This window comes from Gymnoscopelus microlampas, assembly GCF_963454915.1.
Source record: "Gymnoscopelus microlampas genome assembly, chromosome: 1".
In the NCBI taxonomy this organism is placed as follows: domain Eukaryota; kingdom Metazoa; phylum Chordata; class Actinopteri; order Myctophiformes; family Myctophidae; genus Gymnoscopelus; species Gymnoscopelus microlampas.
In genome coordinates, this window is record NC_139962.1 from 44081379 (window position 1) to 44148986 (window position 67608).

At 42.9% G+C, this 67608-nt stretch overlaps 4 protein-coding genes across 4 annotated transcripts; 3 read left to right on the forward strand and 1 right to left on the reverse strand.

Moving 5' to 3' along the window:
- Window positions 1-205: 205 nt before the first annotated feature.
- LOC311046349 (heat shock 70 kDa protein 1-like) lies at window positions 206-2152 on the forward strand (the record flags this gene model as incomplete). Its single annotated transcript, XM_084058594.1, has 1 exon — window positions 206-2152. The coding sequence occupies one exon, from the start codon at window positions 206-208 to the stop codon at window positions 2150-2152; it is 1947 nt and encodes a 648-aa protein (XP_083914720.1).
- Window positions 2153-8583: 6431 nt separating this feature from the next.
- On the forward strand, window positions 8584-10503 carry LOC311040808 (heat shock 70 kDa protein-like; the record flags this gene model as incomplete). Its single annotated transcript, XM_084051163.1, has 1 exon — window positions 8584-10503. The coding sequence occupies exon 1, from the start codon at window positions 8743-8745 to the stop codon at window positions 10501-10503; it is 1761 nt and encodes a 586-aa protein (XP_083907289.1). The 5' UTR covers window positions 8584-8742.
- Window positions 10504-16317: 5814 nt separating this feature from the next.
- Window positions 16318-18237, forward strand: LOC311042105 (heat shock 70 kDa protein-like; the record flags this gene model as incomplete). The annotated part of the gene is made up of 1 exon (XM_084052658.1): window positions 16318-18237. The coding sequence occupies exon 1, from the start codon at window positions 16477-16479 to the stop codon at window positions 18235-18237; it is 1761 nt and encodes a 586-aa protein (XP_083908784.1). The 5' UTR covers window positions 16318-16476.
- An 11037-nt stretch (window positions 18238-29274) lies between these two features.
- syt9a (synaptotagmin IXa) lies at window positions 29275-59878 on the reverse strand (the record flags this gene model as incomplete). Its single annotated transcript, XM_084050270.1, has 7 exons — window positions 29275-29377; window positions 30371-30500; window positions 33101-33272; window positions 33362-33482; window positions 51344-51899; window positions 52217-52706; window positions 59731-59878. 7 exons carry the CDS (start codon window positions 59876-59878, stop codon window positions 29309-29311), a joined length of 1686 nt encoding a protein of 561 aa, XP_083906396.1. The 3' UTR covers window positions 29275-29308.
- Between the last annotated feature and the right edge of the window lie 7730 nt (window positions 59879-67608).

A 67608-nucleotide genomic window follows, 5' to 3' on the forward strand; every position in this document is an offset into this window, starting at 1 on the left:
CAATGACAGGTCAGAACTGATGTCACACTGCCAATATAAAAGTCTTGTTCAGCTTCAAGGCGTTTATGCACAGAGCTTGTTTGGTCTATTTAACAAGAGGAGATAAGAAGGAGAAGTCATAACTTATTCTATTCTTTGAGTTGTTTTAATTTATTTCAAGGTTCACAGAGTAAGCAAGTATTTTTTGCAAGTAAAATTGTCCAAGATGTCTGCAACAAAAGGTGTGGCTATTGGCATTGACCTTGGAACCACCTACTCCTGTGTGGGTGTTTTCCAGCATGGCAAAGTAGAAATCATTGCTAACGACCAGGGAAACAGGACCACCCCCAGCTATGTGGCTTTCACCGACACCGAGAGACTCGTCGGAGACGCAGCCAAGAACCAGGTGGCTATGAACCCGATCAATACTGTGTTTGATGCCAAACGACTGATTGGCAGAAAGTTTGACGACGCAGTGGTGCAATCAGACATGAAGCTCTGGCCCTTTAAGGTGACGAGTGACGGAGGAAAGCCCAAAATCCATGTGGAATACAAGGGGGAGAACAAATCCTTCAACCCAGAGGAGATCTCCTCCATGGTCCTGGTGAAGATGAAAGAGATCGCAGAGGCTTACCTGGGCCACAAGGTAAACAATGCCGTCGTCACAGTCCCAGCATACTTCAACGACTCACAGAGGCAGGCTACGAAGGATGCTGGCATCATTGCAGGGCTGAATATACTGAGAATAATCAACGAGCCGACTGCAGCTGCCATCGCATACGGACTTGACAAAGTCAAGTCAGGAGAACGCAACGTCCTAATCTTTGACCTGGGCGGGGGCACCTTCGATGTATCCATTCTGACGATCGAGGACGGCATCTTTGAAGTCAAGTCTACAGCTGGGGACACTCACCTGGGCGGAGAGGACTTTGACAACCGTGTGGTCAACCACTTTATGGAGGAGTTCAAGAGGAAACACAAGAAGGACATCAGCCAAAACAAGAGGGCTTTGAGGAGGCTGCGCACAGCTTGTGAGAGGGCTAAGAGAACTCTGTCCTCCAGCTCTCAGGCTAGCATTGAGATTGACTCTCTTTCTGAGGGCATTGACTTCTACACTTCCATCACCAGAGCTCGCTTTGAAGAGCTGTGCGCTGACCTTTTCAGGGGCACTTTAGAGCCTGTGGAAAAATCTCTTAGAGATGCCAAAATGGACAAGGGAAACATTCATGACATTGTCCTGGTTGGAGGCTCCACCAGAATCCCCAGAATACAGAAACTCCTGCAGGATTTCTTCAACGGCAGGGAGCTGAACAAGAGCATCAACCCGGATGAGGCGGTGGCTTATGGAGCTGCGGTACAAGCTGCTATTCTGTCAGGCGATACATCAGAAAACGTTAAGGACCTGTTGCTGCTGGATGTGGCACCTCTGTCCCTGGGCATTGAGACAGTTGGTGGAGTTATGACAGCTCTCATTAAACGGAACACCACCATCCCCACTAAACAGACCCAGACCTTCAGCACTAACTGTGACAACCAGCCTGGGGTCCTCATCCAGGTGTATGAAGGAGAGAGAGCCATGACCAAGGACAACAATATGTTGGGCAAGTTTGATCTGGCAGGAATCCCACCCGCTCCCAGAGGGGTTCCTCAGATCGAGGTCACCTTTGACATCGATGCTAACGGCATCTTGAACGTGTCTGCGGCGGATAAAAGCTCCGGCAAAGAGAACAAGATCACCATCACCAACGATAAGGGCCGGCTCAGCAAAGAAGAGATCGAGAGGATGGTGCAGGACGCCGACAAATACAAAGATGAAGACGACCTTCAGAGGGACAAGGTCACTGCCAAGAACTCGCTGGAATCGTACGCCTACAAAATGAAGAGCAGCGTGCAGGGTGACGACATGAAGGGAAAGATCAGTGAAGAGGAGCAGAAACAGGTGGTTGAGCAGTGTGATCAGGCCATCGCCTGGATGGACAACAACCAGTTAGCTGATAAAGAGGAGTACGAGCATCAGCTCAGAGAGCTGGAGAAAGTGTGTGAGCCTGTTATCAGCAAGACATACGCAGGAGGAATACCTTCAGGAATGGCAGCTGATGGAATGCCAGCAGGTGGCTGCAGAGACGAGGCACAAGAGAGCTCCCAAGGACCAACCATTGAAGAGGTTGACTAAAACTAGAACCAGGAGACCTGGTACTGCCAGACCCCTAGCGGTTGAATATCTGAATGGCCGGGCTTCGCATGACGTGTGTCCCTTCTCTGTCCCTTCTATGACGAAAGGGGGACAGACTTTTTTGGCTGGGGCCGGGGGACAAAGTGACATACCATGTATGGACAAAACAGATACAAAGCTTCATGTAAGCCCGACCCCTTGGGTCTGGCAATGAGCCTAAAATGAAGTCATCATGGACTTCACAGTTTTCAAGGTTTAAAAAACAAAAACAGAATACTTGTACACTCACTCAATAATTGATTACTGTATTAAGAGTTGTTTTCCTTATTGTTTTTTTGTTTTGTTGAACGTGAACATTCCCTATATCTTACTATTTTTTTCTCACCTCTAGTCTCTTACTAAATTGGAAGGATGTAAAAAATGTATATATGGAAGTAAGTTTCATTAATTAAAAAAAGGAAAACTAAATAAACCAGCCGTCTACTGGGCAAAGAGACCCATTTTCCAGGCCATACAGTAGTGGAGGATGGCAAAACAATATTAATTGTGACAAAAAAAAGTAAACAAAAAAGTAATATGTACTGTGCCTGGTAAAGGTACTGTGAAAAAAAAAGAAGCTGACTCCAATGGGTCAGGTACTGTATGCCTCTCAAATCCAACCCTACGTCCTCGTTGTGAAAGGTGGAAGCAGGTCATGCGGACTAACAGAGCTCTGGTCAAACTGCTTAAAGGAGCACTTCATGCATTTTCAACCTTCAAAATGTCAAACTACGTACTGATCCGATCCAATAAATTAATATATATATATATATATATATATATATATATATATATGTATATATGTGTGTGTGTATATATATACATGTGTGTGTGTATATATATATATATACATACATACATACATACATATATATACATATACATATACTGGAACTAATCACTGGAACAATAATATTTCTAACACGATCCTCCATTGCAGAGTGATCGCCCGTCGAAAATGGCTCGTTTTCACCGTTTTTCATGGACCTTTTTCTCAAGAAAGAATTTGCAAACACGAGCATTCTCGTTCATGGCACTCGACGCGTGTATTTACAAACACGAGAATTCTCGTGTTTGGCATTCATTGTGTTAAGAAATAGGCTCCTCCCACACATTTTGCAAGCCACTTACTTTGTCACGTCACTCCTGAGATCACTTGTATTTCATTTTGAGAGGATTGATCCTGGCATTTCTTGCATCAAACGGTTACTTTATGCGCATTTGTTGCACCCCCTATGGGTCAAAGTAGAATTGTCGATTTGTTGAGTGCACAATCCTCGACATGTGATTCAAAATTGGGATAGACTGGACGTTAGGGTTTTTTTTAACCTCAAAAAAATATTTAAAATAAATGAAAAAGGTAATTGAAAAATCAGGGTCTCCTCACGTATTAAAAGGACAATATCAGTCACCAGAATCAGGGACGGGTGTTTCCGATTAATCTAACATGTTTTTTTATAGAAAGGGGGCGTGTCTGATAAAATGTATATCAAATGTCTATGTACTGAATCGTGATTCATTCATGGAATGAAGCAGCGAGACATGCAGTGGTGGAAAGTAACTAAGTACATTTACTTAAGTACTGTACTTAAGTAGTAAAATTGAGGTATTTGTACTTTACTTGAGTATTTCCAATTTCCAATACTTTTACTTATACTCCACTACATCTCATAGGCAAATACTGTACTTTTTCTCCACTACAATTATTTGAAAACATTGTGGGATCGCTTTAGCGATCACACTAATGTTATCTTCACTAGTTGTGGGATTGCTTTAGCACACTAATGTTATTGCCACTATTTATTATTCCGCCCGTTTTTGGATTGGTCAAGCTTCACGTGTGACATCACAATATGTAATATAAATAGGTAAGACAGAATTAATAAGGATAGTACTTTCTAGTGTGATACTATGAACATTCTTAGCGATCCCACACTGTTTCTTCAGGAACAGTACTTTCTAGTTGTGGGATCGCTTTAGCGATCACACTAATGTTATTGCCACTATTTATTATTCCGCCCGTTTTCGGATTGGTCAAGCTTCATGTGACATCACAATATGTAATACAAATAGGTAAGACAGAATTAATCAGGAACAGAACTTTCTAGTGTGATACTATCAACATTCTTAGCGATCCCACACTGTTTCTTCAGGAACAGTACTTTCTAGTTATTATTATTATTCCGCCCGTTTTCGGATTGGTCAAGCTTCACGTGACATCACAATATGTAATATAAATAGGTAAGACAGAATTAATCAGGAACGTACTTTCTAGTGTGATACTATCAACATTCTTAGCGATCCCACACTGTTTCTTCAGGAACAGTACTTTCTAGTTATTATTATTCCGCCCGTTTTTGGATTGGTCAAGCTTCACGTGACATCACAATATGTAATATAAATAGGTAAGACAGAATTAATCAGGAAAGTACTTTCTAGTGTGATACTATCAACATTCTTAGCGATCCCACACTGTTTCTTCAGGAACAGTACTGTCTAGTTATTGTCTCCGCCAGGAGACTATGTTTTCACTTTCCGTCCCCGTCCCCCCTCGGCCAAGCTAACATTGGTCAAGCCTCACGTGACACGTGACAATACGTTGAAAGAGTGTGCTCTGATTGGCTAGTGAGACGCATGACGTATAGCGGCCTATAAATAGATGTGTCACTTCGGAGCGCTGCTGTGCGCGTTCCGAAGTGACATCAGTGCCATCAGCCAAGCTAACATTTAGTGGTTACATGTCGCCTTTCCGACTGACGGATAGGACACTTACACAGACAGGACGGATAGGACACTTACACAGACAGGACGGATAGGACACTTACACAGACAGGACGGATAGGACACTTACACAGACAGGACGGATAGGACACTTACACAGACAGGACGGATAGGACACTTACACAGACAGGACGGATAGGACACTTACACAGACAGGGCGGATAGGACACTTACACAGACAGGACGGATAGGACACTTACACAGACAGGACGGATAGGACACTTACACAGACAGGACGGATAGGACACTTATACAGACAGGACGGATAGGACACTTATACAGACAGGACGGATAGGACACTTATACAGACAGGACGGATAGGACACTTATACAGACAGGACGGATAGGACACTTATACAGACAGGACGGATAGGACACTTATACAGACAGTGTGTCATGTTACTATGACACAACATGTTCTATTTTTTGTAAGAATTAGAACATAAGAATTAGAACATTCCCAACATTCCCAACACAAGTCTGCTGGCGGAGACTTGTGCTCCGAGGAGCACATTTTCTAGTATACTAGTGTTCTGGCTTTGAAGCATGTGTCGGAGCTTCAGTGTCAGACTGCCATCACTAGAGAGCACCATATATGGGCATATCGGTGGGATGGCGGTGCAACGTGTGCATATACTGATGACATCAGGGATATCCAGATATGGGCATAAAATGGACAAGGACTGACGAGGGGCATAAAATGGACAAGATACAGAGATATCCATATATGGGCATATTGGTCAGATCTGCAGTGCGGCCTGTCCATATTTCACAATTTCACTTCCACCTGTACGGGGCACCACAAATGCACACTGCCCACCACAACTTCCCACTGCAGCTACATCCAAATATGTCTTGTGTCATGCTGACTATGACAGCATGACAAACCATCTCGCCATGACATTGGAGTCAAAATCATATTTGGCTACCACTATGAGTCTCTCAGATGTCTTTATATGCATATGGATATTCAGTTGTCCAGAACTGCCGATCCAACCAATATGCCCATATACAGTATCTCGGGATCTCCATATATTGACATAAAAGGGACACATACAGTTAGATTAGTTGTTTTTGATTCATCCAACAAATGCTGATGAACAACACTGATTTGCGCATGAGTCTCCTGGGTGCCTCTGATACGCCCATATGGGCACATCGGTCAGACTGGCGGTGCGAGGTAGGTTTGAACTCTATATCCTCCAATAATACCCAGATTTTAATCACATGTTGAGGGTGAAAACATAATCCATGCCTCCAGCCATTCCAGCCTTGCAGAGATAATAACATGGGAGTAAGGAACAATGGAAAATGAATGAGGTTGTCGTAAAATAAACATTGGCTTTCGATCAGTTGATGTACGTTAAGAATCACCATCATCATCATCATCATCATAATGGTACTTTACATTGCCATGGTCACCACTGCATTTGTAATCATCAATCATCGTAACGGTTCTTTATCATTGCCATGATCACTACTACTTTTGTAATCGTCGTCATCATCATCATCGGAACAATCTTTATGATAATCATTGTCATAATCATCTTCTTCTAAACCATATTACATTACATGTGATGAAGATCATGTTGCAGAAAAGCAGATTAAATATCAGAACATACCCACGTTGGTATTGTTATGTGCAAAATGGATTATCAAGTGGCTGGCATTGTCATTGATAATGCTGAGTAAAGCTACGCCCCCCTCAACCCCAGCCGCGCACGGGGCCCAGCGTGGCCGCGTGTATATTGGGGTACTGAAATTGCTGGAGTGAAACTGTGGAAAAGTTAAAAAAAAAAAAAAAAAAAATTGAAAAAAATATATTTTTGATGTTTGAGGGGGACCCCCGCGGACCCCCTGCTGGTCGACGGACCCCCTGTGGAGTGTTGGGACGCGCGGGGACCCCCCTGGAACATGGCGGACCCCTTCGGTGTTTTTTTTTTTCATGAAGGTGGTTGCTTGTTTCTGGCGCTTGTTTTTAGAGAACCTGGCATGCCAACCTGAACTTGGCAACCCGACTGACATCAGTGACGTGTCCTTGGTATTTGTACTTCCGGGTTGCATAATGATGACATGACCCCAGCGCATGCTGGCGGTGGCGTTACACCAGAAATGGTTCCTGGAGAAAATGGTGACCAAAAAATGTTTTTGGAAAAAAAGGAAAAAACCCCCGCATCGGCTGCCTGCTGTTGTGGTGATTAGGTCGTGCGCACGGTAAACGGTACGAAGCTGCCTCCCCTTCCGTTTTGTCCGACATTTGGTGAGTAGAATTAATTATGTTGCGCGGTGGAAAAGGTGTAGTGAGCAATGAGATGTCCCCTACGCGACGCGTAAATTGAGCGCGGCCGCCGTGGCGAGTCAGTTGGCGACATGTGGTCTGGCGGTGCGTTGTTTATTCGATAACAGAGCTGTGGGGTGTCCGCACCGAGTGTGCGGAAGTCGGTCGCCATTTATATAGTTAGATAAGAGTAGTTTTAATGCAACATACTTTTCATACACTTTTTTTCTTTGGCCAAATGTAAAGGTTTTTTTCTTTTTAAAGTAACATTTTTCAAATGATTTGGCTACATTCCACGTGTAACTTATTTTTTTGCCAAAGAGGCTGACTGGTATTTGTATTAGGTCTGTTACAGCATGTGCTGGGGTAAACATTAACTACTTAAATGGCTGCTGCAATAAGAGAAATAGTTTGGGGTGAGATTACTACAGCTTTGGACATGGTTACCAATTAATGCTTAGATTAGAAAGCTCATGACCCAATTGGCTGTCTGCAATGACAAAGTTGCAGGCAATTGTTGAAGCTGATGCCTGACTCTCTGAACTGGAATGAGAACGATAAAGATGGAGAAAGAAAACCTGAGACAGAAGACCGACCAGCTTGAGAATCCCACTGCTTTCACATTCGGAGTGAGTAAGTAAGTAGGTTGTAGGGGCTTATGGTCGGTATCAACCTAGCCCTAGAACACAGGTGTCTATCCCTGTTTCGATGCGTTACGACTCCCGGGAGAAGGATTGCTAAGGTGGAGCACAACACCTACCATTAGCTCCCGGCACTTACCTTATACGACTTAGATACCCCAAGTCGTGATACTGATATGTGGAGTTGGCGGTGCCCAGTATCAAACTCAGAACATTTTTGGCGAGTGAGTGGCACTGATATATTTTACAATCAGTCTTCTGTATCAATTGTATGGAGAGGTGCTCATTCCCAGCAGGCCCCCGCTACTAGGGTGCCCTCGCACCAAAATATGGATTTGTTTTGCCCAAATATGGAGTACTGAGGTCATAATACTGATGTCATAGATGACTGACGTCACAGAAAGGCCTCCAACGTCACTGATAATGGGTACTGCTCCTATATTTCCATATTTGGAAACATTGACAATCTCTCTCAGCCACAATGGCATGTCAGAACTGATGTCACACTGCAAATATAAAAGACTTGTTCACCTAGAAGGCCGTCACACTCTGCACGGAACCTTTTTGGAGTAAACTAGAAGAGAAGTAGGAGTCAAAGCGTATTCTATTCTTTGAGTTTATTTCAAGGTTCACAGAGTAAGCAAGTATTTTTGTAAGTAAAATCATCCAAGATGACTGCAACAAAGGCTATCGGCATTGACCTGGGAACGACCTACTCCTGTGTGGGTGTTTTCCAGCATGGCAAAGTAGAAATCATTGCCAACGACCAGGGGAACAGGACCACCCCCAGCTATGTGGCTTTCACTGACACCGAGAGACTTGTTGGAGACGCAGCCAAGAACCAGGTGGCTATGAACCCGACCAACACCGTGTTTGATGCCAAACGACTGATTGGCAGAAAGTTTGACGATGCTGTAGTGCAATCAGACATGAAGCACTGGCCCTTTAATGTACTGAGTGACGGAGGAAAGCCCAAAATCCAGGTGGAATACAAGGGAGAGAGCAAATCCTTCAACCCAGAGGAGATCTCCTCCATGGTCCTGGTGAAGATGAAAGAGATCGCAGAGGCTTACCTGGGCCACAAGGTAAATAATGCCGTCGTCACAGTCCCAGCATACTTCAACGACTCACAGAGGCAGGCTACAAAGGATGCTGGCATCATTGCAGGGCTGAATATACTGAGAATAATCAACGAGCCGACTGCAGCTGCCATCGCATACGGACTTGACAAAGTCAAGTCAGGGGAACGCAACGTCCTAATCTTTGACCTGGGCGGGGGCACCTTCGATGTATCCATTCTGACGATCGAGGACGGCATCTTTGAAGTCAAGTCTACAGCTGGGGACACTCACCTGGGCGGAGAGGACTTTGACAACCGTGTGGTCAACCACTTTATGGAGGAGTTCAAGAGGAAACACAAGAAGGACATCAGCCAAAACAAGAGGGCTTTGAGGAGGCTGCGCACAGCTTGTGAGAGGGCTAAGAGAACTCTGTCCTCCAGCTCTCAGGCTAGCATTGAGATTGACTCTCTTTCTGAGGGCATTGACTTCTACACTTCCATCACCAGAGCTCGCTTTGAAGAGCTGTGTGCTGACCTCTTCAGGGGCACATTAGAGCCTGTGGAAAAATCCCTTAGAGATGCCAAAATGGACAAGGGAAACATTCATGACATTGTCCTGGTTGGAGGCTCCACCAGAATCCCCAGAATACAGAAACTCCTGCAGGATTTCTTCAACGGCAGGGAGCTGAACAAGAGCATCAACCCGGATGAGGCGGTAGCTTATGGAGCTGCGGTACAAGCTGCTATTCTGTCAGGTGATAAATCAGAAAACGTTAAGGACCTGTTGCTGCTGGATGTGGCACCTCTGTCCCTGGGCATTGAGACAGCTGGAGGAGTTATGACCGCTCTAATTAAACGGAACACCACAATCCCCACTAAACAAACCCAGACCTTCAGCACTTACTCTGACAACCAGCCTGGGGTCCTCATCCAGGTGTATGAAGGAGAGAGAGCCATGACCAAGGACAACAATATGTTGGGCAAGTTTGATCTGGCAGGAATCCCACCCGCTCCCAGAGGGGTTCCTCAGATCGAGGTCACCTTTGACATCGATGCTAACGGCATCTTGAACGTGTCTGCGGCGGATAAAAGCTCCGGCAAAGAGAACAAGATCACCATCACCAACGATAAGGGCCGGCTCAGCAAAGAAGAGATCGAGAGGATGGTGCAGGACGCCGACAAATACAAAGATGAAGACGACCTTCAGAGGGACAAGGTAACTGCCAAGAACTCGCTGGAATCGTACGCCTACAAAATTAAGAGCAGCGTGCAGGGTGACGACATGAAGGGCAAGATCAGTGAAGAGGAGCAGAAACAGGTGGTTGAGCAGTGTGATCAGGCCATCGCCTGGATGGACAACAACCAGTTAGCTGATAAAGAGGAGTACGAGCATCAGCTCAGAGAGCTGGAGAAAGTGTGTGAGCCTGTTATCAGCAAGACATATGCAGGAGGAATGCCTTCAGGAATGCCAGCTGATGGAATGCCAGCCGGTGGCTGCAGAGACGAGGCACAAGAGAGCTCCCAAGGACCAACCATTGAGGAGGTTGACTAAAATGAGCCTAAAATGAAGTCATCATGGACTTCACGGTTTTCAAGGTTTAAAAAACAAAAACAGAATACTTGTACACTCACTCAATAATTGATTATTAAGAGTCGTTGCCCTTATTGTTTTTTTGTTTTGTTGAACGTCAACATTCCCTACATCTTACTATTTTTTCTCACCTCTAGCCTCCTACTAAATTGGGAGGATGTAAAAAAAATGATCTATGGAAGTAAGTTTGATTAATTAGAAAAAAGAAAACTAAACAAACCAGCCGTCTACTGGGCAAAGAGACCCATTTTCCAGGCCATACAGTAGTGGAGGATGGCAAAAAAATATTAATTGTACCAAAAAAAAAGTAATATATGTGGTGTGCCTGGTAAAGGTACTATGAAAAAAAAAGCTGACTCCAATGGGTCAGGTACTGTATGCCTCTCAAAATCCAACCCTACGTCCTCGCTGTGAAAGGTGAAAGCAGGTCTTGCTGACTAACAGGGCTCTGGTCAAACTGCTTAAAGGAGCACTTCATGCATTTTCAACCTTCAAAATGTCAAACTACGTACTGATCCGATCCATTAAAGTATATATAGATTTATATATGTATATATGTATATATATATATATATATGTGTATATGCATATATATATATATATATATATATATATATATGTCCTATATTCAAATCGGCTTAAGGGAGGGCGGGCGCGTGGACCACCTCATCGCGCTTTCACAACCATACCATAACCATATAAGGAGTTCCCAATGCAGCTATGCCCAAATATGGAGTGTTTTGTCTAACTTCAATGTCTTGTCATGTAACAGGCGCAAACAAATCAGTCAGCTCCATATATGGGCACAAGATGGGGCTAAACCAATCTTGACATGACCTGAGTCAAGTTGTCGGATAGGCGGTTGTCTGGACCGCCGTGGTCCAATTGAGCCAATTGATTGTGCAACAGGTGCATGGATATATTTATTTTTTTAGCAGGTCAAGAACGTTAACATTAACACATTCCCTGCCAGGTATTAATTAATTAATTATTATTTCGCTTTTGCCAGGGTTTTTTACCTCATGTAGACGATCCACGGGAGCCTTGATGTGCGTGTGGATGTAAACAAAGCATGTCTGGGGGATAGGGGAGGGTCTGATCTATCCACCAGAGAAGAAAAATTGTAACGTCGGCCATTTTGTCCCAGTCGGCTGTTGTATAACAGTGGAGTGGACGGGAGTGTCACTTTTGGATGATGTCACATCTGTCCATCCCTTCTTTCAGGGTTCCTAGCATAGATATATATAAAGGCTAGATGACTCACCCGCGCGCTGCTGGCCAATGGAGTACGACGTCGCCACATGGCGGCCATCTTGGGACGGTCATTCATAACATTATGTCTATGGTGCATATACTTTGAAATAACCATAGCGTGCTCAATTTTCATCCGATTTTCAAACGGTTTGGTGTTTTGTAAACACCAAAGATGTAGTTATGATATTATTGTATTTTAAAAAAAAAACATGATTATAATTATAAGTATGCAGTATCATAACTACATCTTTGGTGTTTACAAAACACCAAACCGTTTGAAAATCGGATGAAAATTGAGCACGCTATGGTTATTTCAAAGTATATGCACCATAGACATAATGTTATGAGTGACCGTCGCAAGATGGCCGCGGTTGAGCTACGCTTGCGCCGCCCCTTGAGCCATCTAGCCTTTATATATATCTATGGTTCCTAGGATCATTCCTAAGTTGTGTTAGAGTGCCTGCCCTCTTGTGGATTTAAACAAGACCAGGAGACCTGGTTCTGCCAGACCCAGAATAAGTACTTATTGTCTCCGCCAGGAGACTATCTTTTCACTTCACATGACGTGTCAGCCTGTGTATGCCCATGTATGGACGAAAGGGGGACAGACTTTTATGGCTGGGGCCTAAGGGCAAAGGGGGCATGCCCATGTATGGAGAAAACGGGTACAAAGCCTCGTGTAGGCCGACCCCTTGGGGTCAATGGGGACAGACTTTTATAAGCTGGACTTCACATGACTTGTCAGCCTGTTGAGTGACTGTAAGTTCTTCCAGGGGTTAAATGTTAACTCTCGGGTGTTCAGAAGCAGTGTTGGAAAATATATTTACTCAATACTGTACAATTCTGAGGTATTTTTTACTTTTAATTTTCAGTACTTTTACTTCTCCATTACATCTCAGAGGCAAATATTATACTTTCACTCCACTACAATTATTTGAAAACTTTAGTTACTGGTTACTTTGTAGATTTTGATTATTATTACAAAATATACATTAACCGCTTCAGCCCTATATACATTGTGGCCATTTGAAAATAGCTGATCTACAAGCGCACAATGCGTTACAATGCGACACATTAAGAGCTTGTAGATCTGCTATTTTCAAAGGATTTTTTGAAAACTTTACAAAACTATACATTTGGGACATTCTGCTTAATGAGTACTTTCTACCTTTGGTACTTTAAGTACATTTTATACCAATACTTTTGTACTTTTACTCAAGTATTTTTTTTATGCTGGATATTTATTTTGTAACAGATATTTCTACATTGCAGTATTGATACTTTTACTTAAGTAAACCATGTGAGTACTTTTTCCACCACTGTTCAGAAGCAATACAGTTAGTGTGAAAGCAGAATCTGGATGGGGCACTCATAACACAATAATGAGACAGACAAGAATTCAGTTTCCAAAGTATGAGAGAGTTTTAAAGGTATTCATACAGTGAAGCCAACGTACACGTCATCAATGGGACATACAAGCTGACTCAATTGAAGCAATGGCCAGCACAGACTTAAATGCGAACAGCCTTTTTGCATGTAGTTTAAGCGCAAGGGTGCGGGGGGGCGGGTGGGGAGAGAGCCTGGAAACGCAAGCTATGTTAGTGCACTGAGTGTCAGTTGGGGCAAACGCAGACCCCACAACATCATTTACGATTCTGTGCCTATCGGTACATAACTCGGACGGCGCTTAGTCGACTAGCAGACCATCGGCCGGTCGTCGCGGGCACTTGCGCTTGGAGGCGCTCGGGCGCAACTCCTCGCCCTCAAGGTCTGCTGAGTCGGCGCGCCTCCGTCATGGTCCAAAACTATACTTCATCGGCGAAAAAAAAGAGTCCGCGGTTGTTTGAAAAAGTATTGTCCCAAGCGGGAGTCGGACCCAGACTCCCAGTGATATTGGTTTTAGAGTTTAGTGATTAGCGAGGTGCGCCACTGAGGCCGGTGCTGAGATTGGGTATTCGGGCTGTATTTGACGTCCTAACTCTTCTAATGTAGACTCGGAAGGGCGAAGCTTCCAAACTACATGCAAAAAGGCTGTTCGCGACTTAAATAGGCTTCTCCTAGACCCACCCCTTCAGGATGAAGTGTTAACCCAAAACAGCAGCATAGAAAAGGTATTGTTTCATGTTGTTTGATCATTGAAACCTTATGTCTTGCAGGCAAGCCACACCTCTAGGTGCAATGGCTCTGTATAATGAATCAGGCATATGCAAACTAGTAGTCACAGGAACTTGGTCATACTGCGATCTACTATGACAGAAATTATACTAATAATGACTATAAATATATCTTTTAGAGTTTTTTTAAATGGATATTACACATTTTCAATTAGCCTACAATTAGCCCATTCACTTAGCCCATTCACCCGATCACAGTCATTGTTTAGGCCTTATGGATTGCTTGTGATTATGAAAAGACACACACAGAGCTATGGATAAAAGTTCACTTTTCTGGGAAAAAGTGACAAGACATAGCATTTACTGCAGTACGTAGCCTATTGCAGCATGCAGGTGTCACAAACTTAGAATGCATTATTTACATAATATTATTTACATAATATTAACACATCATGTATGCTTCTATGATGTAACTATAACACTTTCCGCCATAGAGTTTCCTCGTAGATGGGGCTCTTGCGCACTGTATGGTTGAGATTACGTTCTGGGGTAACCCCTCAGTACTCAGATTCATCCTCTCACGGGCCAAGCCCAGAGAGCCAGACACTCTAGCTGAGGACAAAATATCTCGCCCCTGCTTCCGTTAGCATGTCTCTACGTAAGGGAAGCAACCATGTGCGGTCGTACAGGAGAAGTGTGATCTCTGACACCCAGTAACCCCATCCTGGGGCCACCAGTATCACCGTCAGCCCCTGGTCCCTCACTCTCATGAGTGTGGGAGCTACAGTATCAGGGACAGTGAGAGGAAAGCATACAATAGAGCTCATGGGCAAATCTTGGGCTAGTGCATCTAGACCCAGAGGCGCCATACCCTTCACTGAGAAGAATAACGGACACTTCGTGTCTTCTAGTGAGGCAAACGGATCCACCTGGGGGCGACCAAAACAATCCCAGATCTGTCCAGCTATCTCCGGGTGTAGAGACCATTCCCCGTAATGGCATACCCCGCTGGATAGCAGGTCCGCCCCTCTGTTCTGGATCCCAACAACATGGGTGGCTCTGATCGACAGTAGGCGCAGATCCAAATAATCAGTCTGTGTGCCAACCCGTGCAGCACACAAGACCGCGTACCCCTTTGTCTGTTGATGTAAGACAGCGTTGTCATGTTGTCTGTTCTGACCAACACTTGACGAGCCCGTAGACACGGGAGGAAATGTTTGAGTGCTACAAATACCACCATTAGCTCCAGATGTGATTTAAGTGGCAAGTTCTCAACTTGTTGTCCCATCAACCCCTGGCAGTCCTGCCGTTGTAGGAGGCACCCCACCCTGTCAGGCTGGCGTCCGTGGTGATTACCTCCCTTGAGGTAACCATCCCCATAGTCACTCCGTCTGAGAGGAATCGCAGATTCCTCCAGTGACTCAGCGCCGTCATACATTCCTCTGTGACCAACACACGACAGTAATGACGGTTGGGAATCCCCTGAGACATCATCCACTGCTTTAAAGGTCTCGTGTGTAGCCTGCCTAATCGTATTCGCGATATGGCTGAGGCCATAAAACCTTACATTCTCATCGACAGTTTGAAAGCGAAATTGTGCTAGGCAGGACAGAAAGGACTGGATCTTTTCTGGTGACAGGCTGACAGTAGCTGGTAGCAGACGATGCTAGAGGTTAGCGCGTAAAAGGTTTCAGAGATAACTTTCTACTTGCTATCTCGTACTAGTATAAAACTGTGTAATGTGATTGCTTACGGTATAAGGTAATTTGTCTAACACCTAGGTCGACAGCCTTTCGCAGCCCAAGATGCGATCCTGTCCTTGTGAAACTTTCTCAGCTAGTTCAACTCTGTAGGTGACTGAGAGATGGTTCTTCGATCTACAAGAAGAGAAACGAATTGAAGGAACTACCACGTCCCTGACAGTACCAGGGAGGGCAGGACCTCCTGTCCGGAGGCGATCAGAGTCCAGCCAATAGAATTGTCTGGAAGTTTGCACCCCAGCCTGCAAACTCTTGAAGTCAGCAGGCCCCTGCTACTAGCCGCCCTCACACCAAAATATGGATTTGTTTCGCCCAAATATGGGGCACCTAGGTCATAATACTGATGTCATAGATGACTGACGTCACAGAAAGGCCTCCAACGTCACTGATAATGGGTACGGCTCTAATAATCCATATTTGGAAACATTGACAATCTTTCTCAGCCACAATGGCATGTCAGAACTGATGTCACAGTGCCAATATAAAATCCTTGTTCACCTTCAAGGCCTTGCACTCTGCAAAGAACCTTTTTGGAGTAAGCAAGAGAAGTAGAAGTGAAAGCATTCTTTGAGTTTATTTCAAGGTTCACAGAGTAAGCAAGTATTTCTGTAAGTAAATCATCCAAGATGACTGCAACAAAGGCTATCGGCATTGACCTGGGAACGACCTACTCCTGTGTGGGTGTTTTCCAGCATGGCAAAGTAGAAATCATTGCCAACGACCAGGGAAACAGGACCACCCCCAGCTATGTGGCTTTCACCGACACCGAGAGACTTGTTGGAGACGCAGCCAAGAACCAGGTGGCTATGAACCCGACCAACACCGTGTTTGATGCCAAACGACTGATTGGCAGAAAGTTTGACGACGCTGTAGTGCAATCAGACATGAAGCACTGGCCCTTTAATGTACTGAGTGACGGAGGAAAGCCCAAAATCCAGGTGGAATACAAGGGAGAGAGCAAATCTTTCAATCCAGAGGAGATCTCGTCCATGGTCCTGGTGAAGATGAAAGAGATCGCAGAGGCTTACCTGGGCCACAAGGTAAATAATGCCGTCGTCACAGTCCCAGCATACTTCAACGACTCACAGAGGCAGGCTACAAAGGATGCTGGCATCATTGCAGGGCTGAATATACTGAGAATAATCAACGAGCCGACTGCAGCTGCCATCGCATATGGACTTGACAAAGTCAAGTCAGGGGAACGCAATGTCCTAATCTTTGACCTGGGCGGGGGCACCTTCGATGTATCTATTCTGACGATCGAGGACGGCATCTTTGAAGTGAAGTCTACAGCTGGGGACACTCACCTGGGCGGAGAGGACTTTGACAACCGTGTGGTCAACCACTTTATGGAGGAGTTCAAGAGGAAACACAAGAAGGACATCAGCCAAAACAAGAGGGCTTTGAGGAGGCTGCGCACAGCTTGTGAGAGGGCTAAGAGAACTCTGTCCTCCAGCTCTCAGGCTAGCATTGAGATTGACTCTCTTTCTGAGGGCATTGACTTCTACACTTCCATCACCAGAGCTCGCTTTGAAGAGCTGTGCGCTGACCTTTTCAGGGGCACTTTAGAGCCTGTGGAAAAATCCCTTAGAGATGCTAAAATGGACAAGGGAAACATTCATGACATTGTCCTGGTTGGAGGCTCCACCAGAATCCCCAGAATACAGAAACTCCTGCAAGATTTCTTCAACGGCAGGGAGCTGAACAAGAGCATCAACCCGGATGAGGCGGTAGCTTATGGAGCTGCGGTACAAGCTGCTATTCTGTCAGGTGATAAATCAGAAAACGTTAAGGACCTGTTGCTGCTGGATGTGGCACCTCTGTCCCTGGGCATTGAGACAGCTGGAGGAGTTATGACAGCTCTCATTAAACGGAACACCACCATCCCCACTAAACAAACCCAGACCTTCAGCACTTACTCTGACAACCAGCCTGGGGTCCTCATCCAGGTGTATGAAGGAGAGAGAGCCATGACCAAGGACAACAATATGTTGGGCAAGTTTGATCTGGCAGGAATCCCACCCGCTCCCAGAGGGGTTCCTCAGATCGAGGTCACCTTTGACATCGACGCTAACGGCATCTTGAACGTGTCTGCGGCGGATAAAAGCTCCGGCAAAGAGAACAAGATCACCATCACCAACGATAAGGGCCGGCTCAGCAAAGAAGAGATCGAGAGGATGGTGCAGGACGCCGACAAATACAAAGATGAAGACGACCTTCAGAGGGACAAGGTCACCGCCAAGAACTCGCTGGAATCGTACGCCTACAAAATGAAGAGCAGCGTGCAGGGTGACGACATGAAGGGCAAGATCAGTGAAGAGGAGCAGAAACAGGTGGTTGAGCAGTGTGATCAGGCAATCGCCTGGATGGACAACAACCAGTTAGCTGATAAAGAGGAGTACGAGCATCAGCTCAGAGAGCTGGAGAAAGTGTGTGAGCCTGTTATCAGCAAGACATATGCAGGAGGAATGCCTTCAGGAATGCCAGCTGATGGAATGCCAGCCGGTGGCTGCAGAGACGAGGCACAAGAGAGCTCCCAAGGACCAACCATTGAGGAGGTTGACTAAAATTGGATTAATTAAAGCAATAAAAGAGTAAAAAGAAAACAAAATAAACCAGTTTTCTACTGGGAAAAGAGACCCATTCTCCAGGTCAAACAGTAGTGGGGGAGTTAAAAAAAGATTATAAAAGGAAAAAAAAGTACCGTTATTTTTTTCAGGAACAGTACATAATGTTCTGTGCCTGGCAAAGGTAATGGTACTATGGGGGAAAAAAGAAAAACGAATACAAATAAAAAATCACACCCTCTGTGAAGGTAGCGGCGCCTTTGATACATTTTGTCATCGATATGTGTTTATAATGTGTTTATAGCCACGTGTCATGTGAAGCTTGACCAATCACTTTGTTGACGCACCTGACCAATCAGAACGTTGACGGACCTGACCAATCAGAACGTTGACGGACCTGACCAATCAGAACGTTGATGGACCTGACCAATCAGAACGTTGACGGACACGGACAAAGTCAGGTATAGAGCAGGATCCGCTCTATACCTAAAGGCATAGAGCGGCTAGCGCCGCTAAAAATACAAAAATACAAATCTGACTCCAATCTGAAATACAAATACAAATCTATGGTATACTGTATATACCTCTCAAATCCAACCCTACGTCCTTGCTATGAGAGGTGGAAGCAGGTCATACAGACTAACAGGGCCCTGGTCAAATTGCTTAAAGGAGCTTAAAGGAGCACTTCATTACGAACTTATCCAATATGCCTTAAATGTTAAGAACACAATGAGGGGCCTTTAAACAACACAGAGCCAAAAGCAATTTCACTTCCACCTTTAGGGGGCACCACACATGCTGCAAAACACAATCTTGCAGAAACATCTTTTTTTTTCACCAAATTAGGAACAAAGACTCTTGTGTCATGTGACAATGACTGTCAAACAAGGTTTTCATACCCCGTATCGTTTGCCTGTAAATGCAATCACCAAACTGTGGCTGGGCCTAATCCTAAATAGGTCGTCGGGCCGGCCCTCACTATGACACAGAGATAACCATATAGAATTCATAATAACTCAGACATAACCATACTAGAGTACCCACTGCAGCTACACCCAAATATGGCGTGTGTCATGCTGGCTGTGACATTATGACAAACCGTGTCGTCATGACATCAGACTAAAACAAATCATATAAAGATCCATATGAATTTGGGCACTACTGAGAGTCGGCCAGATGTCCATATAAAGGCATATATGTTGTTTTATTTATTCTTACAGAACAAAATTCATATATTCTATTATTCAATTAATTCACAAAAAAATAACAATAATAATAAATAAAAAAACCATCAAACAACATTGACATATTTCTTCCATTCATTAGGCCTACTGTTAAACATCTAGACGGTGCCAAGGTGTTTCTTTTCTTTTTACCTTATCCAGAGTACGAGCCAGAATACATACTGTACATAATCCACCAAAATAATTCATATTTTTCCTTCTCAGTTGTCTCTTTGAATATACCATACCTGCATGATTTATTTATTTCAATATTGTGATAAATGACCCTCCCCGTCTGGCTTTCCTCCCCTAAACATGGGCCAATTGTGTTCGTATAGATAGATAGACGCTCGACAAAGCCGGATGCAGCACGGTTGATTTGAAGTAAAAGGTGTGAAAATTTCTATTTCCACATAATATTGATTGACGAGGCAATAATCTGAACAGTACTGTATTGAGCTTTCTAGTAATATCATGGGCCAAGTGAAACATCTTGCTCCAATTAGTATACTGTAAGACATGCAGGCAAATGTATACATTTCTGGTATGACGTTGCAAGGCTAAAAAATAACTGTAAAGGCCCCCCAACAATTCAAAAAGGCCCCAAAAAGACCTCAAGGGCCCCAATTCTTTTTCATTTAGCCCACTGCTGAATAACTGACATAATACTGCCTGTATGTCTGTTTGTACAGTATGTATGTACCGGATGTGTGTCCCAACACACGGTACGTAGACCACAAAAGGTACGCAGAGGTTGTAGACTGATCACAGCGAACTACACATCTCAGCTGACACTGCTACACCAATTACAGTCCCCACAAAAGTAGACTGTAGGGTGGTTGATGGCTAATTTAAGCAGTCACACTGGACCTGAGTTAAACTAATTGGACTCTGAGCTGGGTATGATGACACCTGTTGTGCATTGAGCAATGCACAGCAGGATAAATCAGCCATCCCCCCACACACAATCAGTTAGAGCTTCTGTCATGACTGGGTTTTTTATCTGCTTCTCTGGATCTTACATATATTTTTGGTATCTGCTTGTCTGGATCTTATTTCTGTGTGGTGACAACTACTACTGATTACTACCTAAGGACATGATCACACTGAGACGCGTCGCTACAGGGAACAGGAGTGCATTCGTTCACTAAGCTGTTGGTAAATAGTGTGTAGATAAGGTGACTAAAGGGGTGTGTATTTTTCTAAGCACAATCTCACAATCTCAATCTCACAATTCACGAAACGGGGTGTAAATCTCTGATATATGCGGATCACAGATGTTCCTCATTTTTGTCTGAAAGTCACGAGCCCATTTAACACCATGAAAGGCAACCGAAAACGGTAACAGTCTTCCACGCCGACATCTCGCCACTCCGACTAGTGGCTTCCGCGTGCGGTTAGGGTTAGGGTGAGGGTTAGGTATAGGGTTCGTTAACGTCGGAAAGGCGACATGTCGGAAAGCCGCCATGTAACCCCGAAAACATCTAACGTCAGATGAAAAACGTCATCACGCTTCAAAATGGACAGATCTACAAGCTTACAACACGGTGGTACGCACCCACTTGACAACTTGTACATCAGCGCAAGCGAGCTGCGAGTCCCTCACGTGATGGACCCGCTGAATGTTTATAAAGTAAATAGCTATACTCTCACATGTAATGAGAATAACAAGTTAGTTTACAAAGATGGAATATATCCACTGTCCTACATCGGAATTGGAGATTTCATCCATACTGTATCCTCATCAGATGGTAAGACTGCGTTTATATGTGATGTAGTCAATATTATAAATTAATAGCGTTGGAGTTATAATTCAGCTCCAAATGCATCAACTGAAAAGAAATACAAATCGGTTGAATTTGCATCATATCTAAATGCATATAAGCAATAGATCGTTTGACATATATTTTCTTTCTTTTTTTTTATGTGTTTGACAAATGTTACACACATAAATATTTTCTTTGAGGTTTGCACTATTGTAATTGATTTAGCATGAAGAATAAGGCATTCTAATGGCATACCCAAGCTTTGGTCCCGTGCAAGTCTGCCTCCGAGCAGACGTGAGAAAGAGCGGACGCCCGTGAACATTCGAGGACAAAAAAAGATTCACATACAGTAGGTTTCTGGTGCTCATGGGCATTTTAATGCACAGGCTTTCATGGGCTGAAGCCCAGGGGCCGTCACTGATCAGGGGCCTCGATTGGCCAGCCCAGAAAAAAGAAAAGAGACTAACTAACCCCTGATGTTGAATGACTCACTCACTTGAAATACTGATTTTAGTTGAATTGGTTGTCTGGTTGGATTTATTGTCTCCGCCAGGCCGAAAGGCATGGCGAGAGACTATGTTTTACCCCCTGTGTGTGTGTGTGTGTGTGTGTGTGTGTGTGTCCGTGTGTCATTCTGTCATTTTGTGTACGGCTAATCTCTGGCACCGTTTGCTTGATCGCAGGAAAACTGTGCACACACACTCCCTGGATACCAGAGCAGAACCTCTGCTCCAAATTTTTCACATGGGCCTTTTATAGCGCCACCAGGAGGCGGACTTATGTAAAATACATTTTTTGATATTAAGCCTTCAGATTTTATCCAAATTTCACGCAAATCAGTACACATGATCTCTATAGTCATGTGATCAAGACAGATCTGTTTGATTTTTCATATTCCATCCTGATTGGCTAACATTGACATGTAATGTTTGCAGGAGTGGCCCGTTTTGAACAAAATGCCGCAAATCATGAACGCAGCGTCCGATTGCGGTGAAACTTTGAATGCACATTTGCACTACGTTGAGGAACAAATGCCACCCTTTTAACATTGGCCTATTATAGCGCCACCAGCAGGTCAAATTTAGCAAAACACATTTTTAGAACAAAATGCCTCATATCATGCATGCAGTGTCCGATTGCCGTGCACGGCCTAGGAATAAATGGCACCCTTTTCACATTGGCCTATTATTGCGCCACCAGGAGGCCAACATAACCTACCTGACCTGGCGGAGACCTGTGCTCCGAGGAGCACTTTTTCTAGTTGCATCTGATTCATTAATGTGTCCATTCATTTATTAACACAATGCAAAAAAACATGCATACTGGTAGTTTGGTGAGATTCATGCATGTGTTAATTAGCAAAGTCAAATGTCATTTGATGGCCACACTTGCCGCACACTCGGGTCGAGAACAATTCAGGGTTGAGAAGAAGAAGGCAGCATCACTGTACAAAATGTTTTTTATTTGTTCTCTTGTCCTGAATAAAATTGGCATCTACAGCCACAAGTGTGCGGTGACGCTTTCATGTTTTTAGTCTCTTTACCGTTAATCTCTCAAGAACAGATTCTGCACTGCGTTGGAATCTGTCCTGAAGGTTCGTCATAATGTGTGCACACTGTGTGGGAGTGGGCGTGCCTTCAGATCAGGAAGCAGGCCGCGCTTTACCCAATCAAATGTAGTGGGCGGGATTCACGTGTCCGTCGTCCTTCCCTACTCGAAACTAGCCTAAACTAATTTAACAATAGCGTCCGCGGAGCAGACAAAACCACGGAAAGATATTCACATTTGAACTTACTCTTTCATCATAGAAACAAGTGGGCTTATAACCAAAACGATCCATGTTCTCTGGGAGAAGTGGTGTTAGTGTTCCGTGTAGAAATGTTATCTAGTCGGAATGAAAACGCAAGCTCACCACCGGAAGTGGAGCGGTGAAGGCAGACTTAAACCCCGTTTCCTTGCGCACATGTGCTGCGTCGGCATTGTCCCAGAGTCACACTGAGGAGGCACGAACAGCAGAGGTCGCTGTTTTTCCTTTTCAGTGTGTCTCTGGGTTCCGAGATTGCTTTACCGTTGGCCGGCACCTCTTGATTTTGATTGTCGAAGTTTTGTAAGAAAATGTCTCACACCTACTATGACAGGTGCGTAGGAGAAAAGCAGCCAAAGTGGAGAAAATGAGAGTCCAGCAACACGGCAGTTGTATGGGCTGGAAAATTTGAAAAGGATGGAGGAAAAGGAGGAGAGTGACAAATAGGAAGAGGAGGATGACAAGTCAGAAATACAAGAGGCATATTGCAGTAGCTTACAAGAGGGCAGAATTCATGAATTATGTATATCATACTAAGTAGGTCAAAATGTTTTATTATTCCCATATACAGTATATTTGTGTCACTTTAGATGGCAGTGGCACACCCAGATAGATGTCTAAAGAAATCATATAATCCTGTTTTATATTTGGTCAACTAAGTATATAGGGTTTAAAGGGCAAGACCACTTTGGTAGAGGTTTGGGTTGTATAGTTACCTCGCCATGAAGTAACTCCAAAGGTGGACAAGAAATTAAAAAAAATTGCTCCATTGATTAGAAATTGATCATTCAAAATATGCTCCCCATTGACTTACATTGTACACTAAAACAGCTCTCAAAGTCGCTATTTTAGCATGTAAAAGAACGTAAACAAAGTTGATTCAGACAATATAGAACATCATCAAACCCAGTACTGTTTGTTTTTTTGAAAAAAATGTTAACTTCCTGTTGATTTTGCTATTTTTATTAGAAAGAAAACCCGGACTGGATTTGGGGATCCGGATCCGGATCTTCAAATAGTAAAATCAGCAGGAAGTTGACATTTTTATTAAAAAAATAAACAGTACTGGGTTTGTTGATGTTCTGTATTGTCTGAATCCGCTTAGTTTGTGTTCGTTTACGGGCTAAAAGAGTGACTTTGAGAGCTGTTTCAGTGTACAATGTAAGTCAATGAGGAGCATATTTTGAATTACAAATTTCTAATTAATGGAGCAATTATTTTTCATTTCTTGTCCACCTTTGGAGTTACATCATGGCAAGGAAACTACACAACCCAAACCTCTACCAAAGTGGTCTTGCCCTTTAAGGTTGAGTGAGAAAATAGCAGCCAGGAGAATGAGACTAGCAGGACACTGCTAAAGGCATCAAGAGCTGCCAGCCAGCAAATTGGTGCTGTGGGAACCAACACACGGGCATCGATCACGAGGACGTCCCACACTAACATACGTGGATGTACTCAGGAATGATGCAGGAGCACAAAGTACTAACGAACTAGCCAGATGTATGGAAAACCGGGATGACTGGAAGCGACGATGGAGGGCTCGTCTAAGGACGACCTAGAGAGAAGTAGTTAAAGACAGGTGACAGGTCACACAGACATGTATGCACGGACAGATAAAAAAAAGACTGCTACACAGACCTCCTAGGCAGATGTCTAGACATAGACGGACCCAAAGCGAACCCTGAGCAGACATCTGCCTAAGAGTGCCAGGCAGCAGTCAATTGTGGATGTCTCTCCATGTAGTTGTATTATATATTATTTATATCATATTTGCCGATTATGAAATGGGCTCATGAACTGGGCTGGCTTTGAGAAATCCTTCTCATAGGACCAGTGCCAGGCATATTAAGTGTATTTGTTATTTCCTGCCAAGATCATCTTCTTTTGGCAATCTGTCTGAGGTGCAGTAGATAACATTTTGTTGTTTGACAACTCTGCACCTCTTGCACAAAGACATCTGTTTTCTCAAGGGAGAAATTACATTTCTGAAGCATTTCTTCCATGACACTATAAAGACTACAAAAGGGCAATCCACAGAGTGCATATCTCTGCCAGGCTGAGTTGCAGGATTGTGAAAGTCGTGGGTTGTAGCCGTCGGGACATGAGGCCTTGTGTTCCCCCCTATGGGTCTAAGTGAAATCATGTTTGCTCTGTGGTTGTTTAGAGTCCCCTCAATATGTGATTTAAATTTGGGGTTGATTGGACAAATGGTAAATGACAACATGATTCTTTGTTGTAAAATCGGCCCCTCCCGCAAACTTTGGAATGCAATCATAGCCAATTGGAATGGAATATAGGAAGAAAAAAATCACACCCAGTGTGAAGTGGGTGGTGTGGTCACAGTGGTCATCACAGTGATGGAAGTGATTCACTTAAAAAAAACATAGTGTTTTTTTTACGTCCATACTGCTATTCATAGGGCTGCACATGTGTCATGTGTTTCGCTAGCCAATCACAGTCCTGAATTTGCAAAGTCAGCCAATCACATTACAGCTAGTGGTGAATGCACTAGCTGTAATGTGATTGGCTGACTTTGCAAAAGTATAGATTTGCATTGACTGTGGAAGGGTTAGCGTTGTAGACTATTGGCCAATCACGGTGCAGGATTGGTCAGTGTCCAAACCTCACTTATAGGGGGCGGTAAAAAATACCCTGAAGGATACTGTTCACATGACTCCAGAGATAATGTTTGAGTGTTTTGACCCAACATTGCCTCCTCACTAGTGGGGCTAAAAATAAGGGATGCTTTAAGATTACTACTAGTGCCAGCATATAGTATTTTTACTGAAGATTTAAAACAAATTGAAAACAACAGCAAAAGCTCTAACCCTTGAAAGTGTGAGAACTACTGATTTCGAAGGTATTTGTAGAATCGGCCTCAGGTTTTAATGGGTTAATACAAAATAGAAAATAGTTCAAGCTCAAAAAGTGTTGCATCCATGACCTGTTGTGAGCTTGTAGATTGGGTAGTTTCAGTTAGCGACACCTTTGTACAACAAAGTATAAATTGGGCTTTAGAGCCCTACAGCAATATACACTGCTCCACTCAGCACCTCAACTTTTACTGTTCAGAGGGAATGTCATTATGCCAGGAAAGTTATTCCAAACCATCGTTTGAAAAAGCAAATTTGCTGCAGCAGAGGTATCCTCATGCTGAGAAAGCTGCATGGGAAACACTATTATACAGTATGATCATGTATGGCAGCTACTCATGTAATTCAGTTGTCAAACACAAAGCAATAGTTTGTGACAAAATGAGAATGTTTACTGAGAAAAGTCGACTTCTTTAAATGTCTTGCTGTCCTGCAGTTCAGCCAACCATTCCTTTCAAAGTTTCAAAGGTTTTCTCCAGAGTATAAAACATAAAAAGCAGTCTAAAACAAAAAGTCAGATTTTGCAGTGGCAAGGGAATAAATAACGATGTGCCACGGTATGAGTGCACAAGAGATCAAGTCAGAATGTATAATGAATTCAAACTGACAAGACATGTTTGCAGTAGATGCAGGGAGTCTGTGTTCAGAGGGATATACTTCTAACAAGTACTGTATAGTGGAAGGAGAAAGACGAGTTTAGGTTGGTGGGAGAAACTGTAGAAGCTTCAGTGTCAACATAACGCTGGGAATAATTGGTGATTAATTTAGTTTAGAGCAGTGAGTGACCATACTGACATGTATGATGCTCTAAAATGCTATAATAGTAAAGGAAATATGATGAAAGAAAATAAAATCATTATAGTCATTATAAAGACAAACCTTTGCGAAATGACATAGTATCTCAAAATAATGACTTGGTATTTGCAACAGTTTTGTGTGTTTTAATTTAAGTTTTGGTGAGTTTTAATGTTCATGCTGTGCAGCGCTTTGGTCTGCCTTTGGTTGTTTTTAAATGTGCTTTATAAATCAAATTGACTTGACTTGGGTATCTCAAAATAATGACTTGGTATCTCAAAATATTGACTTAGTTTCTCATTATTTCTCGTTATTATTTGGGTTCCTTTCACCCCTACCTTTGTGTATTCTTGTTTGAATTGATTATTTACTAGATTATTTACTAAGCTGTATGCTGTTACATCATGTGAAAAGGACTCCTGTACCGTTTTGCTTCTTAACTGTTTCAGAGCAGATGCTAATTTGGAAACCAGTATACAGTATGTTGGGTTTGTGCCTACAGGCATTTGTAATCTACTCACATAGTGTATACAGTTATTCTTGCCTGTTATGGTGATCCCCTTGACTGACTTCTCATGGATTGGATTTGTACATTTCCAACACCAGGAAAATTCACATGCTCCAGAACAAATGACAACTGCCTCCCTGTATAGAGTCTGCAACTCTGGTACAGTATGCTCAGAATAATTTATTGAATGCACAAAATCACGTTTTTACGGTGTGGCGCAGAATGGTCCTATCCACCTAGAACAGGGGTTGTCTCGAATGTGTTCTAGTTTTTTTCGGAGGGATACGATAATCATTCCCTGTACGAAATGCGCGTGGTTGTGGAGATACGCCAGTGCGTTTTCAATGGATGAAATGGTTAGAGGGCTACGCTTGGCTACGAAATGTTTCTGCAGGTCACACTACGTACAGTATAACACAGTAGAACACACTACTGGTTTGTCTGTATTATCTGCATGTCTTTGTCCCAACAAAAGTATACCAATCATAGTTCAACTCACCCTGCTACACTATGTGCACACAGTGAACAACATAACCTGTGGCGTAACGAGCCAACAGTGTCTTCTGACTTCCTCCACGTCATTAGGCCTACGGTAACTGGTGGGGGGCCCGCAGGTGCTAGCAGCAGCCACTGGGCTCTGCCAAACTTTGGTCAACTCCACTGTCATTGCATCTCTGTATGTATTTATTATTTTATTTTACCGACGGCATGGGTGGGCCCCAAATCACGTTACCCCCCTGAACGTAACTCAGCTCACACTGCTGCAGTAACAGTACATGCATACAGTGAACCACAAGGCCAAGCTCTGTAGGCTCTGTTATGCTCAAGTTAGTACATTAGCACATCATTGGTGATAATGTGTAGGTTCAATCACTCAGTGTAAGCCAATGTACAAAGATGACAAAAAGCAATTCTCCCAGTACTGTAAGACTGAAATGTTTCAATGAACATATTAAGATCTAGGCTATGTACGGTAGGTGCATTCAATACAGTTAGTCAGATAACTGCTTATTGTGGTAATTGTGGCTTTTCAGTTGCACAGGGTAGCCATGCCATTATTAGATTCTGTGTCGTCCCCCCTTTTTTCAATAAATTACTGAATGGGAGCCTATCAGGTTGCAGACATTGTTCTATTCATTATCTAAACTTCTAATTTCTTTTTTTCTGTGCAGCACTTGATGATTTCGATGAGAATAGTTTCCCTTCTCAACTCCCCTTTACCCCCGATATCAATGTTTTCAAGCCTTTATTCAATTTAATTTCCATATAGTTTCACAAAAAAGCATACTGCATTTCCATATCTCCCTTCCTTAAAGGAAGTGTATTTTTATTGTTTGTTTCCTTGTTCTTTGTTGATTTTCATCAGAAATTATCCAATTACATTCATCGGAAAACAAAAGAAAAAAATGATTGTGCATCTAGTGATAATGCACTCAAACTGAATTGTCAGTCAATGGTGATGACAATAGTATACCACTGTCTTTTTTATTAATACATATTTCTTAATAACAGACACATTTTACTTACGGATACTAAGTCTAAAATTAATTGCCACTGCACGTGTCATGATCAACTGACATAATTTAACATTCTAGTCCAAGTTCAGGAACAGAAACAAACAAACAAATGGCAACATATTGTCACCAAACCATAACCTCATGCACCATTTCACCACCAAATGTAAAAAAAAAAAGTATGGCAGTTCAACTGGTTTTTACACTGTGCAATACAGACACACCCCATTAAAACAAGTCGCAAGACTATGTAAATAAAATAAATAAAACAAAAACAAACAAACAAACAGTAACTACAAACTCAGGCTCAGGGCAAATTGCTAAAATGCCTACTCACAACTTTCTCAATGAGCCGAAAAGAAAACATCCATTTGTGGTCACTCAACATGCAACTGAACTCATCCTGCCATCCATGCAAAGGTCCATTCATAGAGAAGCAGCGGCAGTCTGTGTCTATCCTGGAACATACTGAGGACCAAGAGCCTGCATTATGCAGTACCATTGCCCCCAAAGCTTCTGTTGGGCCTTCAGGTTTCGTCTCCCTGTGGCAACTGGCAAAGTGTTCCAATGTTGGCCGTTGGCTCAAGGCTATGGAGAAGGGGGGGTCTTCAGGGAATTGCAGGAGCCTCCCTGGCTTATGCCTCCGGTCCCCTGGTACTGCAGAGGGAGTCCAATACAGAGCATGTCAAGCAGAATCGTTCCACACACAGACCAGCTCACACTCAAGGCTAAAGCCAAACAGAGTTTGCCTGACTTGACAAACATAACAAGCATGCTTTCAAATCCCTCCAACACAGAAGAGCTGTTTTACTATTTTAAGGGACTTTGGTAGGAGAATGGCTTGTGAACAATTTTGTCACAAATGCCTTGAGACAAAGTAAATAATAAATAGTCCCATTATGCAGCAAGTGCGCTATACAACAAAAATGGTCTACTAATTCTCCCTTTGTCTTCACCGCTCACTCTGACGAGTACATAATTGCCTTTTCTTTTTCCTTTACTTTCTCACCACCCACCAGACACTAATCCCCCCCCCCCCCCCCTCTCTCTCTCTCTCTCTATTTGTCTCCCGCTCTTGCAGGCACAGACCTTTAAAATAAACACAATAAAGCAATTATTCCAGGCTGAGTGCACAGGTCAAGACCATCCTTCACCTCCTTAGCATGCCCCCATCACTCTCTCTCGACTGTCTATCCTCCCTGCCATTGTCCCACTCCCTACCTTCTGTCTCTACAGCCCAACCCTTACCATTCGTTCTCCTACCCCAGCCATCCACCAGTGAGTTTGTAGAGATAATTCAAGAGATACATTGTCTTGTCTTTATCTTTTCCTGAAAATTGGCCTCAACTGATTCAGTTCAATCAAGTGCAATGCGGAATGTAGCCTACAATGGTAATACTTTTTTTGGTAGAAGGCACACCACAGAGCCCAACAAATATCTAAAAACTAAATAAAGTGAAATTTGATGTTATTATTTTTAGTACTGCCATTATTTCAGTGTAATTGCTGTTTAGACAGTGTGAGTGGAATATACATTGATTTTGAACGAACCGAATTTTGCAAATTATTTGCGTTTTACATGCACATGCAAATACACAATATTGCATGCCACAGAAACACACACATCACAAAATACATTTCACTCTTCACCTCAACGAGAGGATGCCAGTGGGCAACAGGTTTTCGAGGATTTGTAAGCATTTCATTCCAGTGTTCTCGGCCAAGGCTCTCTGCATCGTTGCCCACCCGACACACACCGATAACCTCATTATGGCCTACACTGTGGGGACAGAAGAGAGACAGAAATCTATAGCAATCTGACCTTGAGTCTTCATACATAGAGAACAGTTGCTACAGTGCAAAATACTGGCCTATAGATTTGTATATCAAGTACTATCAATTTCTAAATAAAATCAGACATCATTCCTGGTATGCAACTCGAATGGTGCTGAGTCATTTGCCTGGCATCTCGCAATGCTTGCCCAGGCCGGGCACTTGCTTGGCTAGAGCCTCGCTCGAATGCACCTCACGGGGCTCAAGCCCACTGCTGACGGCGCACATGCCTTGAAATGTAGAGATTCAAGTCAACGTTATCTATGGTTTGCAGAAAAGTACAATTGCAACATTATTTTGCAATTGCGTTGCCTATATGGTTGCCCTACCTGTCTGTCTCCTCTGCCAAATGGAAATAGCAATCTTTTTGAACCGTTCTCTTACTATTTACATTTCAGTGTTAATTTTGTTGACTAAGACTAAAAGACTAAGATTTAGATATTTAGTCGACTAAGACTAGATTACGACTAAACAATTTCAGATGACTAAAATAGGACTAAAACTAAATGGTGTGTTATTCAAAAGGCTATGACAAAGGCTACAGTATGTCAAAATGAACACTGGTGTGACGAGACTTTCTTTTTTTTATCAATGCAATCAAAATTAAATCAATGTGATGGGTCCAGTCTGTTCCTATTCAACCATTTGCCAGAGATGCTGTAGCTTGCAACGGGAAAGCAAAAATACACATGATAAGATAACATTTTAACCAGATTGGGTGGTCTAGAGAATGTTGTGCCCTTATATGAATGAAAACAGGGAAAGTACCAAAATCATGGCCCTGCGTCTTTAATCCTCAAAGTCCAGAGGAAAACATGAATTAACCAGTTAACCCTATATACTTAGTAGACCAGGGGCCTGCAGAGCTTCTTTTTCTCCTCTACACCAATTGTCTTCGGGCAAAAATAGCTGATCAACAAGCTCACAACGCATTGTCGATCAGCTATTTTCACCAAATGTTTGCCCCAGATTGGTGATGCTGTGATTAAGAATGATTCAAGTGGTTATTGTCGCCTTATCGCCCAATATGACAATTATGAATGCAGGAAGATGCATTATAATGTCTTCTGTTCTTGTAACCAAACAAACCTTTACATGAAGTCTGACTCTAAGTCATGAAATGCCCTGAGTCTCACTAGCTGTTGGAATGTCGTCCCCTGGCTAAAGACCCAGAGACTAACATAACAGGACCAAAGGAATTAACGACCCTGGAGCTGGAGGTAACTCTCCTCAATACATTTTAAGCCAAGTTGCAACTAGCTGATCCCTGCATGGAGACAATGGAATGTGGATACAAATGCTTTGTGATTATGCCCCATAACTTATGGGGCATAGTAAAAATTACATGTTTTTTAAAACATATGTTTTTTTCTCTAATATGATAGTTACCACAATATATGAACGTTGGTGATGTGAAATGTGATGCTTTTTGTGTTAATCACAGTGCAATGTTTTAACTGCTTTTTACTTCCCCTGAAGCTACTGTATGACGATGATATTTGGACAATTCTAAATCCATGCTGATTAGAATTTTGAGGTCAGTCTAATAATAGATGGTCCCTAGGAAATTTAGCAGAAAGTTTAGTTTTCTCAACTCTAAAACACAAGCTGAAAAGGCCACCCACACATGATGCAGAAGATGCATGACCACTCCTACACAACTAAAAGGCTGGTGACAGCCAGCTCTCTCTCTCTCTTCTGTCTCTTCTACAATTGCAAGGCTGGGTAAATAAGTTCTCCCCACGCCAAGCCTGCTAGCCTAACTGCTACCCAGCATCCAGGCTAGCAACGCTCGCTCTCTCATCTGGATCTCGCAGAAGTGTCATCTTCTCAGCTCTTCAGCCAAAATGGCTGTCCCCAGGGGCGTTGAATCATAGACATGCGTCTTTTCCGGGACTTCGCAGAATCTAGTTGTATAAAAATATAACAGGATATTTTTATACAACTAGATTCTGACAAGACGCGCTGTGATTGGCCAGTAGTCAGGAATCGTGCCTTCTCCAAAATGGCGCCCGAGATACAGGTCGCTCCAATGAACTGCAGAGGCCAATGAGGTATAGGTTTCTAAATCTATGCGTTGAATGACTTGGCCATGCGAGAAGCCTGCTAGCTTACCCGCTACCTAGTATCTGTGCTAGCAACAGCCTCTCTCTCTTTCGTGACGCACTGAGGCTGCACAACCTGCGACCTGCAGCTAGCCATCACCTCATGGTCTCACACTGTTAGAGACAAAGGACTCGGCAGCTCTGCTCCTGGACACAGGCAAGCAGATGGCATCTGATGTGTTTTGGCAACTATAGAGATTCGTTGTGCGTGTAGAATAGCTATTTTAAATCAGTGATCTTTCTTTATTTATGGTTTTATTCTCTTTTGTCCCTGTTTTAAGTAGGCTAGAACATGGCCATTCCTATCCGACCTCAGGAATTATTTTAATTAAATTACCTTGCAGAGACAATATCTCTGCAAGGTAATTTAATTAAAATAATTGCAATTGTTGCTAGAGCATGACTTAGTTATACAGTAAGAAGTCACGTGAGAGATGCTTACCGGTCATAGTCCATTACTGCAATCTGCAGACTAATCTGGTCACTGTTTTCTGGAGGGACATCAAAGATGATGGCTTCATTGTAGACTGGATTCAGAGTGTTTCTCTTCGTTGATGTCTTTCTTTTCTTTAGTCTGCGGCCGTCACACATCAGTGAAACCTTCACATACGGATCTGAGGAGGAGAAAGGCTTCATCTTTTTAGACTTTTGCATGAAGGATAGATGTAATTGTATCGTACACATAATGTTACTTTTAGCTTACCAGAGGCCCCAGTGATATCCATGGCCTTTAGATTGCGGGCCTTTATCATGGTAATTGTCAGTCTGCCTGCAGTGGGCAGGTAGCAAAGAGAGAACATCAGATCTCCAAGGTCCACATTATCCTGCAAGAGAACACACACGCGCACAAACACACACACACACACACACACACACACACACACACACACACACACACACACACACACACACACACACACACACACACACACACACACACACACACACACACACATTTAGAACCGCTTTGAGGATTTAATCTGATTACTTTGTGTAATAGAAAGTATCCGAGTATAGCATATTTGTCCCATTCTTCTGTTAAATTATTGATGCAGGATGTGTTGAATGAAATTCAGTCAAGGGTGCTGTTTTAAGATGTAAGAGAAATGGGTGTAGGTGTTTTGTCCATCGTCTGATATTTAATCACATAACAAACGATAAAGACGTTTCATACAGACTCAGTCTGTAGCATACAGTACATTATCTCCTTTCAGGGAACCTCCCTTCCAGCATGCAGCTCTAATAATAGATGCTTACACTTCAACAGAGATGAAGTCTGCTGTTCTGCAGCAGAAAAAGCAGAAGGGTAATTATCACCTACTCTGAAAATAATTCCTCAAAGGAGGTGAGACTCTGGCTTTTGCACAGAAATATCCAGCGAGGAATTCAAACAGGCCTGCTGTAAGGCTGTTTGACAAACTAATATTGAGTATATTTACGCCGTGGCCCCAAAGGGGCTTAGCCGTCTAAAGCAGGGTTTGTCTGTATCTCTGCTTGTCTCTGTCTCTGTATGTGTCTCTGTATCTCTGTCCCCACAAAAGTAGACCAATCACAGCTCAACTCATGCTGCTATGTTCATACCACAAACTACACAGCTCAGCTCACGCTGCTAATCCAAATGCTGCTCTGTGCATACAGTGACACACAAGGCCAAGCTCTGTAGCACGCACATCATTGGCACACACAGCTCATGTTAACACAAGGTGATCACTGATGTGTAGCCATTGATCAAGATATCATGTATATCACTATACAGTATATATATATATATATATTTTTATTTTTATTTTTTTTTGGTATATATATTTATATATGAGAATTTGCACATTTAGAACACAGTTTTGAAGACTACATTGACCATTTAAATTTACATTTAAAGGAATAGTCTGTGCTTTCTCAGAGATAGGGGATGCCCCTCCACTTTGTTTTGTTTTGGTCAGTTACTCACTGTTTGCTGTTTACACATTTTGCACATATGCCTTTTCCAGTAGCGGTGAATGGGATGGCTTCCAATGGGGAAACATTACATCACCCAAAACGAATGCTGTACTTGTCTGACCGAATGCTTTATTGTCTGACTCCCCTATGCAAGAGGTTTTAAGATGCTCTTTATTCGCCAGGACGTTGGTACCCTCTATTATAATTTTAGACTGTTTAAAATGCCAATGCAAGAAGAAATAGAGAAATATTGCAGGACATGTGATCACATGTAGGCTACGTATACTACTATTCATTAGTGATACAGTAATATGTTATGTTCTACTCCTAAATATCTCATATGTGATACCTGAGAGCAGTACATACAGTAATTAGTTTGAATAGATATTTAGGGGGAGCATTTTTAGAATTAGTATTTTCTCAGTATTGGTGAATGACACGACCCTCCCAAATAATATGCAGTTACACCCATGAATTGTTCACTCTATTCTGGAAGAAAAATGCTCTATTTATTTAACAGCATTTGACTGCGTTTGCTGGACTCAAACAACAAGACACACTCAACATCTAGTAGCTGAAAAGCGTCATGTCAGGGTCTTTCATGGTTTAAAAAGTTGTTTTTCATCTTCCTCCCAGCAGTATGAGTATCATGGGTGCAACCAGGAAGCAGTTAGGGCAGTATCCCCTGTGCCCCGGAATCCCTCAAAGGCCCTGACACAGCAGGAAATGGCATTTAAATCCAATCATTGGTCCTTCCAGGGGAGCAGAGTAGGACCGGTGGGTATAATGTCACTGTGTCCCACTGCAAGATGCAAGATTCAATATTATATGTGTTAGCTCCGCCAGGCCAGGAAGCTGATATTATATTTTCACCCCCCCCCTGTGTGTGTTTGTGTGTGTGTGTGTGTGTGTGTGTGTGTGTGTGTGTGTGTGTGTGTGTGTGTGTGTGTGTGTGTGTGTGTGCACACGTGTGCACGCGCCTTATTTTAAAGTGTCAGGTGCGTGTGTGTGTATAGTAAGTGGTGTGTGTGGGTTGCTGTGTGTGATTGTGTATGCGTAGGTGTCTTTGCCTTTGCTTGTGTGTGTGTGTGTGTGTGTGTGTGTGTGTGTGTGTGTGTGTGTGTGTGTGTGTGTGTGTGTGTGTGTGTGTGTGTGTGTGTGTGTGTGTGTGTGTGTGTGTGTGTGTGTGTTAGGCAAACAGGCAACAGGCTTTTAGAGTTAATTGTTCATAAACATGGTTGCCTGAGGGAAGTAGCTGTCTTGGAGCCTGCTGTTTCAGGCCTTGAAGCTGAACAACACGCTTACCAGACGGTAGCAGCTGAATCATTGGCCAAAATCCCTGTCCACGCTAAAGAGCCATCACAGCCAAAATCGAAGATTTAATGGGTGCTCTGCATTTAATACTGAGAGGAAAATAGTCGGTTGGTAATTTCTTTCACTACAAACACTACTGATGGTCTCAACTAATACAAACTAGCATTCTCAAACTAAAGCAAATACATATCATTAAAATAATGTTTATAAGCAATGTTTTAGGGTTAAATACTCCTTCCAGGCCAATGTGCATGAATGACATGACAAATAACAGAAAAGGGCTAGAATTAATGAACAGTCTGGGAGCTATAGAGGAGGTGCACCCTCCGGATGCTACGATATTCTCCTATAGCCAGCCGAGAACCTAGTAGACTAGTAGAGAAGTAAAGAGAGAAAGAAAAGGTATCGTTGTTTTAGTTTATTCCCTTCATACTAATTGTTTGGTATATTTTTATATTGAGCTGTCCATGGTGGCCATACGTACCGTGTGTGTGTGTGTGTGTGTGTGTGTGTGTGTGTGTGTGTGTGTGTGTGTGTGTGTGTGTGTGTGTGTGTGTGTGTGTGTGTGTGTGTGTGTGTGTGTGTGTGTGTGTGTGTGTGTGTGTGTGTGTGTTTGCCAATTTCCCAACCATTCCCCCTGTTGAACATCTGGACTCCCCGCCTAGCTTCACTGAGGTATACAGTATAAAGCCATCAAGAGCCCAAAAAAGAACAAAAGCCCAGGCCCGGACGGAATCCCAGCTGAGGTACTGAAGCACAGTGGCTACCTCCTCACCCGTCGGCTCCACCAACTGATCAACACCATCTGGTCCTCTGAAACCATCCCCCAGGAATGGAAGGATGCTACCATCATTACCATCTACAAGAGGAAAGTTGACAAAGCCGTCTGTGGAAACAGCAGAGGAATCACCCTGCTCTCGGCTGCTGGAATAGTTCTTGCCCGGGTCTTGCTCTCTCGCTTAATTGCTCACATCTCTGAGAACATCCCGCCTGAGTCACAGTGTGTGTGTGCAGAAAAGATCGCAGCACTAGTGACATGATCTTTGTAGCCAGGCAGGTACAGTACAAGCAAAATGCAGGGAACACCACCAGGATCTGTACATCACCTGTCCAAGGCTTTGACACCATCAACCGGAATCTCCTTTGGGACTTACTGGGAAGGCTGGGGGTCCTGCCGAAGTTCCTCAACACCTTGAGACAACTACACGACGGAATGCAAGCTTGTGTTCGCATCGGAGGCCAGCAATCCCCCTCTTTTAATGTGAAAGTGGTGGTCAGGCAAGGGTGTGTCCTAGCCCCTGTCATTTTCAACCTTTTCCTCTCAGCAGTCACTCGCCTCTCACACAAAGCTCTGGGAACCACAGACGGTATCCACATACAGTTCCGGCTGGACGGCAGTCTCTTCAACATCCGGCGCCTCCAGGCCTTCACCAAAACTACAAAACAACACATCCTAGAACTTCAGTACGCTGACCACTGTGCCCTCCTTGCCCACATGCCAGACTGACTCTGCCTTAGGACTCAAGGTCAATATATCAAAAACCCAGGTCATTGTGCAACACTCGACCCACCAGTCAGAAGTACCTGTCTTCAGTATTGATCGCCAGCAGCTCACCATCGTTCCACACTTCACCTACCTCGGAAGCGTCCTGTCCCCCACCTGTAACATCGACAATGACATCTACGTCCGTGTTGGTTTAGCCTCTGCTGCCTTCGGTACGCTCAAAACCAGGGTCTTCCTAAGTAGAAACCTGACAGTTTCCACCAAGGCAGCTGTATAGAAAGCAGTTTGTCTGTCCACACTGCTATATGGCTCGGAAGCCTGGACTCCATACCAAAGGCATGTCCACATCCGCTGCCTACAACGGATCCTGGCTCTGAACTGGGAGGACAGGGTCCAATATGTGGACTTATATGACCGGACTCAAACACTCAGCATCCAAGTGTTCCTTGCGCAAAGACATCTGCGCTGGGTGGGGCATGTAATCCGCATGACCACCCAGAGGCTCCCCCGACAGATCCTCTACGGCTAACTCCAGGAAGGCTGTAGGTCTCCCGGGGGACAGCAGAAACGCTACAAGGACCACATAAAAACTCTCCTGAAGCGCTGTGCTATCTAACCCTCTGCACTGGAAGACCTAGCTGCTGATCACCATACCTGGCGCACCATCAGTCATGAGGGCATCGCACACCTCCAGGAGCAGACCACAGAGAGGAGAAAACAGCAACGTGTGCAGTGACACAAGCGTGCTGCAGGGTCCCTCTCTCATGTGTGGACTTGGCCTGCATAGTCACATGCAATGGCACAACGGCAATCCCCCTCAATAACCCATTCTTGGAGCAACGTCATCATCGAAATCGATGGACAGCCGTGTGTGTGTGTGTGTGTGTGTGTGTGTGTGTGTGTGTGTGTGTGTGTGTGTGTGTGTGTGTGTGTGTGTGTGTGTGTGTGTGTGTGTGTGTGTGTGTGTGTGTGTGTGTGTGTGTGTGTGTGTGTGTGTGTTAGGTACAGCTGCAGGCACATTTGGTTTGAATATTTTTAATGTTATAATGAAATGCTAGTCAATCATATCATCACCTGTCACATAGCATGTACTGTATAGCTGTTTATTGTTTATTGCGGATCCCCATTAGTCCTCACCACAGTGGGGTCTCTTCCTTGGGTCCAAATATTCACGCTTCACAATCCAATTACAGCATAATACAATGGAATTCTACCATTACATAGTTAAAACAAAACCAGTATAAAACAAAACAAAAATGATTGAAGATTTCGGTCTTCACAAATTCTACATATAATTACATAGTATATTACTTTTCAGTTTACAAATCAAGAAATTACAAACGAAAACATTTATATCCAATTACTCATAGTTCAAACATTAAACAAGCTAACTAAACCTAACTATAACCTAACTGCTGTGCAAGAAAAGACTGTGAGTTTAGATCAATAAAGGGCAGAGGAGTCAACGTTGCTGCACACCAAAAGCATTTGGTTATTTATAACCATACACATAACATTTACACTCAGCCAAACATCTCTGCTGCTTTTCAGACATATTGTAATGGCATTTCTTTCCAACCACGCACTTCAACCCTAACATTCCTATTCTGAGGATAACATTTGTGTTTTGCGCAAGGTCTGATCAGGAGATTTGAGTGTAGAGCGAAAACAGGAGGGGGTCTAGCCCTGGGGTACTCCGGTCAACCAAGTATAGGTCATAGAGTTGTATAGGGTTTATAACATTCACACACAATAAATGTCCAATATTCAAATTGCTTCATTCCCATCCCAAGGCATATTTATCTGTCAAACCAGAATACTAAAAGCCAGTACAAAATTATACAGAATGCTTTCTCTCTCTTTGTATAAGATCTGTGAACACGAGTCTGTTCATATCATTACAGGCGCTACAATTCTACCTTATAGCTACAGTACGAGCAATGTGCATCTCTTGTCTTTGGATACCGTAAAGGCACCAGCTCTAGCTTCAGTGTGCTTTCAAAGAAACTGTCACAGTTTAGAAAATAGAACACTTCACTGATGGTACTGTGTAAAAGCAGAAGCAGGTAGCTTAAATGTGGTGTGTGTGTGCGTGCATGTGTGCGTGCGTGCATGTGTGCGTGCGTGCGTGCGTGCAACAGGAGACAATGAGAGAGAGAGAGAGAGAGAGAGAGATAGAGAGAGAGAGAGAGAGGGGCAGGGGGGCAGACACTTGCATTGTCAGTCACACATTTTACACTACAGCCCTTTGGCAGTGTTGTTTCATTCTGTTTTCACATTTGATTGTTTTCTTCCAGCTGCAGGCTGGTATCTGTTACACAGGTGGGAGCCAGGAGCACTGCAGTGAGGTTAAAGTGCACTTTTTCCCACTGAAGCATTTGCATTGCATTTCATCCCCTCCTCTCTGCCCTTGTGTTACTGTCTCTCCACTCTACAATCTGAGTAAATCAACAAATTGCCTTACAAAAAAGATGGCCCCACTAACAACAATAAAATCAGACACATAACTGAGCACTGGTGAAATTTCCACTATTCTTTTGTCCTGCAAAATCCTGTGGCACGGTGAAAGCTTAATGCCAAAGCAAGGACTCAAACATACTGTAACTGCATCTCAGAAAAAATGTAAAACGTATATAGAATGTATTTCACTGTTAAAGGTAAAGAAACTCCAACAGAATGATATAAACAAAACATTTCTACTGAACTAACACATGTGTCATGTCCACAGCCATACAGCCAGCTGGTATTGTTATAACAGTGAATATGACCAAACTATGAAAAACTATTTTAATGAGCTAGTGTGGCTTTAGAGGAGACAGAACATGCTTCCACACAATCCTCTCTTTCACAGTTCTCTGTTGCTCACTTTTTCAGCCTGAGATAGAAATATTCATCGCAACAAACAAGGGCAGGCCAACACTGTTGTAGAATGTATGTCAGTATGCTAATACCGAGATAAAATAGGTGAAACGCACAGCTGTAGTGATGTGAGGTGCCGAACAACAAAAACAAGCTTGTAACTCGGTTGCATCGAAGCTAAAAGCATGCGGATAATCACATATTTTTAAATGTTAATACCAAACACTGTAGCTCTTTATGCCATTTTCTGATGCAAATGTTCTTAGGATGGAACTTAGGGTATGTTGTGTGTGACTGGTGTCTTTTCAATCCGGTCTTTGGGTTAGCAGTTTTGGCACAGCTTTATGTTTGTCTACATATTCAATACGGCACTTGTTCAGACTTTTTCTAATGTGCAGTATTACTATAATAATAGTCTCATTATTTATATTAAACTTCACCATAGACACCTTAAGTGTGAAAGGAAAAATTGCTTAGCATATTGCATTTCGTATGCCTGCAAAAGCCCAACAGGAAGATTGGCATATTAGTATGCTTTCTCTGTTGCTAATCTGTCTTTATTAACCATCTTAGACACACCACAATAGGATTGTCATGAATTTGCATTAATTCCAGATGTATGTCATGCTTGTTTCATTACCACAAAACATGTTGAACATAATATGGTGTTATGTAATTGAATGCATGTTTGTTTGCCCCTTATATTATGTGTATTCTGTAGAATGTACTTTGCTAGTTGTATTGAACCGTGATTTGTATATTATTATTTTTTTTTTTTTCTTGTGCTTTCTTGTTTCAGCATGTTGGCTTTTTATTGTCTCCGCCAGGCCGAAAGGCATGTCGAGAGAGTATGTTTTACCCCCTGTCCGTCCGTCCGTCCGTGTGTCCGTCCGTCCGTCTGTGACCAGCTAATCTCCGCCACCGTGATGGATGCCAATTCCGAACTTCTGCCCCTCATTTTTCACATGGGCCTTTTATAGCGCCACCAGGAGGCCAATTAGTGCAAAACATATTTTTTTTACAGTACTCCTACAGATTTTGTCCAAAAAGATTTTGTTTCATATTCCATCCTGATTGGCTAAAAATGGCTTCCAAAGTTTGCAGGAGTACTCCGTTTTGAACAAAATGCCTCAAATCATGAACACAGCATGCAATTTCTGTGAAATTTTGCACGCATATTTCCACTATGCCGAGGAAGAAATGCCACTTGGATAAATTCAAATCAGCCTCATGGAGGCGCTATAACAGGCCGATGTTTGTACCTATAACTGCACCGATATGTGTGAAACATTGTATGCGCACTCCCTAGAGGTCAAGGAAAAACCTTTGCCCTGCATTTTTCACATCTACCTTTTATAGCGCCACCAGGAGGCTGACTAACGTAAAACACATTTTTTTATATTACTCCTTCCGATTTTATCCAAATTTCACGCAAATCGGTACACATGATCTCCATAGTCATGTGATCAAGACGGATGTGTTTGATTTTTCATATTCCATTCTCATTGGCTAAGATTGACATCTAAAGTTTGCAGTAGTGGCTTGTTTTGAACAAAATTCCGCAAATCATGAACGCACTGTCCGATTGCAGTCAAACTTTACACGCACCTTCACACTATGTTGAGGAACAAATGCCACCCTTTTCACATTGGCCTGTTATAACAGGCCAATGTCTAATTTAGCAAAACAAATTTTTTGCACAAAATGCCTCAAGCCATGAATGCAGTGTCCGATTGCCGTGCAAGGCCTAATAAGAAATGGCACCCTTTTCACATTGGCCTATTATAGCGCCACCAGGAGGCCACAATAACCTACCTGACCTGGCGGAGACCTGTGCTCCGAGGAGCACTTTTTCTAGTTGGCTTTTAATTTTTCATGCCCTTTTTTAATTGTAGATGAAAATGCAGAAGGAGCGAGTTCATTTTCCGGCAGTGGAAGCTGCCACACAACTGCCGGTGGAGGAGCGGCAGCTGCCGGCAGTGACTGCCGGCGGCGGAGCGGCAGCGCGAAATCAGTAGGGCTGTAGCCTACTAATCCTTGTAATAAAATATTACTTAGGTTGGGGTTAGGGGTTAGGGTTAGGTATAGTTTTACTGAGGTTAGGGTTAGGTTAAGGTATGGTTTTACTGAGGTTAGGGGTTAGGGGTTAGGGTTAGGTTTAGGCATAGTTTTACTGAGGTTAGGGTTAGGTTTAGGTATGGTTTTACTGAGGTTAGGGGTTAGGGTTAAGTTTAGACATAGGAAACTGCCGCTCCGCCTCTGCTGCTGCCGCCCCGCCTCCCGGCACCTGCCGCTCCGCCACCGGCATCCCGCCACTCCCCCGCCGGCAGCTCCACGGCAGCTTCCGCTGCCGGAAAATGCACTCGCTGTCCCTCTGAAAATGTACACGTTTTTTCTATGGCTTTCCTAGTATACTGTACAGTCAGTAATGTGTATTGGCTATGTCAAAGTAAGTTCTAATGTGTATTAAGGACATGCAGTAGCATTCTGGATCATTTGAATGTGTAGTTTTAACCACTTAACCCCTATCTACTTAGTTGACCGGAGACCCCAGGGCTCTATTGGCACAGTCCTTTCTTCCCCTCTCCACCTACTGTATATCTCTTTGTTGAAAATAGCCAATCTAAAAGCTCGCAGCGCATCATGTTGCCATGCGTTGTGAGCTTAATGTTCTCCTATTAAGACATGCCCAGAATAGGGATGATAGGTTTCATGTGGTTCAGAAAGCGAGGAAGCAGCAGACAGAGAGAAAATGGGCTGAAAGAGGAATTACTGTAAGTGGCTGCTGAAAACAGATTGGGGAGTTACAGCATGTGTCTACTGTGGGCACTGAGAGAATGGGAAGATACTATTGGCAAGGAGAGCAGAAGATACTGCGAGCTTAGTTATGTCACCGAGCACCCAATTAAATCTTACAATCTACATCTTCACACATGCATGTGTGTGCGCTCACACAAGTCAGCACAGGAACATGAAAATGAAATCTGCATGTGATGAAACAGAAAGGGACATCCAATTATAACCCCTTTATTACAGAGGGACAACATACAGGAAAAAAAGATTAAAGATAAGGAGAACGAGGGAAGGGAAACAGTGATAAAATGTAATTATAACACTTTTGTCTCTGCGGTTTTGTGTTACTTAGGAGGGAAATTACATTTTATTTGGGTTATACTGTAGGGGTGTTGGACTAAATAATGTAAATATTTAACAAAACGCTGACATGTAACTACAGTACATACAGAATTGGTATATAACTACTAACTACTGTACACATTTTTATGCTATATCTGCTCTGTACTTTTCGGGGTGAAATTATCAGTAGGATGAAGAATTTCACATTTAAAATGTTTGTTCTCGTGAGCGCATCACTTACATATAATCACGATCTATAGTGACATGCTGCTCAGAACCCCGCCTTTATGTCTCATTAATTGTCCCCACCAGGACGAAGGTGTGGCTGAGACTATGTATGCACAAATTCTTCAAATCATGAACGCAGCAGTCTGATTGCGGTTTTGTCAACTAATGAATTGCATCATTATTTGTGGGCAAAAATGTACGCCAATTGTGTAACTATGAATTAGTGGGCAATTGAAATGTTTGCTGGAATAGACAAAGTTATCTGTCTGCATAGCCTATGGCTGAGCAAAAGCTTATTGGCTTGCATAGAGCAAAGCTTGTATTATTGACATGGAAACAAAATGGAATAAAAGCACCCGTGTGTGTGTGTGTGTGTGTGTGTGCGTGTGTGCGTGTGTGCGTGCGTGCGTGCGTGCGTGCGTGCGTGCGTGCGTGTGTGCGTGCGTGTGTGTGTGTGCATGCGTGACAGTGTGTCTAGCTAAGAACAAAGTCTAAACAGACTATATTGTTTACTCAACAGACGGTATTGCTCATGTCAGTGCGATAAGAAGTTTACTTTTTTGTTGTTGTTGTTCAACTTTGGGCATTTGTATGATAGGATTTTAGAAGAGGGGCTTGTGTTTTCAGCAAAAAAACAAAACAATCCTATGGTAAGGACTTTAACAACAGGACTGAAGAAGGTGTGTGTGTGTGTGTGTGTGTGTGTGTGTGTGTGTGTGTGTGTGTGTGTGTGTGTGTGTGTGTGTGTGTGTGTGTGTGTGTGTGTGTGTGTGTGTGTGTGTGTGTGTGTGTGTGTGTGTGTGTGTGCGTGCGCGCGCGCAACAGTGGTGGCACAAGCACTCATATTTTTACCACGTTGCAGACCTGGTCTATAGATACACTAGCTAGTAGTGACTTTTGCGTGACTTTTTCCTCATTGGCTGTTTTTTTTAGCCAATGAGGGCTCAATGTACTCTCAGAATATGGGATCTAAAGACGACCCACAATACTGTGCTCGGCCACTGTATGTAACTCTATGTTAGTGAGAGAAATAAGCAACCTGGTATAATATGACTGTGTCATATCTTGTTTACTTAAAGTGGAATGAAACCCTGGCAGTGGCGCCGGCGCCTGTTTAATTAAAAGACACTGTCCCCCCCACAATTCAGTCCAGTCAAAAAAAGAAACAAATAATTGAACATTTTAAGAAATAATAATAATCAGTCCAGTCCCCCGCACCTCTGTGCTGAATTGTACCGAATTAACTGAAATAAAGTAACAAAAAAACCCCCCAAAAATGAACAAACCCACCTGAAAAAAACAACGTGCATGCGTCCCCCCGATGTTTCCCCCCATGTAATTTTCCATTCCAGCGCCCCTGAACCCTGGCCTGACATAGTTGTTTTCTTTTTCCATTTCAGTGTAAAAATTACACGTGGACATCTGCTCAGGTTCCACTAGGTCTGTGTCATTATCCTGTCACTATTTTTCGGTTTGCCAGCTTTCCCGATTGCCAGCAGGTTAAAAACATGGCAGGCCACAGGCTAGTAGCAATGCAGCTAACCAAATAATAATAATGAATAATGGTTGTGTTAGATTTAGATGGACTTCTCCAAAATCATACAAACCATCTTCATACAGTATATGTATATGCTGTTTCACTTTGGTATGAATCCCTCTAGCTAGGAAGAACATGTTAGCTTGTTTGTATGCATTCTAACCCACATTTGACAGTGGTTAAATGCTTGTATCCAACATAATGCCTGGAGGATTTTGAATTGTAGTGTTCAAAACCAGAAGAATGCATGTACAGTGCACAGAGGCAGATTTTAGCTTTTCCAGTGTCAGTCACACGGACACAATAATGGCTGCTCCACGGACCTCCTAGGTGGACATCTGCTCCGGGTCCGCTTTAGGTCCGTGTCATTATCCTGTCACAATTCTTTCGGTTTGCCAGTTTCCCCGAAATAGTGCCCTTGTTATCCAGGCTTTCTGGCTGAGACAAGACAGTGGAGGATGACGGCAAGCTGCTCTGCTGCAACCTCTGGCCCACTGTGTGTTTAGGCCAACCAACAACATCATCAAATGTCCCAGAAGACACACACAAAATACTGACAGTGCCTTTCCATCGTCAGTTTCTGTCATTGCTAGAATGAGAGACACTTCTCTTGTCATGTCGGGATCAGTGGTGTAAAGTAACTGAGTACATTTACTAAATTTTCAGTACTTTTACTCCTACTCCACTACATCTTTTACTCAACTACAATTATTTAGTTAGTTAGTTACTAGTTACTTTGTAGATTTTGATTATTATTACAAAACATACATTAACCACTTCAGCCCTATATACATTTCGGCCATTTGAAAATAGCCGATCTGCAAGCTCACAATGCGTTGCGATGCGACGCATTGTGAGCTTGTAGATCTGCTATTTTCAAAATATTTTTATACATTTGAAAACCTGAAATGGGCCATTCTGCATAATAGAGTACTTTTACTTTTGTTCCTTTAAGTACATTTTGATGCCAATACTTTTGTACTTTTTCTCAAGCACATTTTAAATACGGAACTTCTACTTGTAACAGAGTATTTCCATATTGCAGTATTGATACTTTTACTTAAGTAAATAATTTGAGTACCTTTTCCACCACTGGTCGGGATACATTAAATAGTCTATACCACTGGTTCTCAGCATCAGGTCTAGGGACTACCAGTGGGTCCGAATGGACCCTTGCAGGTGTACAAGAGTGTACAAATGGAACCAAATGGACCCGTAATTTGTACACTCTCAGAGTTGAATTAACACAGAACATTCTGAAGTGTAGATTGGGATACAAAACAAACTGTTCAGCGTGTACACTCAGAGTTGCAGACCCATAGAGGTCCATTTGGACCCCTGGTGGGCCCCGGACCGGACATTGAGAAACAGTGGTCTATACCATCGCCACTGTTGGCTCCATACCAGTATACCAGTGATCACATCCAGCTTTTAGGTACGTATGTATTTGGCAGCAGACCCCCATCTGAAATGTTTGTGTGTGCCCGGGAATGTTTCAAAAATAATTCATTTGTATAGTGTATATAGGATTAAAGTGGTAAAACTGTAAAATGTTTTGTTTTGTTTTCCATGTACAACAGACAATAAAGAGACAAATGCATTTGTACTCTATTCAACATATTATATATATCCTTATTATATAATATATATCTTGGCTAACTTCTCATTGGAGTCTACGTGTGACTTTAAATCGGATGAGGCCATGTCTTATACTAAAGGAGGTGGTGTGCATAAGTTTTAAACAACTAACCATGTCTCATCCGAGACATGCACCTAGGTCCCCTTCCCATGCCAATTTAGTGTTGTTGAAAGAGGGAGATTTTATGTCCTGTATTATACTATACATATATTTTTGATATATTCCTTTTTCTCAAAGGATGAAGTTCAATTATTGTGTTTAATGCTTTTTTGGGTGGTAGAGAAGGGAAACATTTCTGAGCAAAACTATGCACCTCTAGGTATCAGATGTTTTTAGTTGTTTTTATGTTGTTATCTTGCTGTACTATTTCAAATGAGGCAAATGAGCAATCAATGAAGAGGTCATCGAAGAAAACAAAGTCAGACTTATGCCACACCTTACCTTAAAAGCCATTTGTTCTGAGATGGGGGGTGGGGGGGGGGGCAGGTGATTATTAACCAACGGGAGGAATGTGTTTGCCTCATTAAGGCCAAAGTGTTTCCTAAATTGGAAGTCATTTTTTAGTACTTGACAACTGGATTCAGACAGTGTAGATTGGAGCCAAAGGGCAAGGGACAGCTCAGGGTAGAAACAGGTGAAATTGAGTTGGAGTTGGAATTCCATCGAGACCCAAGCCATTCCCTGACCAGTCTCGTGCATGGAGAGCCAGTAATTGAGTTTAGAAATGTTAGCTGCCCAATAATAGAAAAAAAATAATTGGCAAACCCCCCTTCACATTTAGGCATCTCCAAAATAGCTCTTTTGATCCTTTGAGTTGACTTGGCCCAAATAAAAGGGGTGATGTTACTGTCTAATTGTTTGAACCAGGCTTTATGTAAAATGTGTATCATTTGAAATAAGGGTAAAACTGATTTTGATGCTATATTACCTACTTTTTCTGGGGACCCCCTGGAACCCCCTCAAGGACCCCTGAAGGTCCCTAGATCCCACTTTGAGAACCACTGCTTTTCTGCATATAATAGATTTAGAAAAACAAAGTACAGAGACAGCTATGTTAACAGTCTCCTCTTGTTCTCCGCTGTACGTACTGTAGTTATTGCATACTGTAGTTAAAGCATAATTAAAGTGTATATTTCAAGGTTTAGATGTTCAATGGTGTGGTAATGTAAGGCCTGATAGTTCCACTTCTTTGCTACCACTATTGTAACAAGGCAACCTACAGTAGAGGTGTGAACTGTGCACAGTTGTGCCGCCGGAGAGGCGGTTGTCCAGAACCGCCGATCCGACTGATATGCCCATTGTACAAAAGGCTGTGGCTCAAATTGATTGCCATGGTAACCCCAGCGGGGCCCAGCCTAAGCTTGATTTGACAAATTCCCCACACCTGCCATTTGATTAGTTATCAGTCCACTTTTCACAGTCAGTTTGCACTCTTCACATATTCTTCAAAGACGTTTACCACTGCACAAGGACCAGTGTTGGGTGACGTGCGTTAGTAACGTAACGCCGTTACGTAATATATTATCAAATTGCGGTAACGGGTAATATAACGCATTACTACGAGGAGAAGCTGTAATATATTATTAAAATGACACTACGTTACTACGTTACTTTGTGCGTTACCCACCAAAGTGAAGGTGGAATATAAAGTACTGACCTCATGGCCACGGATGTTACAATTATGTACGTTCCCTCAGAAGTACCCGAATATTCTGAATGGTTAAATAAAAAGCATTTTAATCCGATTGGTGGCCATTTCCCCTGTATTTTCTCCATATGCTTTCAACTACGTGACCCTATCTGTTGGGAGGTGTATTGCACTCTGATACATTATAACTATGAGAAAATGGCCACCAATCGGATTAAAATGCTTTTTATTGAACAATACGGAAGATACAGGAACTTTTGAGGGCCCGAACATAATTGTAACATCCGTGGCCATGGGGTCAGCACTTTATATTTGAAATGTGAACGTTTATGTAGATGTATGGAGCAAAAAGTGAGCAAGTGCAAACACCAGGTTGAAGTTCATTCATGACGGTCGTGACAGACAACCGTGATTGCTATAGTGCTTGTATACACTCTCCTAGAACCACATGGCTCATTTGCATGCACGTTAATTTATTGACGTGCATGCAAATGAGTCAAATATTAGTTTCAGGTTTCTGTTTAAGACATTTTTTTTTAAGTGTTGTTGATGGTTAGAAGTAATATAGCCTACTACTGTATCTCTGCCCCCGTTTGACAAATCAGTGATTTTCTTCTTCTGACTATGACATTTTATAATTTGTTCGATTGGACTTGTGTTGTTATGGCTGTGGTCGTATTTTTGTTATATTTGGGTTATATGTTCTTATTGGATGTGTCTGTGTCTGTGTCATGTGTCATGTGTGTGTCTGTGTGTGCTTTGCATTCGAATAGGTCTGCGCCAGTACATGGATGAGATTAGCGCGTATGCCGTGTATGCAAATAGGTGTGTGTGAGTTGGTGGTTTAAATTCCCACGCTGGTTAAGTTTCTCTTCTTGGCCGTATTCCGCTTCTTCACGTTAAAAAACACAAGGGGCCTCTGAAACAAGGGCTGGCTATTTGAATGACTCGTTTACCCCGACAGTTCTAATGCTGTGATTTGCAAGATAACGACCCTTTGATAAATCACACATGAGCCCTGTCGTTAGATGATTCCTGTGGTCTGTGCTGGTTTCTAAATGATGTTAGATTGATAAATGAGGGCCAATCTGTATAATAAAAGATGAATTCCTTGTTATTGATTAAAGGTTTTCTATTCACAAACGCATACATACACAATCATGTGTGAGATGGTGGCATTAACAATCACACCAGTTCAGTTATCATGGCCATTTGTATTATCACGTGCAGACGACTTAAATGTTACTTTGTTAACCACTTAAACCCTATATGGTTGACTGGAGTCCCTCAGGGATCTATACTAGTCACTAGTGACTTTCCTGTTTTCGCTCTACATTCAGTAACTTCACTGAAAATAGCCAACCTGCAAGCTTACAACGCTTCGCAACATGCTGCATTGTACTGTAAGCTTGTAGATCTGCTATTTTCTGTGAACGTTTTCCCTGGGGTTTAAGTGGTTAAATCATGCTAAATGATGTTGTCATCAGTGTTTGTGATAGTGTTGTCTACAGCTGCAGCGGCTCATTGATTCAGCATCAATGACCTCTCCAGGCCAAAATGAATTGCCTGCTGTAATCGATGGGAGGAGAGAAGTCTTATAAATGTCAATCCCACATGCCATGAAAATAAAGCAGGATCGATGGCACATTACAGTGAGTTTAGCTCACACACTGAGATAGCTGCTGGTCAAGCAATGCAGTCACTGGAGACATTCTCATAAATATTTGTGCCCTACTGTTCAGGACAATGTTTTGAAATGGTCAGGCTCCCATGAAAGGTACAGTGCTATCAAATGCCATCCAAATATCAGAAAGGGATCTGATACTGTATGAGAGAGAAAGAAAGAGATAGAGAGGTAGGGGCGGGGGGCTGGCAACTGATAACATTGCTAGGGTGTACTTCTGTACACACTATGACCCACAAGATATGTATAATGCTTACCTCTGTACACACAAACACACATAATATGCACATGCACGTACATGGCTATCAGAGACTCCTTTTATGTGACTTTACAATGGGCTATTACTCATGGTCACGTTATGCTTTATCATCCAAGGCCTGCAATTCCCTCTTTCCTGACAGAAGTGGCCCTGGGGAGGGCAAGTGAAACTCCACAAGTGGAATGACAATACCAGCTGTAAATGTGTTCTTTAATGAAGATGTCTCTCTGTACTTCACCTGTGTCCACTGGATATACCAATGTATACAGTTATAGAAGTGACTATCGCTAGGCAGTAGAAGTCTTCAGCAGAGAGTGAAAAGAGACCATGCATTAATGTTATTTTAAATCTTATAAGGAGTCCAAATGTGATCTCGATGACTTGCTAAAACACAGCAAGAGTGGTTAGACTACACTGTAGTCACTACCGGTTCCTTTTATTTAATTAAGTATTTCATTTGATGTTTTTTTTCTTTTGTTTTCCTTCATCAGACATGCATCACATGTATAAAACATCTTAAAAGAATATCAACCTATCCCACCAACAGCCCAGTTGTCTACTTATCATGGACCACATCATTACTTATCATGGCATTTATCTGAACCTTTGCTCAAGGACATGAAAGAGTGATATTGAGAAAGCACACAATCTTTTCAGAGTCCTATTCAGCGGATGCAACAACTAATTGCTCCCTCATTCATCCAGGGCAGTCAGCTCAGTGAGCTGCCTCTTCTACTATGAAGATAGACTTAATTGGGTAGTTTATACCAGATACCTTGACAACCTAAAATGCAGCATGACACCATAAAGGCATCCTGTAGCCTGTAATGAAAATGAGGACATTCTACCAGAAAACTGCACTTTGCCTGCTTTGTGGTGGGGAATGCATAGAGCCTCTTCATATTTTTCAGTAAACATACTTTATGAAGTGTTGACTTACCGTGGAGACATACTGGATGTCCCGGCAGAGTTTTGTCTCTCGCGGGAAGTCCACCAGATCCAGGAAGTTGTCCACCACCACCTGGCCAATGATGTCATGGCGCGAAAAGCGGTCAAAGTCGTAGACACTGAAGTGCAGCTTACGTGTGGGCAGCTCAGAGTACGCCACAGGAAACAGGAAGACCTCGTCGAACACAGGGTTCAGTGTCTTTCGGTGCACCTTTGTTTGGTGCTTGGTCATACGGTCGGGCAGCAGATAGATCTTGACATATGGATCGGACGTACCAGAGAAGTCCTTGGCTGGGAGGTCCTCAGCTTTGTGGATCTTAACTATTAACTGCTCCAGGTCACAATCGAATTTGACGATGAAGTGGAGGCGACCACATCCTCCACCTCTTCGACCCCCTTCGTCGCCTTCAAGGGAGCGCTGTTTGTAGAGCTCAGGTTTGAGACGACCAAGTCCCAGTCCCATCCCTGTCAGTGAATCCTGCCTCTGGAACTGGGCCATGTTGAAATCTGGGTTGGACAGGTTCATTTGTCTGCGGATGGAGCTCTGTCTGTAAAAATGAACACCCACGCCACCACACACCATTAAGAAGACAAGGAAGGCTGCTGCTGAGATATAGCCTACAGCATCTAACCACATCATCCCTATACTTTGCTGACTAGGCCCCCTCCTTTTTTCCCGTGTCTAACAATGACCAGTTTGTTTGTGCCCGCAAATTACGCAATAACAGCTTGGACTAAAGAAGCAAAGGAAAATTTGACATTATAGCAGATATCACAATGAGATAAAATTAAATAGCAGCAGATATCACAATGAAATTGAATTAAACATAGCAAAGAAAATGAATCTACTGACCCAATCTCAGACATTAAGCGACCAGAGGGCGGGGGTTCTGTGGTTTGTCTCTGAATACGAGGGTTAGTGTGTATCCCATTCTCCCGGGTTTTGCACTGGGCGTCAAGGGGAATATCTGGAGACGTGTGACTGATTTTCATAGCTGCCTCTGGTGTGGGCTTGACTACAGGTGGTGGTGACACTGGTGTGACGGCGGGGGCCTCTACCAACACCCCTGATGCCACAGGTGTGGGCTCTCCAGCGATGGAGCTCTGGAAGGATTCACGGCGGTTGTGGGGAGGTGGGTCCACGGCAGTGTAGACAGGCTGCCGCGGTGGTGGAGAGTGTTGAGGTAAGGGGTTTATGGGAGGGCTCAGGAGCCCATGGGCCTCCTTGATGCTGGGAGAGGGCCCACGCTCCCTCCATGGTATCCAGCAGAGTTTCCAGGACACAAACAAGGAGACCCCGAACAGGGCCAGTCCACATGCAGTCACCACCAGTGACAGGAGGCTCACAGATACATCTGGCAGGATGAGGAGATACAATAGACAGAAAAACAGATAAGGACAATGTTCTTAGCCATTGTGTCATCTAGGAAATATTTTGCATAAGTTCATATTAAAATGACACGATTGGATTAGAAAACAAATGTAATTTACAGTAAAAAAAACAAAAGTAAAACTAACGTCTACATAATAAAGATGCTTTGTGGAGCTTATTTTTGTCTTGTTTATCCTTACAATGGTAAATGGTAAAAATGAGACCATGACAAGCTTAATTAGGATTAACCTAATTTGTGTGTGTGTGTGTGTGTGTGTGTGTGTGTGTGCGCGCGCGCGCGAGCGAGCGAGTGATATTGTAGTTTTCAATCTGACTGATCATAATGGAGGAAAAGCGTGAACAGACAAACAAATGTTGCCTGCTCCAAATGAATATAAATGACCTCCATCCTAATACATAATTTCATATCGTCATTTACCTTAAAGGAATTTGTCAAACCAAATCGATGACCAAACCATTTTTTTTATTGACACATCCAGAGTCCATAATGCAATGTAATAATACAGTAGTGCTGAATGTTATGTTATAAAATGAAATTGCATTGGGAGTACTGTATGTGGGTTACAGTATAATAACCTAAGCTGTGAGAATGAATACATATATGCAAGCTGACGTCATTTATATTGCTACTTATAATAAGAAATGGCCAACAGTAGAAAAAACTAAAAACGGTTTAGTTACTGTTTCGAAAATGTGCACTTATCACATGAAATCAGAACATGTACAGGTGAGTCATGTCAGCCGGTAGACATTATCTGTAAAGTCAGAGTGCATACCACAATATGAACTGTGTTGATATAAACTTATTTTTTTATACATTTGTGAGCCTTGAGCCCAGGGCTTTGAGACACTGCCAGTGCTTTCCTTTTCGCATCATCACAAACAGTCCCTTCATGAACACTGATGTTAGGGCTACTGGGCAGTATAGTCCTTTAAGCCAGCTGGGGAGGCGTTCTTGAAGCATATGGGGACCACAGACTGGGCCAGGGATAGGATGAATATGGTGATGAATACAGGCACCAGGAGGTCTTGATGAACCTGCTACTTTACCCTTTTGAATATCCTTCTCCTGTCCTGTTCAGAGAGGATACATCTGTTTTCTGCTACAATAGTCAGGGAATATTAGAAGAAAGGGAGTTCCACCACGCATTAAACGACTAAGGGCAGGTCCGGTGCATCACAGAAGAGGGACACAGCAGCAGACAATGAAATGCTCCCTTGTTCACAAGGTGCTAAATAACAGTGATTACCATTTTGATGCCAAGTGCATCGTCATTAGAGCAATGAGGGAATATTATAACAAAAATGGCCAAACGTGGAATAAATTCCTTACGAAGAAATTTCGAGCCTTGAACCTTTCATAGAAAGCCCTCGCAATCCATGATTGTTAAGTAATCTAATGTGATTTATTTAATCGTTGAAATTTCTGAGACAATTCATAGTGTGTTTGAATGAATACTATGAACTAAATTCCCTGCTTAGGATGTTACTCCATGCTCATGAGTGATAGTAAGTGACTGCATCTTAATTAAATCTAAGCTCGCCTTAGACCTATACATTCACAAGAGCGTAGAATGCACTGGAAACCTGCTTTGCAGTCAGCGTTTAATGGTGAATTCACTGCGAGGGGGTAAAATAATCACTAACATTAAAAATAGTGCTTTTGTTTCAATGGCTTAATGTGAGCAGAGTGAGTGTAGTAATGAGTGTAGAGTTGGATAGGCCATTGTTTAGGATGATCAGGGGAATTCACATCACAATTAACCAGACCAGACCATCCCCTAGATTTCCATCAAGAGCAAAGAGGACATTTATTGCCCTACATTGCATGGTCCGATGAATGACATAAGCCATTAGGGTACTGTTGATTGTACAGTGCAGATTCGCTGATGGCTGTAGCATCTGATGCTTTTGTCTGCCATTTAACTGGTTTGTTCTTTTAATCCCAACATTTCCCTTCAATATCTGCTAATACAGTACATGAAGTTTGGTTTAAAACACACCCATAACCCCCAAACAGTATACCTCGTAATCACGTCATTTGGTGAACTTATCTATTAACTTATTTCTACAAAAAGTACACATTTCCATTTTCAGTTCAATTCAATTTCAGTTCCATGTGAAAAAACAACTGGGGTTTTCATATGAATTCAATCTTTTATTTCCTCTCAATTTCCATTCAGTAAACTGACATGCAAAGTTACAGTACACTACTATGCCAAAATGGTAGGCTAGTGTATGAGTATTGCATGAAACTCATGTAGAGTGAAGGACTGAATTACAGTAAGATCAATGTATCTGTGAAGCTTGTCTGAAGACTTTATATCCATTATCAACATGCCGGAGGTCTGATATCAAAGGGTCTACTTGCAATTCGAATCCATGCACAGTTAAAAACTGCCAACAGCTGACAAGTTTTTTTGCCGTTTGAATTCCACTTTTAGAATGCCAACCCCTCATGACTGAAGTGGCAGACACAAGACATCTCAACAAAAAGAGAGACTCTACTTTTAGGCTGTGATTAAAATCAAAGAACGTCTTATGCAAGCGTGGAACATCCTGAACTAAATCTCTTTTGTAGAGCGTGGCCTAGCATATGATGTAAAGCAAGGCAATACATAAAGCAAGGCAAGGAATAAACATTAGTAAAGTAAAGTCAGTGTATAGCTTGGAATACTTTGATTGATGAACATTTATGATATATTATGATTATTGATAGCATTGATCTAGATCCTAAAAGACCTGGAAGATCATTGAGGGTGACTTTATGACCCAGGGCAAAGTAAATAAGGATGCAGTGACTGCATACTGTTCGGCACAGGTTGCAGGAAAGGCCACGGAACACACACACACACACACACACACACACACACACACACACACACACACACACACACACACACACACACACACACACACACACACACGCAGTATACTACTGTGTGTGTGTGTGTGTGTGTGTGTGTGTGTGTGTGTGTGTGTGTGTGTGTGTGTGTGTGTGTGTGTGTGTGTGTGTGTGTGTGTGTGTGTGTGTGTGTGTGTGTGTGTGTGTGTGTGTGTGTGTGTGTGTGTGTGTGTGTGCGCGCGCGCGCGCGTGTGTCCGTGTGTGTCCGTGTGTGTGTGTGTGAAGAGAATATGTGTATTTTAGCAAAAACTACAGATCTACAAGCTCACAACGTGTCATGATGAACTAGATTGGCTATTTTCCTTTTTCTTTTCTTTTTTGTTGCCGTTTTGCAGGGCGGGGGGGGGGTGGTGTCATAGCCAGAGGCTATGGCTATTTGGGGGTCCTCGGCATGGAGAGGTCTGGGAAACTATGCAGTAGGCAACAGCACAACCTAATACAGGACTTATCAAGAGTGTGCTTGGGTTCAGTCCACACAGAGGCATTGAATCAAACGATGCGTTATCGAGCTGTGATACTCCTGAGCATTTCTAACTCTGCGATTTCGGGTCATGATGTGGCGCGGCAGAGGGGAACACCAGAGATCTGAGGACATTGATCCCGGGGCCAGTCAGCTTGGCAGGCTGCCATGCTGCTGCCTGACTCAGACAAATCTATTGAAACCTGGGAGGATTCACAGAGACTGCAACACAACAAAGAGAGTGTAGACCAAATTTAGACCACATAATAATCAAGTGCTCTAGAGCAGAAGTACCAGGGCTGAAAAAGCAATACTTGGAACCTCCTATTGGGGGTATTCTTTTGATGTTCTCATTTGCCATGTGACTCAGGATGACTTTTTTGATGGCACTGTGGAAACATTACCATAGAAATGTCTTATGCATTATTGAAGCGTTTATGATGTGTTCTCTGTGCATTCCTGTATGGAGAATTAACCTACTGAAAGGGTCTTCCCCTTACTTATGGTGACTGACAGTGTGTCAACATGTACTCTACCAAAGTAGCCATGGCAGATTATGGTACAATTATGGTGATTTATGTGGTCCATAATCCGGGATATTCTCATTGCAATTCCCACACTAATCCCCTTTTCCTCTCTTGTTTTAACCGCAAAGGAGCCATAAATGGTTTGGAGTTTACAATACAGTATAGGCTGGGATTCTGGGCTCTTTGGGTATTTGTATGAAATTTGTTTAACATTTCTTGGTATTATGTTGTGTAAAGAGGAAGTTTAGTTAAAAAGTTCATAAAGCACACACATCCAAACAATAAAATCCTAGGTGCTGGCCAGAACAAAACCTTCCTCAGTTCGTGGAACACTCAAAACGTCACCTTGATGATAACTTTGAGCGGCATATTTCGATTTTGGTGTAAAAAATCTAAAATGGGTTCATGCAGAAAATGTAACTCTGACCAGAGGGGCGTTATCCACATGAACCCTAGCATCCCTATCCTGGGCATGTCATAATATGTGAACATTCTGCAAGAATAGGTGAACATTCAGTGAAAATAGCCAATCTACAAGTTCACGCTTTGCAATGTGACACATTGAGCTTGTAGATTGGCTATTTCCACCAAAGAAATGTTGTGCAGAATGAAAATAGGAGGGGACCAAGTATAAACCCCTGGGTCTGTACTATGCTTTACAGCCAATAAAATATATACTGTAGGGTTTAAGGGGTTAATTACAGTCATTTTGTAATCCATAGAGTTGTCAAATCAATCCACATGCTACGTCTCCTGTGTCTCAGAGTTTTGCAACAAGTGGCACAAAAACTGCAATCAATGATGTGGGCAGCCGTTCTTTTCTTTTCTTTCTTTCATTGCATATTCTGTCAAAGCACATAGAAATGGTCGTGTACACCTGTTAATTGCTGGTTGAAAGAACAGCACAACCTTAATGCAGTGTTTTATTACCTTTTGTTGTTCTAATTTAAGTGCACCATAATCATTTCTGACCTGATTCTTACAATCATTATTTTCATACAGTATGAGATATTGAGCTGTAAGGATTGCGAGGATATACTATGTGGTTTCCATCAATACTGATATCAATACTGACTGAGTACACACACGCACACGCCCACGCACACACGCGCACACACACACACACACACACACACACACACACACACACACACACACACACACACACACATACACACACACACACACACACACACACACACACACACACCTCCGGCTCTGGGTCGCATCTGACAAATCTGTCAATACCCTTGCTGTTGAGTTGCCAATCTTCATACCAGTCTTTAGGCTCGTGTCCCTGCTCTCCGCCTTTCATCTACTTCCCTTGACACTGTATCAATGTGTCACAATGTTGGGTGATGTGTTATTAAGGCCATGCCTGTGGGATCTAAGCCACCCGCTGTGATTCAATATCCCCAGTAGATTGACATCCCACTTCAGCATCTGTCAATGCAAGGTAAAAACAAGGGGGAGGATTGGAGAATATAGGAAACATGGCTATAGAGAGAAAGCGGTAGATAGGCAGGTATCAGGGTGAGCAAGGGTGAGCAAGGTGTGTGTGTGTGTGTGTGTGTGTGTGTGTGTGTGTGTGTGTGTGTGTGTGTGTGTGTGTGTGTGTGTGTGTGTGTGTGTGTGTGTGTGTGTGTGTGTGTGTGTGTGTGTGTGTGCGTGTGCGTCCGTGTGTGTGCATGGGGGATGTGGGGGGGCGATACTGGAGAAGAAAGGAGGGATTTTTGACAGCAGTGACTAACATGATGAATTTAAGGGAACAGAGGTGTGAGAGCTCTTGTCTCTTGTGTAACACAGCCCAACAGCCCCCCAGCCCACCCTCTACCATGCCACCCCTCTGTTCACAAAGCCTGCTATATGCACACACATGTTTGTGAGGGTATGGCGTTTATAATTTGGCACCGGCATTCACGTGTTAAGATGTTGAATAGATCTACAGCAGTGGTTCTCAACCAGTGGTCCGGGGACCACCAGTGGGGAGTGAGGGGATTCCAGGTGGTCCTCAGCTAAATGATGGAGAGTTGGTAACCAAATGGACCCTTATTAGATCTTTAACTCTTGAGAGCGTAAAATGAAACCAAATGGACCTTTATGGGTCCATTTGGTTTCATTTTACACTCTCAAGAGTTAAGTTATTGTTAAACATCTGCATTACTTAATTAAAATGTTTTTATTTTGACCAACGTTTGCCTGTTATCTCTCCTAATGGCACCACATCAATACAGCATGAAAACCACTGGTCTACAGTATATAAGTGGGAACAATAACCTTGCAACATTGTCAGAAACATGCCTTGAACTTTTAGAAGAAATGTTAGTAACACAACGTGGTTGCCCATACTGTGGTCATTGCCAAAAACCCAAGACCATATATACTGTAATCTTAGCCTTGCCATAGTGTGCAGGTGGACTGAATAGTAGGCTACAAGTAGCCTTAATAATCAATGCATTCTTACTCCCAAGCCTGTTGCAAAAATCATACAACCTCGAGTCTATTCCAGGGTGCTGCCAGTGTGTATTAATGATGATGAAAGGTACTAAGAACTCACTTTGTTCTTCTACTGCATGGTATCATATTTTGAGTATTTTATTACAGACAGCTATATCAGTGGTTCTCAACCAGTGGTCCGGGGACCACCAGTGGTCCTTGAGGGGGTTCCAGGTGGTCCCCAGCTAAATGATGGAGAGTTGATAACCAAATGGACCTTTATTAGGTAGATATTCAACTCTTGAGAGCGTGAAATGAAACCAAATGGACCCTTACACTCTCAAGAGTTAAATTATTGTTAAACATCTGCATTACTTCATTTACAGGTCTACACAATTAGAGTTAGAGAATGTAGAATAATTGTTATTTTGATCAACGTTTGCCTGTCATCTCTCCTATTGGTGCCACATCAATACTGCATGGAATTGTGGTCAAAATCGTCATCCAACAATTACAAAATATTCTAAGTTTTGGGTCTGAGAGTCTAAATCTCATCTAAAGGTGGTCCGTGGCTCTGATGCCGAATAAATAATGGACCATATGAAAAGGGTTGAAAACCACTGAATTAAACCTAGTTTGAAACTGACGTACGCCTCACCTGAATCGGTGTAGCGTGGTCTGGCGAGGTCTCGGAAATAGTAGATGAAATCCAGGCAATTTTCGTTCTGTACTTCCCCCTTAGAACAAAGATCCGACAGGAGTTCCAGTGCCTTTTGACAAATCTCGTCGTCTCTGTCGCCAGGCATTTCCCACCAGCATCCTTAATGGCTCTTATAGGCACCACCACTCCAGTCCGTCTGTCTGCCAGCTATTATAGTCACCTATTCCTTTCTAGCCTACTCAACACGTCGAATACTAAAACGTTCGCCCCAAAACACAGTCGCCCCGGGGCGAATCCGGCGACCTCGGAACAGCCGCCACCTGGTATTCCTAAACGTAACCTCAGTAAACTATTCCTAAACCTAACCTTATTCCTAAACGTAACCTCAGTAAAAACGGTGCCAAAACCTAACCTTATTCCTAAACTTAACCCCAGTAAAACTATGCCTAGCCCTAAACTTATTTCTAACCTTATCCTCAATAAAAGAAAATGGGGGCGAGCGTATTTTGGGACGAGCCTTCCGGTTACCTTCCTTTCTAGCCTACTCAACACAGCTCCTCGACCGTCTGAACCCCTCATCCACCGGCACGCCTACTCAAACAGAGACAACGGAGGCACAGTATGTCAGGGTAGAACGAGGAGCATTTGTCCATGGAATCCTCAAAAAAAGTCTATGGTTTTCGTTGTTTCCATGTATTGACTATGAAGGCTCTCCGCGCTGACCATTCAATCTCACACACCAAGTCCAAGAGACACCGGTTGAATCAGGGCGCAGACAGACCACTGCAGCGCTCTGCTGTGCGCTGTCCAGGGTGCTGAAACGTGCGTGCGCTGTAACGCAGACTCGCTTCGAATTGTATTCCTGAACAATGTCGGTCATGATCTGCGTACCGGTCAGCAGCAGCACCACACACCACAGGGTGCAACAGAGGCTGTACAAAAGTTTGATCGCCACTTTACGGTAAATTAATAAAATCGGGCTTTCCAGCTGCAAATTATGCAATCAATTATCGAGCTTAGTAGGCTATGTGGAGTTTCAAGTGACGTATACCAATCAGAGAATGACATGTTTTTTCAGACTTTGCTTCTGATTTATTCGGAAACATCAGTTGCTTGTTTAATGTGTCTGTTTGTTTAATGTGTCATCAAATGAACGACAGCTCTGAGATATTTCACACAATTAAAAGAGTTTCAGGCTCAGAGTGAACCTTTGACCCGCAGCACTGTCCAGATATCATTCAGTAAAATTGACCCTTAACGGTTAGATTAACACCATTTTCCTGGCCATAATACATAACTAATTAAAAAGGTGCACTCGAGCGCTTAATCTCCGCAAGGAAGCATGCCATAATAATAATAGCTTGGGTATGAGGTGAAATGTCTACCTAGAGCCATAAGCAGCAAAGGATGCAATTTGTAATGTACAATAAAAGTTGGGGTTTTGCTGCCCCACACTTACTTGTGGTCGCTATACAAGCAGAAGCTCTGTGTCATTGAAGTTAACACTTTCTCTGAAGCTTGTGTCTATATATGTAAATTAACATACTAGACTTTGTGCATAATTGTAGTCCGGGGTTTCCAGCAAGGATATGTAAAGAAGGAAATTACAATTAAATCCCTTTGGATGCTCTGGCAATTCCATTTGGCAGATTCATCGCACTGGGAGGCAAGCTCCATGGAGCTTAACTTCCAATGGAATGCATTGAAGTCAATGAGAGCAGGGTGGACAATAATATGAATAAACACCATTTCTGACTGATTGGATACGTTGTAAAATAATTGGTTCAGGGGTAATAAAAGAATACATACTGTCTTGTTTTTCACTGTGCACACTACATAATTTCATGCTTTTGGTTAATAGTATAGAGGTCTGTTAAGTGCACACAGGAAGTCTCAGGGCTGGTATCAGGAGACTGTCAATTACTGACAGCTTGTCAACAAATTCCAATGACTGCTACAGCCCAGTCAGAAACGTACTCTGTGCTCTTCTTACCTCAATACAATTATATAGTGCACTCTTTGAAAAACAGGAACTCAAAAAGCAATGTGCGATATGTTTTATTTTATTTTCCAGAACAGCTTATAATAAAGGTGCATTCCATTGAACATCTGGCTCCAGTTTGCCTCCCAGGAGCATCAATTGGCACATGCTTAGCATGGAAAACACCCCTTCGTCTTCAATAGCCTACTTTCCTTGGTATCCAGAAGGTGGCATACCCGTTTCCTGTTCCAGTTCAGTTTCCCGCTGGTTTGTTTGATTGGCATGGCAGCCTGAAACATACATTTTGTTTTTCCGATTCAAATCTGCTGCCAAGCCAATCAAATGGAGCTACAGTATCGGAAACTGAACCGAAACAGGTATGCACCTTCTAGAACGCCAGTTATGCATCAAGCATCTTACAATGCATTATATAATGTGCTTATAACACTGACACCCACACCAACATATGAGCATTCATAAATATGCACAATGCTTTATGACAATAATGATAACATATATTAAATAATGTTCTAATGATGATCAACTACAATGCAACTTTTAGAAGTTGGCATTAACTGGTTTTCCAGACAAGATGTGAGTACAGCAATCACTCATTAGTTTTGACACTGACAGTTGGCAGATAAAAAAGAAAAAGAAAAGAAAATCCTCTTCATCCCAACTGCATCCTGGGGAGGGTTTTCCTTTGTCCCAAATACATATCTTATCGGTCGGCCTGAAGGGACATGGACTCTCACCGGCAAATTGCATGCTAGTGATTGGCTAGTACCTGTAAATCCCATAAGCCGGAGGGACAGGAGCTCTGTAATTGGCTAGTCAGTAGTATAGATTCCATTGGCTGGATGGCTTATCCCTTAGCTTGGAGGGATGATTACTCTGTGATCATTAATTCACAAAAAGTACATACAGTAGTTGTCGCCGACTGATTTGAAAACTATTTGCATTGAGGTCCTTGATAATCTGTGGACACTGGACAGTCTCTCTCTCAGTCTGTCTCTCAGTCTCTCTGTCTGTCTGTCTGTCTGTCTGTCTGTCTGTCTGTCTGTCTGTCTGTCTCACACACACACACACACACACACACACACACACAGGAGCGAATGCATGATCTTCTGTCAGAGATAATTAGGCATGAGGGTGTTCTCTCTCTCTCTCTCTCTCTCTCTCTCTCTCTCAGATGGAACATTTCATACCTCATCATTCAAAGATGATGATGTACAGAATACAGAAGATATCTTACATGTTTCTCTTTTGTGGAACACCTCCATGTGATATTATCTCTCTCTCTCACTCACGCGCGTGTCCACTCACGCGCGTGTCCACGCACGCACGCACGCAAGCACGCACGCACGCACGCACGCACGCACGCACACACACACACACACACACACACACACACACACACACACACACACACACACACACACACACACACACACACACACACACACACACACACATACACAAACACACACATAATAAATAAGTAAGCCTTGCCGAGCCCTGAGGCCCATAGGGCAGGAGCCTATCTCCTGTTTCCTTAGCGTGAGGCAGCTTGTGTAAGTACACCCCCTGGACATGATGCTAGTATGTTGCAGGGCCTTACCCCAATCCAACCCTTGTTGCTGAGTGCCAAGCAGGGAGGCACTGGGTACCAATTTTAGAGTCTTTGGTATGACCTGGCCGGGGGTTGAACCCCGACCTCCCAGTCTCAGTACTCTAACCACACGGCCACTGAGCTGCACATACACATACACACACAAAGCAATTCTGTGTATGTTTTCCTGTTTTTAGATGTATTGTTTGCAATTACGTTGTTTCGTAATATAATTAGGCCTATAATTAAATGTCATGCTCTTTTGGATGACATCTGTGCACCTAGAGAGACACTCGAGGGCTGCCTTGTGGGGCTGTCTGGTAACTCATTATGTTATAGATTTGTGCAAATGATCAGTAGGCAACCATTCTGACAACACACAGTCAATTTCACCTCCAGTCAGTACAGCTCAGTGATTGACAGGGTTAGTAATTATTGCATTAAGTGTGTGTTAGAGAATATATTACACAGGGGTGATCCTGTAAAGTAACTTCTGTTTTCTGTATCTCATCATCTTTGAAGGATGATACATGTTTCTGTCTGAAATTGTCTCATCCAGCACATCACAACTGTATAAGTTAGGGAGATGCACATAAATTGCCCTGTCAAGAACAGAAAGAAAAACGTCAGTATACCAACATTAGAATTGTTTTACTTCTTGTGTATACTTTCAACATTGTGTGTGTATTACTGATGTAGTGCATTATTTCTATAATATATGGAAAACGCATCAACAACATAATAATTAATATTATTGATAGCTGTCTCATTAATAGGCTAAGAAAAGTATTGAAACTGATTAACGATGACGCAAAGAATCAAAGATCCCCTTATTCAGCATATATATATATACATACTGTATATATATACATACTGTATATATACTGTATATCCTGCTGAAATTCCCCGACTCTCCATGGGGAGAGAGTCGGCTCAGGTCACGGGAGGTGTGTTGCTGATATGCTTGGGTATTTGTTGGTTCAATACGCAGCCATTCTGTGAACTGTCCAAGGTCACTGTTTTCTGCTCTGTGTAATTGGTTCCTTTGCACCTGCTGTGACTTCTAACAAACCATCCTCCGCAACTGTATCTTCTGGTGATGTCATGGAGTGTCCTCCATGTTTGACGTAGTTCCCTTAATCCTCTGGCGTCTGGCATTTTGGTCCACAGTTTCTCATGGACCACCTATAATTATGCCATTGATCACTAGTGCTCCATGGTCCACTGGTGTAGATAAGTGCCCAAGGGAAGTGCAGTAGCAGACCAATCAGCACAAGCGTATATCACCCTTTTGGTCCTTTTGTCACTCCCCTCGCCCAGGGCATATAAAGTCGTAACGTGGAGAGAGAAAAGCAGTGAAAAAGACAGTGAGAGAGAGAGAATCACAGAGAGATAAAAGATAATTGAGCTTGGTGTGTTGCTGTATTACATGCGTGTTCCATTGAGAACAAAGCACCCATATAGTGTTCTTCCATCAAAGACACACATGACTTCCAGCAAACTCTTTATTGCCCACATGTTGTTACTCTGCTGTCTAACAGATGGCATATGCACACTGTGCTTGCTTTACACCTTGTAACAGTGGATGAAGCCTTGAAGATGTTAAATCAGTCAATCCTAAAGCCTGGGATAATTGGAAGGAGCAAGAGGAGTGGTTAGCATGCTTTCGGATACAGTATAAATGTGCCTTTCTATGAACACCTCAATGAAGCAAATGTGATGTGAGTGCAGTGGAGTGCAGGTAGTGGTGATTATAATGGTGATGATGTGTGGACTGTGTGCTCATAATGATCTTCTCTCTCTTTCTCTCTCTCTGTGTGCGTGAGTGCGTGTTGAAATGTATTTAGACATTTCTTCACATAACAGCAAGTCATCTTTCTTGGTGTCCATGGTAACTATAAAAGACAGAAGGGCCTCTTCACCTATTTCCCCTTCTCTCCTACACTTATTCTGCATCAGTCTTTCTCCACATGTCCATCTGACACAACCTTTCATCACTCCATTTTCTACTCCTAACCTTCCCTTGCTGTGTAATATAGCATAAAATTACCTATCACCTTACATAATCTCTCTCTCTCCCCCCTCTCTCTCTCTCTCTACCCCCCCCCCTCTCTCTCTCTCTCTCTCTCTCTCTCTCTCTCTCCTATAAGGTCTGTTGATTCTGTCTCACTGGTTGGTGGCTATGCAGCTGATGAGCAATATACCAATGAAGCAAGTCTGGTGACACACATAACACTCAACAGCCACCCCATAGTCCATCACTGTACGCACGCCTGCTCCCATCTTTACGTCTCTCTGGTCCACTGGGAAGGCATGAGGAACAAAGTAATGAAGGGGAACGGCTCATGATGTTCTCCTCTTCCTCCGAATTTGTATGATATTCATACAATTATCCCTTAAGGTAGGCACATACTGTATTGAAGGATTTCTAGAGGCAAAAATGACCACATTTTCAAAAAGCTGTGTAATTATTGTCATCATTTTGTCATAGATCTCCATTCATCACATACTGTGGCCATTGCTGATTGATTGTTGTATTTACTTTTCCAAACATATTGAGGGATAAACAATCAGTTCCACAAGACAGCTTCTCTTACCCCTTTTCTCACGCTTTGGTTGGGTGGTTTTATTATTGGAGCATTAATTCAATGGATTGGCTCCCTGGGCCCATCTCTAAACAAATTCCAATTGATTTAGCTGAGATGGCCGACCTTCCGTAATGACTGGTTCATATTGTTTTATGGAACTTGCCTTCTCTCCCTGTTTCCTGTGGCCAGGGTAGTGGGAAGGCATTTCTGCTTCGGTCTGTGTTATGATGTGATTAGCTCAATATACCTCTGGCTTGTCACCATTGCGGTTCAGTACTGCGAGTGCATTCCTGTCAATTCAGGCCATTGAGATTGTGTTGCCAAGGATCCCCTGAGGACCTGTTCTGTGACAGAAGGGAACAGGTCCTCAGGGGGTCATTGGCAACAAAATCTCAATGGTCGGAATTGACAGCATTCGGTGCTCTGTGATTTAATTCAGCGCAAAATATCGAAAACACCTTTGCATCACTCTATTAATACAACAAGGCAGTCCTTCAAATAGGAATCTAAATCTTCCTTTTGATGTCACTACATGCAATTTTAAACAAGTATTCCACTTGCAATGACAATATATATATATATATATAAATATAAATATCTTCCCCTGTCATTTGGTGTACCAATTAGATGGGGCATTAGACACATCACCTTGGTAAAGCATCAGCTTGCAGCCAGCAGTGATGGAGGGGGTGGATGTGGTGTGGAGAGATGGGGAGCATTTGTGCATCACGCCATTCAATTGCTTTATTACTGGTTAGTGGTTATAGTCTGCAGACACTCACATGTGATGCCCAGGCTTCTTTGTTGTCCCATGACTTAAAACAAAGACAGAAAAAGGCAGGGATGGGATTTGACTTGTTCAACTCAATTGCTCTTTATCTGCCTCTCTGTTTTCTGTCTAAAAGCTTTGTAGCTACTGTAGAATGAGAAACAAAGACATAAAGACAAGGCCTATGAAGGCTATTTGTGTGTGTGTGTGTGTGTGTGTGTGTGTGTGTGTGTGTGTGTGTGTGTGTGTGTGTGTGTGTTGTGTGTGTGTGTGTGTGTGTGTGTGTGTGTGTGTGTGTGTGTGTGTGTGTGTGTGTGCGTGTGTGCGTGTGTGCGTGTGTGCGTGTGTGCGTGCGTGCGTGCGTGCGTGCGTGGGTGCGTGCGTGCGTGCGTGCGTGCGTGCGAGTGAGGGAGAGAAGAGAGTGAAAAAGAAAGAGAGCGAAAAAGAAAGAGAGATATATGGAAACAGAGAGTAAGAGAAAGATGGTACGTATGAAAGGTGTGATCAAAAAGAGAAGGATTAATATTTGTTGGGGGTTAGTGAATTGTTGAAAGCAGGAATGCAATTTACATTATGTATTTATTGTAAAAACAAAACAGATAAAAAACAACAACAATTGAAAACAACAACAATACAGGGATGATAAAAAGTATAAAAATATAAAATGGTAGGAGTGAAATGTAAAAACACAGTAATCCCCCCAGCCCCGCTAATGATGTAGAATCAGGGCTGTTGTCAATGTTCCACTGTTTGGGGGCTCTAACAGCAAAGTCCTGGTCACATCTGGTCACAAACTGGGATATAATGACTAGCTGAGCTGTATCTACCGATCTCAGAGAATGCCCAGAGACACAAAGAGAGTCAGTGAATCCTTTGTGTAATTTGGAGCAAGGACATTTAAAGCATTTTTGTTATCAACAGAATA